The sequence below is a fragment of the Salminus brasiliensis genome, chromosome 2, assembly GCF_030463535.1.
Source record: "Salminus brasiliensis chromosome 2, fSalBra1.hap2, whole genome shotgun sequence".
In the NCBI taxonomy this organism is placed as follows: Eukaryota; Metazoa; Chordata; class Actinopteri; order Characiformes; family Bryconidae; genus Salminus; species Salminus brasiliensis.
In genome coordinates this window covers 59,795,564-59,855,563 of record NC_132879.1, presented here as the reverse complement: position 1 = coordinate 59,855,563, position 60,000 = coordinate 59,795,564, and the positions used below count along the sequence as shown (strand labels likewise).

At 44.0% G+C, this 60,000-nt stretch overlaps 5 protein-coding genes across 11 annotated transcripts in view; 3 read left to right on the top strand and 2 right to left on the bottom strand.

Moving 5' to 3' along the window:
• The window catches only part of nup42 (nucleoporin 42), a 4,769-nt gene extending 1,506 nt beyond the window's left edge, over nucleotides 1-3,263 (bottom strand). The window contains exons 1-4 of the mRNA XM_072673366.1: nucleotides 2,973-3,263; nucleotides 1,637-1,907; nucleotides 1,370-1,458; nucleotides 849-925 (exon numbers count right to left, since the gene is read on the bottom strand). Coding sequence (XP_072529467.1) covers nucleotides 849-925; nucleotides 1,370-1,458; nucleotides 1,637-1,907; nucleotides 2,973-3,093 — 558 coding nt within the window. The 5' untranslated portion in view covers nucleotides 3,094-3,263. The remainder of the gene's footprint in view (nucleotides 1-848; nucleotides 926-1,369; nucleotides 1,459-1,636; nucleotides 1,908-2,972) is intronic.
• Nucleotides 3,264-15,941: 12,678 nt separating this feature from the next.
• cyp51 (cytochrome P450, family 51) lies at nucleotides 15,942-28,629 on the top strand. Of its 2 annotated transcripts, none has more exons than XM_072673349.1 (10): nucleotides 15,942-16,181; nucleotides 16,646-16,744; nucleotides 19,467-19,643; nucleotides 21,982-22,108; nucleotides 23,120-23,294; nucleotides 24,203-24,322; nucleotides 24,587-24,782; nucleotides 25,779-25,874; nucleotides 27,124-27,292; nucleotides 27,999-28,629. In XM_072673349.1, exons 1-10 carry the CDS (start codon nucleotides 16,020-16,022, stop codon nucleotides 28,178-28,180), a joined length of 1,503 nt encoding a protein of 500 aa, XP_072529450.1. In that variant the 5' UTR covers nucleotides 15,942-16,019; the 3' UTR covers nucleotides 28,181-28,629. The 2 variants fall into 2 exon arrangements, with proteins under 2 accessions (XP_072529450.1, XP_072529449.1); XM_072673348.1 differs by having other exon boundaries at nucleotides 16,643-16,744.
• Nucleotides 28,630-29,392: 763 nt separating this feature from the next.
• Nucleotides 29,393-35,603, top strand: LOC140549608 (4-galactosyl-N-acetylglucosaminide 3-alpha-L-fucosyltransferase 9-like). Of its 2 annotated transcripts, none has more exons than XM_072673352.1 (2): nucleotides 29,393-29,470; nucleotides 33,223-35,603. In XM_072673352.1, the coding sequence occupies exon 2, from the start codon at nucleotides 33,231-33,233 to the stop codon at nucleotides 34,428-34,430; it is 1,200 nt and encodes a 399-aa protein (XP_072529453.1). In that variant the 5' UTR covers nucleotides 29,393-29,470; nucleotides 33,223-33,230; the 3' UTR covers nucleotides 34,431-35,603. The 2 variants fall into 2 exon arrangements, with proteins under 2 accessions (XP_072529453.1, XP_072529454.1); XM_072673353.1 differs by lacking the exon at nucleotides 29,393-29,470 and adding an exon at nucleotides 30,522-32,979.
• LOC140549609 (4-galactosyl-N-acetylglucosaminide 3-alpha-L-fucosyltransferase 9-like) lies at nucleotides 29,394-44,391 on the top strand. Of its 5 annotated transcripts, XM_072673355.1 has the most exons (4): nucleotides 29,427-29,470; nucleotides 29,976-30,163; nucleotides 39,113-39,353; nucleotides 42,731-44,391. In XM_072673355.1, the coding sequence occupies exon 4, from the start codon at nucleotides 42,739-42,741 to the stop codon at nucleotides 43,930-43,932; it is 1,194 nt and encodes a 397-aa protein (XP_072529456.1). In that variant the 5' UTR covers nucleotides 29,427-29,470; nucleotides 29,976-30,163; nucleotides 39,113-39,353; nucleotides 42,731-42,738; the 3' UTR covers nucleotides 43,933-44,391. The 5 variants fall into 5 exon arrangements, with proteins under 5 accessions (XP_072529458.1, XP_072529455.1, XP_072529457.1 ...); XM_072673357.1 differs by lacking the exon at nucleotides 29,976-30,163 and having other exon boundaries at nucleotides 29,394-29,470; nucleotides 39,275-39,353; XM_072673354.1 differs by lacking the exon at nucleotides 29,976-30,163 and having other exon boundaries at nucleotides 29,395-29,470.
• Nucleotides 44,392-58,158: 13,767 nt separating this feature from the next.
• akap9 (A kinase (PRKA) anchor protein 9) overlaps nucleotides 58,159-60,000 on the bottom strand; it is a 63,994-nt gene continuing 62,152 nt past the window's right edge. The window contains 2 exon segments of the mRNA XM_072673498.1: nucleotides 58,159-58,912; nucleotides 59,554-59,687. Of these exon segments, the coding sequence (XP_072529599.1) occupies nucleotides 58,869-58,912; nucleotides 59,554-59,687 (178 nt within the window). The 3' untranslated portion in view covers nucleotides 58,159-58,868.

Here is a 60,000-nt window from a genome sequence, read left to right as displayed (position 1 = left end):
CACAGGCTATGAGACACATCTGCAGGCGGTCTGGTGGGCCGATCATTCTACTGGTTACCAGTTTAACCTGAATACTGAGCATTTAAGATCTGCTCATCCTCAGTAGAGGAGAACCTGACCTACAGCTCCCCTGACACCGATAAGCAGGTAAACACTGTGCTAATCATTAATAACATTCATACATGACCGTAAACACAGCTGCACACACTCCTTACACTCCACCGAGCAGCAGGCCACATTCACACAGCAGGTGAAGCGCCCCTGTCTGGTTTTTACACCTAACCCCATGTGGTTTTCAGGCCGTTCACACGCTCCTAAACCGAGCCCAGCAGTGCTTCAGGGTGAGGTTCCGGTTACATCTTCTCCAGCATCACAGGATCCATACAGGAGTTCCAGTAGCTGACAGCTGGGCGCATCACCAAGAATGTGTTCCAGCTCGCTGTAAGAAGGACGTTATTCAGCCACGCCCACTTACCTGCTTTGTGTCCTTGGCTTCTATAATGGCTTTTAAGCCTTTTCTTTCTTTGGCAGTGCAGCAGCGCCCTCCAGGATCCGCACTCGATTTCATCATGTATTTATACACCGAACAATCAGATTCATTCAGTAAATGAACAGAAACTAAAGGTCCAAAATGCTCATATTCCAGTTTCATCCACATTCATGTTTGTTTACTGTAAGTAATTTATTCGCTTATTTACACTCAGAAGATCAACAAAATACACCATTCAACCAGGCTGCACACGACTACACACAGACACTACTGAGCTGGAGTAACGTGTAAAGGCATGTTTAAATTGTGTGTGTGTGTGTGTGTGTGTGTGTGTGTGTGTGTGTGTGTGTTTACCTACATAAGACTGGAGATCCCCCGAGGCTCTGCTGCTGTAGTACTCCAACCTCAACTCCTCAGGAGACAGCTCCATGAAGCCTGCACACATATGTGTGTGTGAGAGTGTGTGTGTGTGTGTGTGTGTGTGTTAGTACATACGGTCGGGCTGTGTATTGGACAGAATCAGAATCTGAGGTAGAAGCTATGCTACAGTGCTCTGTGATGATCACCCAGCTTACAGTATTTAATAACCTGTCACACCATCATCTGCATAAACCCTGAGCGCAGGACAGCTGGAACTGTCCAATCAGAACAGGCGCTGGAGGGGACACTGATTAGGGCTCAGTGGCAGACGCAGCTATCGACTGTCAGACAGCCAATCACAATCCTGATATCTGTGTTAGCTTAGCTTAGAGATCAGATGTGTTGTCTCAGTGTGGGCGGAGCCTCTGAAGCTGCGGCTGTGTCCCTAACTGCAGTGTGATTGGTTATGGGCCGCGGGGGGACTGAAGCCCCCTACAGCGGTGAGGTGTGAGAGAGGACCTGTGATGCAGGCGCTGAGGACGGAGTAACAGGAGAACGCCCACTGTCCCGAACTCTGCCACACCTCCATATCCTTCTGAATGGCCTCCCTGAAACACACACACACACCAGTGACACACACACACCAGTGACACACACACACCAGCGACACACACACACCAGCGACACACACACACCAGCGACACACACACACACACTTGTGCTAGTGTGTTAGATCAGACCTAACGGATTAGCTTGTGGCTAGGCTAGCGGCACCTTTGAACTCACAGGTGTTTCTCATTCTCGGCGGCGGCGGCGGCGGCGGCAGCGGTGGCGGCTGGTCCTCGGTGGTCGAAGCTGCTCTGAGAGTTCAGGGCTGAGAATCTGTTCTGATTGGAGAAGCTGAAATTCTTCACATCTCTCCCTCCTCCTCCTCCTCCTCCTCCTCCTCCTCCTCCTCGACCCCAGTCATTTCCCCCGCGGGAGAAGGAGGAGGGCTGCACATAATCCCCCCCGGAGCGCTGAGACTGAGGGTTCACCCACACCCGGTTACTGAACCCTGAAACACAACAGAGGCGGTAATGAGGACTGCTCTCCATGAGTGGGTGGAGGAACAGATGGAGGAAATAATGGACAGATGCCAGGAGTAAAAGACAGACACGCGGGCGGACAGGCAGACAGGCAGAAGACAGACAGACAGGCAGGCAGACAGAAAGACAGGCAGGCAGACAGGCAGACAGACAGACAGACAGGCAGACAGGCAGAAGACAGACAGACAGACAGGCAGGCAGACAGACAGACAGAAGACAGACAGACAGGCAGGCAGGCAGACAGAAAGACAGGCAGAAGACAGACAGACAGGCAGGCAGACAGAAAGACAGGCAGGCAGACAGACAGACAGACAGGCAGACAGGCAGAAGACAGACAGACAGGCAGACAGGCAGGCAGACAGAAAGACAGGCAGGCAGACAGACAGACAGACAGGCAGACAGACAGAAGACAGACAGACAGGCAGGCAGGCAGACAGAAAGACAGGCAGGCAGGCAGACAGAAAGACAGGCAGGCAGACAGAAAGACAGACAGACAGGCAGACAGAAAGACAGGCAGGCAGACAGAAAGACAGACAGACAGACAGGCAGGCAGACAGACAGGCAGGCAGACAGGCAGGCAGGCAGGCAGGCAGGCAGACAGACAGGCAGGCAGACAGGCAGGCAGGCAGACAGACAGGCAGGCAGACAGAAAGACAGACAGACAGACAGACAGACAGACAGACAGGCAGGCAGACAGACAGGCAGGCAGACAGGCAGGCAGGCAGGCAGACAGGCAGACAGACAGGCAGACAGACAGGCAGACAGGCAGACAGACAGACAGACAGACAGGCAGGCAGACAGGCAGACAGACAGGCAGACAGACAGGCAGACAGGCAGACAGACAGACAGACAGCATTGTTTAGACGTGCTGTTGAAACACGGTACTGTATAAAAGCTGATCAGGAGCTGTCTGCTCCACCCTAATCAGGGAACTACACTCTTTAAGGTGGAGCAGACAGCTCCTGTCCTGCAGTGAAGCGCTTAATCACACCAACAATGAACTCGGAGTTAGCTATGCTAGTTTAGCGGCTAACCTCCTCCACCTCCTCCACCTCCTCCTCCTCCTCCTCCTCCTCTTCCTCCTCTCGGGTGCTCGTTCCAGCACTTGTCTCCGTACCGACACCTGCCCTGCAGGAAGAAGCTGCAGACGGTCATTCCGCTGGAGCAGAGCAGGAGGTCCGCTGGGAGGTTCGCTGGGAGGTTCGCTGGAGCAGAGCAGGAGGTTCGCTGGGAGGTTCGCTGGGAGGTTCGCTGGGAGGTTCGCTGGGAGGTTCGCTGGTTCGCTGTACTGGACTCGGACCCGGCGCAGCTCTCCTTCTTCTACACGCGCTCCGACTGTGCTGCTACACGCGCTGCAAGGCTCCTCACTGACACCTTCAGGATAGACGCGGTACTGCACCGCAGCGGACTGCAGTGGGGTGTGCTGGTCTGACCCTCATCAGATCCACAGGTACTAACCCAGCCACGTGGAGCCAAACCCACAGACTGCAGCCATAAACTACAGCCACAGACTGCAGCCATAAACTACAGCCACAGACTGCAGCCATAAACTACAGCCACAGACTGCAGCCATAAACTACAGCCACAGACTGCAGCCATAGAGAACAGCCACAGACTGCAGCCATAAACTACAGCCACAGACTGCAGCCATAGAGAACAGCCACAGACTGCAGCCATAGAGAACAGCCACAGACTGCAGCCATAAACTACAGCCACAGACTGCAGCCATAGACTACAGCCACAGACTGCAGCCATAGACTACAGCCACAGACTGCAGCCATAGAGAACAGCCACAGACTGCAGCCATAAACTACAGCCACAGACTGCAGCCATAGAGAACAGCCACAGACTGCAGCCATAGAGAACAGCCACAGACTGCAGCCATAAACTACAGCCACAGACTGCAGCCATAGAGAACAGCCACAGACTGCAGCCATAGACTACAGCCACAGACTGCAGCCATAAACTACAGCCACAGACTGCAGCCATAAACTACAGCCACAGACTGCAGCCATAGAGAACAGCCACAGACTGCAGCCATAAACTACAGCCACAGACTGCAGCCATAGAGAACAGCCAAAGACTGCAGCCATAAACTACAGCCACAGACTGCAGCCATAAACTACAGCCACAGACTGCAGCCATAAACTACAGCCACAGACTGCAGCCATAGACTACAGCCACAGACTGCAGCCATAAACTACAGCCACAGACTGCAGCCATAAACTACAGCCACAGACTGCAGCCATAGAGAACAGCCACAGACTGCAGCCATAAACTACAGCCACAGACTGCAGCCATAGAGAACAGCCACAGACTGCAGCCATAAACTGCAGCCATAGACTACAGCCACAGACTGCAGCCATAGACTACAGCCACAGACTGCAGCCATAAACTACAGCCACAGACTGCAGCCATAGAGAACAGCCACAGACTGCAGCCATAAACTACAGCCACAGACTGCAGCCATAGACTACAGCCACAGACTGCAGCCATAAACTACAGCCACAGACTGCAGCCATAGACTACAGCCACAGACTGCAGCCATAGAGAACAGCCACAGACTGCAGCCATAAACTACAGCCACAGACTGCAGCCATAAACTACAGCCACAGACTGCAGCCATAGAGAACAGCCACAGACTGCAGCCATAAACTACAGCCACAGACTGCAGCCATAAACTACAGCCACAGACTGCAGCCATAGACTACAGCCACAGACTGCAGCCATAGACTACAGCCACAGACTGCAGCCATAGAGAACAGCCAAAGACTGCAGCCATAAACTACAGCCACAGACTGCAGCCATAAACTACAGCCACAGACTGCAGCCATAGACTACAGCCACAGACTGCAGCCATAAACTACAGCCACAGACTGCAGCCATAGACTACAGCCACAGACTGCAGCCATAGAGAACAGCCACAGACTGCAGCCATAAACTACAGCCACAGACTGCAGCCATAAACTACAGCCACAGACTGCAGCCATAGAGAACAGCCACAGACTGCAGCCATAAACTACAGCCACAGACTGCAGCCATAAACTACAGCCACAGACTGCAGCCATAAACTACAGCCACAGACTGCAGCCATAGAGAACAGCCACAGACTGCAGCCATAAACTACAGCCACAGACTGCAGCCATAGACTACAGCCACAGACTGCAGCCATAGACTACAGCCACAGACTGCAGCCATAAACTACAGCCACAGACTGCAGCCATAGAGAACAGCCAAAGACTGCAGCCATAAACTACAGCCACAGACTGCAGCCATAAACTACAGCCACAGACTGCAGCCATAGACTACAGCCACAGACTGCAGCCATAAACTACAGCCACAGACTGCAGCCATAAACTACAGCCACAGACTGCAGCCATAGAGAACAGCCACAGACTGCAGCCATAGACTACAGCCACAGACTGCAGCCATAAACTACAGCCACAGACTGCAGCCATAAACTACAGCCACAGACTGCAGCCATAAACTACAGCCACAGACTGCAGCCATAGAGAACAGCCACAGACTGCAGCCATAAACTACAGCCACAGACTGCAGCCATAAACTACAGCCACAGACTGCAGCCATAGAGAACAGCCACAGACTGCAGCCATAAACTACAGCCACAGACTGCAGCCATAGACTACAGCCACAGACTGCAGCCATAGAGAACAGTTATAAGATAAGAGATAAGATAAGATAAGATAAGAGTCCTTTATTAGTCCCGCAGTGGGGAAATTCTCAGTGTAACAGCAGAAAGGGATAGCAGGACACTCAGTTACAAAAATTTGGATAAATAATTTACACTATATACACAATATAAATAAGAATTAAAAAAGCAATAAACAATATTATTTACAGCAAAAGACTCTTAATTGCACATGGGGGGGGGGTATTGCACATAGTATTCCCTGAACATGAACATGTGTGTGTAGTTAAGTGTGTGTGTATGTGGTTAAGTGTGTGTGTATGTGGTCCGCTGGGAGCAGTGCTGGTTGTGTAGTCTGATGGCAGCAGGAAGGAAGGACCTGTGATACCCCTCCTTCACACACTTGGGGTGAAGCAGCCGGTCACTAAAGGAGCTGCCCAGTGCTGCCAGAGTCTCATGCATGGGGTGGGAGCTGTTCTCCAGCATGGATGCCAGCTTGGTTGTCATCCTCCTGTCTCCCACCACCTGCACTGGGTCTAAGAAGCACCCCAGGACAGAGCCGGCCCTCTTTATGAGTTTGTCCAGTCTCTTCTTATCTGCCGTCGAGATGCTACTGCCCCAGCAGACCACTCCATAAAAGATGGCAGATGCCACCACTGTGTCGAAGAACGTCCTCAGGAGCGCTCCCTGCACTCCAAAGGACCTCAATCTCCTCAGCAGGTACAGTCTGCTCTGGCCTTTCTTATAGAGAGCAGCAGTGTTGACTGACCAGTCCAGTTTGTTGTTCAGATGAACACCCAGGTATTTATAAGAGTCCACACTCTCGATGTTCATACCGCGGATGTTCACTGATGGAGAGGGGTGTCTGCACCTGCGGAAATCCACCACCAGTTCTTTGGTTTTTCCAGCGTTTATCTGCAGATGGTTCTGCAGACACCAGTCCACAAAGTCCTGAATAAGTTCTCTGTACTCGCTGTCCTCCTCATTGGATATGAGGCCGACGATCGCTGAGTCATCAGAGAACTTCTGGAAATGACAGGTCGGTGAGCTGTACATGAAGTCAGCAGTGTACAGGGTGAAGAGGAACGGTGCCAAGACCGTTCCTTGAGGGGCTCCTGTGCTGCTGACCACCAAGTAAGAGACACAGTCCCGTGCCCTCACATACTGTGGTCGGTTGGTGAGGTAGTCCAGTATCTAGTTTGACAGGTGACTGTCCACTCCACAATGTCCCAACTTGTCCTTTAGGAGGCCTGGCTGTATGGTGTTAAAAGCACTGGAGAAATCGAAGAAGGTGATCCTCACAGTGCTGCCGGGCTTCTCCAGGTGAGAAAGAGCTCTGTGTAGAAGACAGACGACAGCATCATCCACCCCGACACCAGGCTGGTAGGCGAACTGAAGAGGGTCCATGGATGGGCTCACCAGAGGGCGGATGAGGTTGAGGACCAGCCTCTCCAGTGACTTCATCAGATGGGAAGTCAGTGCCACCGGCCTGTAGCTGTTTAGGTCCTTTGGGTGCTGTGTTTTGGGCACAGGTACCACACAAGATGTTCTCCACAGCTGTGGTACTCTTCCCAATCTCAGGCTCATGTTGAACATATGCTCAACTACCCTGCACAGCTGATCAGCGCAGGACTTGAGGAGCCTGGCACTGATTCCATCAGGACCTGTAGCTTTCTTAGGCTTGATCTTCCTCAGCTCATTTCTCACCTGGGTTGTTGTGAAGGACAGGTTGGAGCAGGGGGGCTGGGTGCTGGAAAGTGTGAATTATAGAGTACAGTTATAGACTACAGCCATAAACTACAGCCATAAACTACAACTTTAGAATACAGCCATAGACTACAGCCATAATCTACAGCCATAGACTACAGCCACAGAGTACAGCCATATACTGCAGCCAGAGAGTGCAGCCATAGACTACAGCCACAGACTGCAGCCATAGACTACAGCCATAAACTGCAGCCACAGACTGCAGCCATAGACTACAGCCACAGACTGCAGCCATAGAGAACAGCCACAGACTGCAGCCATAAACTACAGCCATATACTGCAGCCAGAGAGTGCAGCCATATACTACAGCCACAGACTGCAGCCATAGACTACAGCCATAAACTACAGCCATATACTGCAGCCAGAGAGTGCAGCCATATACTACAGCCATAGACTGCAGCCATAGACTACAGCCATAGACTACAGCCATAGACTGCAGCCATAAACTACAGCCATAGAGTACAGCCAAAAACTACAGCCATAGACTACAGCCATAGACTACAGCCATAAACTTCAGCCATAAGCTACAGCCATAGAGTACAGCCAAAAACTACAGCCATAAACTACAGCCATAGAGTACAGTTATAGAGTACAGCCATAGAGTACAGTTATAGAGTACAGCCATAAACTACAGCCATATAGTACAGCCATAAACTACAGTTATAGAATACAGCCATAGACTACAGCCATAAACTACAGCCATAGAGTACAGCCATAAACTACAGCCATAGACTACAGCCATAAACTACAGCCATAGAGTACAGTTATAGAGTACAGCCATAAACTACAGCCATATAGTACAGCCATGTCACTACAGACATTAAGCATTTATAGCACTGACAGAGTTTATAATGCTGACGTTAAGAACACTGATATTAAGAGTTTATAGTACTGATATTAAGAGTTTATAACACTGACATTAAGAACACTGACATTAAGAGTTTATAACACTGACAAAGAGTTTACAACACTGACATTAAGAACACTGACATTAAGAGTTTATAGCACTGACATTAAGAGTTTATAACACTGACATTAAGAACACTGACATTAAGAGTTTATAGCACTGACATTAAGAGTTTATAACACTGACATTAAGAACACTGACTTTAAGAGTTTCTAACACTGACATTAAGAGTTTATAGTTTATAACACTAATGTTAAGAATTGATAACACTGACATAGAGTTTACAACACTGACATTAAGAACACTGACATTAAGAGTTTATAGTACTGATATTAAGAGTTTATTACAGTGACGTTAAGAGTTTATAGCACTGACATTAAGAGTTCATAATGCTGACATTAAGAATTTCTAACACTGACATTAAGAGTTTATAGTTTATAACACTAATGTTAAGAATTGATAACACTGACATTAAGAGTTTATAACACTGACATTAAGAACACTGACATTAAGAGATTATAACACTGACATAAAGAGTTTACAACACTGACATTAAGAACACTGACATTAAGAGGTTATAGCACTGACATTAAGAGTTTATAACACTGACATTAAGAACACTGACATTAAGAGTTTATAGCACTGACATTAAGAGTTTATAACACTGACGTTAAGAACACTGATATTAAGAGTTTATAATGCTGACATTAAGAATTTTTAACACTGACATTAAGAGTTTATAGTTTATAACACTAATGTTAAGAATTGATAACACTGACATTAATAGTTTATAACACTGACGTTAAGAACACTGACATTAAGAGTTTATAGTACTGATATTAAGAGTTTATTACAGTGACGTTAAGAGTTTATAGCACTGACATTAAGAGTTCATAATGCTGACATTAAGAGTTTCTAACACTGATATTAAGAGTTTATAGTTTATAACACTAACGTTAAGAATTTATAGCACCAATGTTAAGAATTTATAACACTGACATTAAGTTTATAGTTTATAACACTAATGTTAAGAATTTATAACACTAACATTAACAGTTTATAGCACTGACATTAAGAATTTATAACACTGACTTTAAGAGTTTATAACACTGACATTAAGAATTTATAACACTGACATTAAGAGTTTATAGTTTATAACACTAATGTTAAGAATTTATAACGCTGACATTAAGAATTTATAACACTGACATTAAGAGTTTATAACACTGACATTAAGAATTTATAACACTTACAGTTAACTAGTTGGTCATGCTGGTGGAGCAGCTTGGTTATATCTATCTAAATCCGATCAGGTTCACTGTGATGTCACGATGGGTGTAGGCTTAGTGGAGGACTGCAGTTATAAACCCACCCAATATATAATTAATTTGATGTGAATGACTAGCTTTTCAACCACCTTCATCATCAAAGACCAGCTTAGATCTGGTCTAAAAGCAGCTTCCAGCAGCAGCAGAGCTTCAGCAGAGCTTCAACAGAGCTTCAGCAGAGTTTCAGCAGAGCTTCAGCAGAGCTTCAGCAGAGTTTCAGCAGAGCTTCAGCAGAGCTTCAGCAGAGTTTCAGCAGAGCTTCAGCAGAGCTTCAGCAGAGTTTCAGCAGAGCTTCAGCAGAGCTTCAGGAGCTTCAACAGAGTTTCAGCAGAGCTTCAGCAGAGTTTTAGCAGAGCTTCAGCAGAGCTTCAGCAGAGCTTCAGCGGAGTTTCAGCAGAGCTTCAGCAGAGCTTCAGCAGAGCTTCAGCAGAGTTTCAGCAGAGCTTCAGGAGCTTCAACAGAGTTTCAGCAGAGCTTCAGGAGCTTCAACAGAGTTTCAGCAGAGCTTCAGCAGAGTTTTAGCAGAGCTTCAGCAGAGCTTAAGCAGAGCTTCAGGAGCTTCAACAGAGCTTCAACAGAGCTTCAGCAGAGTTCCAGGAGCTTCAACAGAGCTTCAGCAGAGTTTCAGCAGAGCTTCAGGAGCTTCAACAGAGCTTCAGCAGAGTTTCAGCAGAGCTTCAACGAAGCTTCAGCAGAGTTTCAGGAGCTTCAGGAGCTTCAACAGAGCTTCAGCAGAGTTTCAGGAGCTTCAGCAGAGCTTCAGCAGAGTTTCAGCAGAGCTTCAGCAGAGCTTCAGGAGCTTCAGCAGAGCTTCAGCAGAGTTTCAGCAGAGCTTCAGCAGAGTTTCAGCAGAGTTTCAGCAGAGTTTCAGGAGCTTCAGCAGAGTTTCAGGAGCTTCAGCAGGGCTTCAGGAGCTTCAGCAGAGTTTCAGGAGCTTCAGCAGAGCTTCAGCAGAGCTTCAGCAGAGTTTCAGCAGAGCTTCAGCAGAGTTTCAACAGAGTTTCAGGAGCTTCAGCAGAGTTTCAACAGAGCTTCAGGAGCTTTAACAGAGCTTCAGCAGAGTTTCAGGAGCTTCAGCAGAGTTTCAGCAGAGCTTCAGGAGCTTCAACAGAGCTTCAGCAGAGTTTCAGGAGCTTCAGCAGAGTTTCAGCAGAGCTTCAGGAGCTTCAACAGAGCTTCAGCAGAGTTTCAGGAGCTTCAGCAGAGTTTCAGGAGCTTCAGCAGAGTTTCAGCAGAGCTTCAGGAGCTTCAACAGAGCTTCAGCAGAGTTTCAGCAGAGTTTCAGGAGCTTCAGCAGAGTTTCAGCAGAGCTTCAGCAGAGTTTCAGCAGAGCTTCAGCAGAGCTTCAGCAGAGTTTCAGCAGAGTTTTAGGAGCTTCAGCAGAGTTTTAGCAGAGCTTCAGGAGCTTCAACAGAGTTTCAGCAGAGTTTCAGGAGCTTCAGCAGAGTTTCAGCAGAGCTTCAGGAGCTTCAACAGAGCTTCAGCAGAGTTTCAGGAGCTTCAGCAGAGTTTCAGCAGAGTTTCAGGAGCTTCAGCAGAGTTTCAGCAGAGCTTCAGGAGCTTCAACAGAGCTTCAGCAGAGTTTCAGCAGAGTTTTAGGAGCTTCAGCAGAGTTTCAGCAGAGCTTCAGCAGAGTTTCAGCAGAGCTTCAGCAGAGCTTCAGCAGAGTTTCAGCAGAGTTTTAGGAGCTTCAGCAGAGTTTCAGCAGAGCTTCAGGAGCTTCAACAGAGTTTCAGCAGAGTTTCAGCAGAGCTTCAGGAGCTTCAACAGAGCTTCAGCAGAGTTTCAGCAGAGCTTCAGGAGCTTCAACAGAGGTTCAGCAGAGCTTCAGGAGCTTCAACAGAGCTTCAGCAGAGTTTCAGCAGAGTTTCAGCAGAGCTTCAGCAGAGTTTCAGCAGAGTTTCAGGAGCTTCAACAGAGTTTCAGCAGAGTTTCAGCAGAGTTTCAGCAGAGCTTCAGCAGAGTTTCAGGAGCTTCAACAGAGTTTCAGCAGAGTTTCAGCAGAGTTTTAGGAGCTTCAGCAGAGTTTCAGCAGAGCTTCAGCAGAGTTTCAGCAGAGCTTCAGCAGAGCTTCAGCGGAGTTTCAGCAGAGCTTCAGCAGAGCTTCAGCGGAGTTTCAGCAGAGTTTTAGGAGCTTCAGCAGAGTTTCAGCAGAGTTTCAGCAGAGTTTCAGCAGAGCTTCAGGAGCTTCAACAGAGTTTCAGCAGAGTTTCAGCAGAGCTTCAGGAGCTTCAACAGAGCTTCAGCAGAGTTTCAGCAGAGCTTCAGGAGCTTCAACAGAGGTTCAGCAGAGCTTCAGGAGCTTCAGCAGAGCTTCAGGAGCTTCAACAGAGCTTCAGCAGAGTTTCAGCAGAGCTTCAGCAGAGTTTCAGCAGAGCTTCAGGAGCTTCAACAGAGGTTCAGCAGAGCTTCAGGAGCTTCAACAGAGCTTCAGCAGAGTTTCAGCAGAGTTTCAGCAGAGCTTCAGCAGAGTTTCAGCAGAGTTTCAGCAGAGTTTCAGGAGCTTCAACAGAGTTTCAGCAGAGTTTCAGCAGAGCTTCAGGAGCTTCAGGAGCTTCAGGAGCTTCAGCAGACCTTCAGCAGAGTTTCAGCAGAGTTTCAGGAGCTTCAACAGAGTTTCAGCAGAGTTTCAGCAGAGCTTCAGCAGAGTTTCAGGAGCTTCAACAGAGTTTCAGCAGAGTTTCAGCAGAGCTTCAGAAGCTTCAGGAGCTTCAGCAGAGTTTCAGCAGAGCTTCAGCAGAGTTTCAGGAGCTTCAACAGAGTTTCAGCAGAGCTTCAGCAGAGTTTCAGCAGAGCTTCAGGAGCTTCAGGAGCTTCAGCAGAGCTTCAGGAGCTTCAGCAGAGTTTCAGGAGCTTCAGGAGCTTCAACAGAGTTTCAGCAGAGTTTCAGCAGAGCTTCAGGAGCTTCAACAGAGCTTCAGCAGAGTTTCAGCAGAGCTTCAGGAGCTTCAACAGAGGTTCAGCAGAGCTTCAGGAGCTTCAACAGAGCTTCAGCAGAGTTTCAGCAGAGTTTCAGGAGCTTCAACAGAGTTTCAGCAGAGTTTCAGCAGAGTTTCAGCAGAGCTTCAGCAGAGCTTCAGCAGAGCTTCAGCGGAGTTTCAGCAGAGTTTTAGGAGCTTCAGCAGAGTTTCAGCAGAGTTTCAGCAGAGTTTCAGCAGAGCTTCAGGAGCTTCAACAGAGCTTCAGCAGAGCTTCAGGAGCTTCAACAGAGCTTCAGCAGAGTTTCAGCAGAGCTTCAGGAGCTTCAACAGAGGTTCAGCAGAGCTTCAGGAGCTTCAACAGAGCTTCAGCAGAGTTTCAGCAGAGCTTCAGCAGAGTTTCAGCAGAGTTTCAGGAGCTTCAACAGAGTTTCAGCAGAGTTTCAGCAGAGTTTCAGGAGCTTCAGGAGCTTCAGCAGAGCTTCAGCAGAGTTTCAGGAGCTTCAACAGAGTTTCAGCAGAGTTTCAGCAGAGTTTCAGCAGAGCTTCAGCAGAGTTTCAGGAGCTTCAACAGAGTTTCAGCAGAGTTTCAGCAGAGTTTTAGGAGCTTCAGCAGAGTTTCAGCAGAGCTTCAGCAGAGTTTCAGCAGAGCTTCAGCAGAGCTTCAGCGGAGTTTCAGCAGAGCTTCAGCAGAGCTTCAGCGGAGTTTCAGCAGAGTTTTAGGAGCTTCAGCAGAGTTTCAGCAGAGTTTCAGCAGAGCTTCAGGAGCTTCAACAGAGTTTCAGCAGAGTTTCAGCAGAGCTTCAGGAGCTTCAACAGAGGTTCAGCAGAGCTTCAGGAGCTTCAGCAGAGCTTCAGGAGCTTCAACAGAGCTTCAGCAGAGTTTCAGCAGAGCTTCAGCAGAGTTTCAGCAGAGTTTCAGCAGAGTTTCAGCAGAGCTTCAGGAGCTTCAACAGAGGTTCAGCAGAGCTTCAGGAGCTTCAACAGAGCTTCAGCAGAGTTTCAGCAGAGTTTCAGCAGAGCTTCAGCAGAGTTTCAGCAGAGCTTCAGCAGAGTTTCAGCAGAGTTTCAGCAGAGTTTCAGGAGCTTCAACAGAGTTTCAGCAGAGTTTCAGCAGAGCTTCAAGAGCTTCAGGAGCTTCAGGAGCTTCAGCAGACCTTCAGCAGAGTTTCAGCAGAGTTTCAGGAGCTTCAACAGAGTTTCAGCAGAGTTTCAGCAGAGCTTCAGCAGAGTTTCAGGAGCTTCAACAGAGTTTCAGCAGAGTTTCAGCAGAGCTTCAGAAGCTTCAGGAGCTTCAGCAGAGTTTCAGCAGAGCTTCAGCAGAGTTTCAGGAGCTTCAACAGAGTTTCAGCAGAGCTTCAGCAGAGTTTCAGCAGAGCTTCAGGAGCTTCAGGAGCTTCAGCAGAGCTTCAGGAGCTTCAGCAGAGTTTCAGGAGCTTCAGGAGCTTCAACAGAGTTTCAGCAGAGTTTCAGCAGAGCTTCAGGAGCTTCAACAGAGCTTCAGCAGAGTTTCAGCAGAGCTTCAGGAGCTTCAACAGAGGTTCAGCAGAGCTTCAGGAGCTTCAACAGAGGTTCAGCAGAGCTTCAGGAGCTTCAACAGAGCTTCAGCAGAGTTTCAGCAGAGTTTCAGGAGCTTCAACAGAGTTTCAGGAGCTTCAACAGAGTTTCAGCAGAGTTTCAGCAGAGCTTCAGCAGAGCTTCAGCAGAGCTTCAGCGGAGTTTCAGCAGAGTTTTAGGAGCTTCAGCAGAGTTTCAGCAGAGTTTCAGCAGAGTTTCAGCAGAGCTTCAGGAGCTTCAACAGAGCTTCAGCAGAGCTTCAGGAGCTTCAACAGAGCTTCAGCAGAGTTTCAGCAGAGCTTCAGGAGCTTCAACAGAGGTTCAGCAGAGCTTCAGGAGCTTCAACAGAGCTTCAGCAGAGTTTCAGCAGAGTTTCAGCAGAGTTTCAGCAGAGCTTCAGCAGAGTTTCAGCAGAGTTTCAGGAGCTTCAACAGAGTTTCAGCAGAGTTTCAGCAGAGTTTCAGGAGCTTCAGGAGCTTCAGCAGAGCTTCAGCAGAGTTTCAGCAGAGTTTCAGGAGCTTCAACAGAGTTTCAGCAGAGTTTCAGCAGAGCTTCAGCAGAGTTTCAGGAGCTTCAACAGAGTTTCAGCAGAGTTTCAGCAGAGCTTCAGGAGCTTCAGGAGCTTCAGCAGAGCTTCAGCAGAGTTTCAGCAGAGTTTCAGGAGCTTCAGCAGAGTTTCAGCAGAGCTTCAGGAGCTTCAGCAGAGTTTCAGCAGAGCTTCAGCAGAGTTTCAGGAGCTTCAACAGAGTTTCAGCAGAGCTTCAGCAGAGTTTCAGCAGAGTTTCAGCAGAGCTTCAGGAGCTTCAGGAGCTTCAGCAGAGTTTCAGGAGCTTCAGGAGCTTCAGCAGAGCTTCAGGAGCTTCAGCAGAGTTTCAGGAGCTTCAGGAGCTTCAGCAGAGTTTCAGGAGCTTCAGGAGCTTCAGCAGAGTTTCAGGAGCTTCAGGAGCTTCAGCAGAGCTTCAGGAGCTTCAGCAGAGTTTCAGGAGCTTCAGGAGCTTCAGGAGCTTCAGCAGAGTTTCAGCAGAGTTTCAGCAGAGTTTCAGCAGAGCTTCAGCAGAGTTTCAGCAGAGTTTCAGGAGCTTCAACAGAGTTTCAGCAGAGTTTCAGTAGAGCTTCAGGAGCTTCAGCAGAGTTTCAGCAGAGCTTCAGCAGAGTTTCAGGAGCTTCAACAGAGTTTCAGCAGAGCTTCAGCAGAGTTTCAGCAGAGCTTCAGCAGAGTTTCAGCAGAGCTTCAGGAGCTTCAGCAGAGTTTCAGCAGAGCTTCAGGAGCTTCAGGAGCTTCAGCAGAGTTTCAGGAGCTTCAGGAGCTTCAGCAGAGTTTCAGGAGCTTCAGGAGCTTCAGCAGAGTTTCAGGAGCTTCAGGAGCTTCAGCAGAGCGCACAGCTGACCCATAAGCTGCACAGACTCTGCACTGATTGAATAGTGAAGGATATTATGGGCTGTTCTTTGATATGTGTGTGGGCTTGGCGGGTTATCGACATTAGCCCGTCTCTTAGTAACGCTACTAATCATAATTTGCCTTAAAATCTTAAAAGTAGGTAAAAGTGGGCGGGGACAGACTCCGTGCGCTGCTGGGAGTGACGTCAAATAGGCAGACATGGGTTCAGCCGGAGCGGGCCAATCAGGAGACGGAGCTGCGCTCTAGAAGTGTTTCCTGCTCTGGGATTGGATCGTTCAGAGCGCTCTGAGAGCTGACCAGCCAATGCCAGTTCATAAGGGGCGGGTCTTACAACGCTGAAGCGCACATTTCTGACCAATCGTTAAGCAAGGGGGCGGGATGTGCGCCATAACGCCACCGCATGGAGCGTGTGGACTTATCGTGACTGGCAGGCAGCTCCGGCCAATGAGGAGCGCTGCTGTGTCAGGTGGTGGGCGGGGCTTGGAGCGCGTTGCTCGGTTAAGACGCTGCGGAGGGGAGAGGTTTACTACAGGCAGGAGCAGAAGAGGGAGGAAAGATGACCGTGTTTGAGGTCAGTAACGAACTGCTGGAGAACACGGTGGAGAAAATGAGTGAGAACCTCACCTCCATGGTTCTAGCCACCTCCGCCTTCACCCTGACCCTGGCCTACTTATCTAAAGTCCTGTTCGGACAGCAGAGACCCCCGGACTCACACCAGGTCAGTACACTCACCTGCATCCAGGTGTCATTACAGTCAGAGCGGGTGAGTAGAGGGACCCTACAGAACCTGCATGATGAAGTTCTCAGTGAAGTGGGTCAGAACTAGAACCAGAGTCTGAGGTTCTCAGCTGCTGTTAGAAGCTCAGTGTAGTCAGGTGTAGTAGAGATCTGACACTCCAGTCGTTACAGTGTATCTGAAAGAGCTGAGGGTTTAACTGATCTGCGGTCTTTTGATCTCAGTGGGGGAAAGTTACCTGGGTTACCTGGGTTAAGGGTGACGGAGGTGACCTGCAGATACAGCTCCTTTCTCTACAGGAACAGTGAGGTTATTTACACACACCTGAATTATTCATACAGTCATGTGACTAATTTTCTACATCACATCACTATACAGCACAGTGCAGGAGGGGGGGGGTGTGGGTGGGCTGGCTGATGCACATTTTTGTTGTTTTTTCTCAGCAGAAATATCCTCCATACATCCCGTCCAGTGTCCCGTTCCTGGGTCATGCCTTCGCTTTTGGAAAGAGTCCCATCGAGTTTCTGGAGAAGGCCTATGAGAAGGTAAGTGGGATCACACCTACACTGTGATGTAAACTATATAACCCAGTGACACTTAATACTGTACTAAACTATATAACCCAGTGACACTCAATACTGTACTAAACTATATAACCCAGTAATACTCAATACTGTACTAAACTATATAACCCAGTAATACTCAATACTGTACTAAACTATATAACCCAGTGACACTTAATACTGTACTAAACTATATAACCCAGTGACACTTAATACTGTACTAAACTATATAACCCAGTAATACTCAATACTGTACTAAACTATATAACCCAGTAATACTCAATACTGTACTAAACTATATAACCCAGTGACACTTAATACTGTACTAAACTATATAACCCAGTAATACTCAATACTGTACTAAACTATATAACCCAGTAACACTTAATACTGTACTAAACTATATAACCCAGTGACACTTAATACTGTACTAAACTATATAACCCAGTAACACTTAATACTGTACTAAACCATATAACCCAGTAACACTTAATACTGTACTAAACTATATAACCCACTGACACTTAATACTGTACTAAACTATATAACCCAGTGACACTTAATACTGTACTAAACTATATAACCCACTAACACTTAATACTGTACTAAACCATATAACCCAGTAACACTTAATACTGTACTAAACTATATAACCCACTGACACTTAATACTGTACTAAACTATATAACCCAGTGACACTTAATACTGTACTAAACTATATAACCCACTAACACTTAATACTGTACTAAACTATATAACCTAGTAATACTCAATACTGTACTAAACTATATAACCCAGTAATACTCAATAAGTGTACTAAACTATATAACCCACTAACACTTAATACTGTACTAAACTATATAACCCAGTAACACTCAATACTGTACTAAACTATATAACCCAGTAATACTCAATACTGTACTAAACTATATAACCCACTAACACTTAATACTGTACTAAACTATATAACCCAGTAATACTCAATACTGTACTAAACTATATAACCCAGTAACACTCAATACTGTACTAAACTATATAACCCACTAACACTTAATATTGTACTAAACTATATAACCCAGTAACACTCAATACTGTACTAAACTATATAACCCAGTAATACTCAATAAGTGTACTAAACTATATAACCCAGTAACACTCAATACTGTACTAAACTATATAACCCAGTAACACTCAATACTGTACTAAACTATATAACCCAGTAATACTCAATACTGTACTAAACTATATAACCCAGTAACACTCAATACTGTACTAAACTATATAACCCACTAACACTTAATACTGTACTAAACTATATAACCCAGTAATACTCAATACTGCACTAAACTATATAACCCACTAACACTTAATATTGTACTAAACTATATAACCCCGTAATACTCAATACTGTACTAAACTATATAACCCAGCAACACTTAATACTGTACTAAACTATATAACCCACTAACACTTAATACTGTACTAAACTATATAACCCAGTAATACTTAATACTGTACTAAACTATATAACCCACTAACACTTAATACTGTACTAAACTATATAACCCAGTAACACTTAATAATGTACTAAACTATATAACTCAGTAATACTCAATACTGTACTAAGCTATATAACCCACTAACACTTAATACTGTACTAAACTATATAACCCAGTAATACTCAATACTGTACTAAACTATATAACCCACTAACACTTAATACTGTACTAAACTATATAACCCAGTAACACTTAATACTGTACTAAACTATATAACCCAGTAATACTCAATACTGTACTAAACTATATAACCCACTAACACTTAATACTGTACTAAACTATATAACCCAGTAATACTCAATACTGTACTAAACTATATAACCCAGTAACACTTAATACTGTACTAAACTATATAACCCAGTAATACTCAATACTGTACTAAACTATATAACCCACTAACACTTAATACTGTACTAAACTATATAACCCACTAACACTTAATACTGTACTAAACTATATAACTTAGTAACACTCAATACTGTACTAAACTATATATCCCAGTAACACTTAATACTGTACTAAACTATATAACCCACTAACACTTAATACTGTACTAAACTATATAACCCAGTAACACTTAATACTGTACTAAACTATATAACCCACTAACACTTAATACTGTACTAAACTATATAACCCAGTAATACTCAATACTGTACTAAACTATATAACCCAGTAACACTTAATACTGTACTAAACTATATAACCCAGTAATACTCAATACTGTACTAAACTATATAACCCAGTAATACTCAATACTGTACTAAACTATATAACCCACTAACACTTAATACTGTACTAAACTATATAACCCAGTAATACTCAATACTGTACTAAACTATATAACCCCGTAATACTCAATACTGTACTAAACTATATAACCCAGCAACACTTAATACTGTACTAAACTATATAACCCACTAACACTTAATACTGTACTAAACTATATAACCCAGTAATACTTAATACTGTACTAAACTATATAACCCACTAACACTTAATACTGTACTAAACTATATAACCCAGTAATACTCAATACTGTACTAAACTATATAACCCAGTAATACTCAATACTGTACTAAACTATATAACCCATTAAGCTCAGTTCTGTAGTGTGTTTTATTGGATAATGTGCTGTTTTGCAGTATGGCCCTGTGGTCAGCTTCACAATGGTGGGTAAAACCTTCACCTATCTGCTGGGCAGCGAGGCTGCATCACTGCTCTTCAACAGCAAGAACGAGGAGCTGAACGCGGAGGACGTTTACTCTCGGCTCACGACTCCGGTATTCGGAAAGGGGGTCGCCTACGACGTCCCAAACCCGGTGGGTTAAACCTGAGGGGCACTGAGGGGCTTCAGAAGACTTGTATAACATTTTCCCTATTACCTGTAATTAACTCTATATAACATTAGAATAACCCCAAAATAAACAGAAAGGTAGCGGTCAGTGAGAGTGTCTACCTGTAATTAACTCTATATAACATTAGAATAACCCCAAAATAAACAGAAAGGTAGCGGTCAGTGAGAGTGTCTACCTGTAATTAACTCTATATAACATTAGAATAACCCCAAAATAAACAGAAAGGTAGCGGTCAGTGAGAGTGTCTACCTGTAATTAACTCTATATAACATTAGAATAAACCCAAATAAACAGAAAGTCAGTGGTCAGTGAGGGTGTCTACCTGTAATTAACTCTATATAACATTAGAATAAACCCTAATAAACATAAAGTCAGTGATCAGTAAGAGTGTTTACCTGTAATTAACTCTATATAACATTAGAATAAACCCAAATAAACAGAAAGTCAGTGGTCAGTGAGAGTGTCTACCTGTAATTAACTCTATATAACATTAGAATAAACCCAAATAAACAGAAAGTCAGTGGTCAGTGAGAGTGTCTACCTGTAATTAACTCTATAACATTAGAATAAACCCAAATAAACAGAAAGTCAGTGGTCAGTGAGAGTGTCTACCTGTAATTAACTCCATATAACATTAGAATAAACCCAAATAAACAGAAAGTCAGCGGTCAGTGAGAGTGTCTACCTGTAATTAACTCTATATAACATTAGAATAAACCCAAATAAACAGAAAGTCAGCGGTCAGTGAGAGTGTCTACCTGTAATTAACTCTATATAACATTAGAATAAACCCAAATAAACAGAAAGTCAGCGGTCAGTGAGAGTGTCTACCTGTAATTAACTCTATATAACATTAGAATAAACCCAAATAAACAGAAAGTCAGCGGTCAGTGAGAGTGTCTACCTGTAATTAACTCTATATAACATTAGAATAAACCCAAATAAACATAAAGTCAGCGATCAGTAAGAGTGTTTACCTGTAATTAACTCTATATAACATTAGAATAAACCTAAATAAACAGAAAGTCAGTGGTCAGTGAGAGTGTCTACCTGTAATTAACTCTATATAACATTAGAATAAACCCAAATAAACAGAAAGTCAGTGGTCAGTGAGAGTGTCTACCTGTAATTAACTCTATATAACATTAGAATAAACCCAAATAAACAGAAAGGTAGCGGTCAGTGAGAGTGTCTACCTGTAATTAACTCTATATAACATTAGAATAAACCCAAATAAACAGAAAGTCAGTGGTCAGTGAGGGTGTCTACCTGTAATTAACTCTATATAACATTAGAATAAACCCTAATAAACATAAAGTCAGTGATCAGTAAGAGTGTTTACCTGTAATTAACTCTATATAACATTAGAATAAACCCAAATAAACAGAAAGTCAGTGGTCAGTGAGAGTGTCTACCTGTAATTAACTCTATATAACATTAGAATAAACCCAAATAAACAGAAAGTCAGTGGTCAGTGAGAGTGTCTACCTGTAATTAACTCTATAACATTAGAATAAACCCAAATAAACAGAAAGTCAGTGGTCAGTGAGAGTGTCTACCTGTAATTAACTCCATATAACATTAGAATAAACCCAAATAAACAGAAAGTCAGCGGTCAGTGAGAGTGTCTACCTGTAATTAACTCTATATAACATTAGAATAAACCCAAATAAACATAAAGTCAGCGGTCAGTGAGAGTGTCTACCTGTAATTAACTCTATATAACATTAGAATAAACCCAAATAAACAGAAAGTCAGCGGTCAGTGAGAGTGTCTACCTGTAATTAACTCTATATAACATTAGAATAAACCCAAATAAACAGAAAGTCAGTGGTCAGTGAGAGTGTCTACCTGTAATTAACTTTATATAACATTAGAATAAACCCAAATAAACATAAAGTCAGTGATCAGTAAGAGTGTTTACCTGTAATTAACTCTATATAACATTAGAATAAACCCAAATAAACAGAAAGTCAGTGGTCAGTGAGAGTGTCTACCTGTAATTAACTCTATATAACATTAGAATAAACCCAAATAAACAGAAAGTCAGTGGTCAGTGAGAGTGTCTACCTGTAATTAACTCTATATAACATTAGAATAAACCCAAATAAACAGAAAGTCAGTGGTCAGTGAGAGTGTCTACCTGTAATTAACTCTATATAACAGAATAAACCCAAATAAACATAAAGTCAGCGATCAGTGAGTGTCTACCTGTAAGTGCACAGGTAGTAATCTACACTCTTGCTCGTGTGTGGGGGGTTGCTGGTCGTCTGACGGAGTGTGTAATGTGTGTGTTCTGCAGGTGTTTCTGGAGCAGAAGAAGATGCTGAAGACAGGGCTGAACATCGCTCACTTTAAGCAGCATGTGGAGGTCATCGAGGAGGAGACAAGGGAGTATTTTCGACGCTGGGGAGACAGTGGGGAGAAGAGTAAGAATTCTACTGCACAGTTTCTCTGTGAAGGAGAATCACCTCAGTCACCTGTATGTCCAGGGCAGGACTTTCTGTCAGCCTGAAAACCGCCCGTCCCAAAATATTTACTTTTTGATTTTTTAATGTTACTGTATTATTTTTAGGACCGCCACTATTACAGCAGGAGTTTGGATGTCCTCATATATTTATATACAGAGAAGGAAATAAATGATGCTTTTGTAAGTTTGTCCACTGACAAAGAAATGAGCAGTCTATCAATAGTAGGTTTATTTTAACAGTGAGAGAAAATCCAGAAAATTACTTCATGTAAAATACTGAAATATGCATTTGATCCTCTATACAAGACTTAGGAAAAACCCTTGTTGGTAAGCACAGAGGTCAGACGTTTCTTTTTGCAGGTCTACAATCCTGTCCCTGACCATCCTTAGCTATGAGGGGCGGAGCCTAGCCAATGCACAATTGAGCACATGACCTGTCCTTGTGCAATCCCCACTGAGTCCATCAGAGGGAGACATTACTGTATGTAAGGGTGCCGTGCCCACTCTGGACTCTGTCAGCTGGCCAGCTCTGAAACAAGTGCAGGCAGTTTCAGCACCCCTGAATGAGGGACAGTGGGCACCGGGAGATAAGAGTGAATTGCTCTGGTGTCCAGAAGGGATGATTCACCTATTTCACTATTTCTGCCTGAAGTTGTTTCCATAAATAAATTGTTCTAAAATAATAACGAAAAAACCCTTGTTGGTAAGCACAGAGGTCAGACGTTTCTTTGTGTAGGTCTACAATCCTGTCCCTGACCATCTTTAGCTCTCTGGTCTGGCCCATGGTGGAGAGGTTGGAGTCTGATTGATTGATTGATTGATTCTGTGGACAGGTGTCTTTTATACAGGTGACGAGTTGAAATTAGGAGTATCCAATCGTTCTGTGGGTGTTTATCAGATGTACTGGTAACAATTAATATTCCAGATAAGCAGTAACAGCATACGTCATCCCCTCTCTCTCCTCCCTCAGACCTGTTCGAGGCTCTCTCAGAGCTCATTATCCTGACAGCGAGCAGGTGTCTGCACGGCAGAGAGATTCGCAGCATGCTGGATGAAAAGGTAGCGCAGCTCTATGCTGACCTGGACGGAGGCTTTACCCACGCTGCCTGGCTCTTGCCGGGATGGCTGCCGCTGCCCAGCTTCAGGTACTATAACATACTGATGGAAAGATTGTGTAAAAGCATTTAAAAAGACACACCTGGCCAGCGTCAGGTACCCAACACACCTGGCCAGCGTCAGGTACACAACACACCTGGCCAGCGTCAGGTACCCAACACACCTGGCCAGCGTCAGGTACACAACACACCTGGCCAGCGTCAGGTACCCAACACACCTGGCCAGCGTCAGGTACACAACACACCTGGCCAGCGTCAGGTACCCAACACACCTGGCCAGCGTCAGGTACACAACACACCTGGCCAGCGTCAGGTACCCAACACACCTGGCCAGCGTCAGGTACACAACACACCTGGCCAGCGTCAGGTACCCAACACACCTGGCCAGCGTCAGGTACACAACACACCTGGCCAGCGTCAGGTACCCAACACACCTGGCCAGCGTCAGGTACACAACACACCTGGCCAGCGTCAGGTACCCAACACACCTGGCCAGCGTCAGGTACACAACACACCTGGCCAGCGTCAGGTACACAACACACCTGGCCAGCGTCAGGTACCCAACACACCTGGCCAGCGTCAGGTACACAACACACCTGGCCAGCGTCAGGTACCCAACACACCTGGCCAGCGTCAGGTACCCAACACACCTGGCCAGCGTCAGGTACCCAACACACCTGGCCAGCGTCAGGTACACAACACACCTGGCCAGCGTCAGGTACACAACACACCTGGTGCTGAATGAATACAGACCCAGCATGTTTTATTTTGCCCTGAATAAGAACAGCCTACTACAAACAGCCGAGTTCACCCAGCTGTTGGGATTCCGGTCTACAGTCTGGGCTGAGTTTGTTAGTCCAGTCCAGCTTCATGATCTGAGTTAAGCTCAGTGATTAAGACCTGGTTCTGAGTCTAACTGATGGACGTGTGTTTTCCAGGAAGAGGGATCAGGCTCACCGAGAGATTAAAAACATCTTCTATAAAGTGATCGAGAAACGCAGACAGACGGCAGAGAAAGAAGACGACATCCTGCAGACTCTGATAGACGCCACATACAAGTAAGACGTTCTACAGTGACCAGCAGCGTAGTGCCAACACACACACGATTTACCCATCACAGAAGAAGCGTCTATATTTCACACTTCTCAGATCACTGCATTAATGAGATTCCTGTTTATTAATGAGATTCCTGATGAATAATGACAGGTTCCGTTACTGCATATATTCCCTAACAGCCACCCACTCACTGCACATTAAATCAAATAATAAACTTGCATTAAAACATGAAATCATACAAAATAACACATGATGTCTCTCTGCAGAGACGGCCGTCCGCTGAATGATGACGAAATTGCGGGGATGCTGATTGGTCTGCTTTTGGCGGGTCAACACACGTCCTCCACCACCAGCGCCTGGCTCGGCTTCTTCCTGGCACAAGATCGCCCCCTGCAGGACCGCTGCTACAGCGAGCAAAAACAAGTCTGTGGAGACAGCCTGCCTCCACTCGACTACGACCAGGTCAGTTCAACACCAACAGAAACACTACGTTACCCATAAACCCCTGTGTCCACTCAGTGGACCTGGACTGATAACTCTCTGTTCCTCACTGCTGTCCACACACCTCCTCCACACGTTTCCCAACACAGCTCCGCCCATCGTCCTGTTGAGTCACTGTCTGAGGTTCCCCACCATGAAGACAGACATGGTCTCCCTACAGAACCTGTGTGTTCTCTGCTTACAGTGATTCTGATGCAGAGCAGGTGAAGTGATAATCACCACAAACATCTTCTCTAAAACGTGCGTTCCTTCAGCACCAGATTAACCTCCAGCACCAGATTAACTTCTAGCACCAGATTAACCTCCAGCACCAGGCCACCTAATCAATTCTAGGTCTTCCATCCAGTTCCAGATCAGCTAAGCAGTACCAGGTCATCTCACTTTTTAATGCTCGCCTCAAGTTCTGAGTCACCCCTCCAATTCCTGATTATCCTCCTAATACCGGGCTCTCCTTCCGATGCCAGGCTTTCCACACAGTCCCTGTTTATGCCCTCAGTTCCAGCTCAAGCTTTTACTGCTCTGCTGGTTCTACTAGCCCTGGTCCTGGTCCCAGATCTCTCACACGTCATTAATCTGACCTAAATCGGGTGATGTGCAACAGCTAGTGAAAAGAGTTAGAAGCTGAGTGACTGCAGTGGGACAGGTGTAACGCTGGTCTTTGGTGTTTTTTAAGAATGTTGATTTAGTTGGTACTGTATAAAAACTGGGCTGAGTGGAAAGACGTGTAGTGTTGGGTTCCAGTGTTAATAAACATGCAGTTTGCTCTGAATTTGCTCTGAGGTGTTGAACTATATGTATGAAACTTGAAGTGTTGGACTAATGATTAAATTATTGTAATTTAAGACTTGCAGTGTGATCTATAACTGCGTGTGGTTTTAAAGGATGATGAACTCTAACTGTGTGGATGTCTGTGTATAACTGACTGTAATTGCTGTTGGTTGTGTGTTCTTCCTTCAGCTGAAGGACCTGAACCTCCTGGATAGATGCCTGAAAGAAACACTGAGGCTCCGGCCCCCCATCATGACCATGATGAGAATGGCCCGTTCTCCACAGGTATGCGGTAAACTCGCCTAACTCCCAGTACATACAGTAGAGTACCTCAGTGTATATCACGGTACGTACAGTAGAGTACCTCAGTGTATATCACAGTATCTACAGTAGAGTACCTCAGTGTATATCACGGTACCTACAGTAGAGTACCTCAGAGTATATCACGGTACCTACAGTAGAGTACCTCAGTGTATATCACGGTACGTACAGTAGAGTACCTCAGTGTATATCACAGTATCTACAGTAGAGTACCTCAGTGTATATTACAGTACGTACAGTAGAGTACCTTAGTGTATATCACGGTACCTACAGTAGAGTACCTCAGTGTATATTACAGTACGTACAGTAGAGTACCTTAGTGTATATCACAGTACCTACAGTAGAGTACCTCAGTGTATATTACAGTACATACAGTAGAGTACCTCAGTGTATATCACGGTACGTACAGTAGAGTACCTCAGAGTATATCACAGTACCTACAGTAGAGTACCTCAGTGTATATCACGGTACCTACAGTAGAGTACCTCAGTGTATATCACGGTACGTACAGTAGAGTACCTCAGTGTATATCACAGTACCTACAGTAGAGTACCTCAGAGTATATCACGGTACCTACAGTAGAGTACCTCAGTGTATATTACAGTACGTACAGTAGAGTACCTCAGTGTATATCACGGTACCTACAGTAGAGTACCTCAGAGTATATCACAGTACGTACAGTAGAGTACCTCAGTGTATATCACGGTACCTACAGTAGAGTACCTCAGAGTATATCACAGTACGTACAGTAGAGTACCTCAGTGTATATCACGGTACGTACAGTAGAGTACCTCAGAGTATATCACAGTACCTACAGTAGAGTACCTCAGTGTATATCACGGTACGTACAGTAGAGTACCTCAGAGTATATCACAGTACCTACAGTAGAGTACCTCAGTGTATATCACGGTACGTACAGTAGAGTACCTCAGTGTATATCACAGTATCTACAGTAGAGTACCTCAGTGTATATTACAGTACGTACAGTAGAGTACCTCAGTGTATATCACAGTACCTACAGTAGAGTACCTCAGTGTATATCACAGTATCTACAGTAGAGTACCTCAGTGTATATCACAGTACGTACAGTAGAGTACCTCAGTGTATATCACAGTACCTACAGTAGAGTACCTCAGTGTATATCACAGTAGCCCGGGCAGTGCATAATATGTGCAGTTTGTAAAATTTACCCTGAATCTTCTCCCCCATGCAGAAGGTTGGAGAGTACACCATCCCAGTTGGGCACCAGGTGTGTGTGTCTCCGACAGTGAACCATCGTCTGCAGGACACCTGGACTCAGTGTCTGGATTTTAACCCTGACCGCTACCTGGGTGAAAACCCTGCAGCAGGCGAGAAATTTGCATACATTCCGTTCGGAGCAGGTGAGTCCAGACTGAGCATGCAGGCACTGTTTGGTAACTGGAGCACGAGGTCATTATCAACCACTGGATTATCCGAAAGACAGAGTACAATGTGAAAATAGGGGCACAAGTATGCATGGGTGTAGATGGGTTAGCAGGGATATGATATGGATGGGTGTAGATGAGTATGGCGGGGTGTAGATGGTAAAGGTGCACGTATTTGTCACTCTACAGCGAAATGTGTCCTCCGCATTTAACCCATCTGTGGTAGTGAACACACACTCACACACACACTAGTGAACTAGGGGCAGTGAGTACACACACACCCAGAGCGGCGGGCAGCCAACTCCAGCACCCGGGGAGCAGAGAGGGTAAAGGGCTCAATGGCCCAACAGTGGCAGCTTGCCAAGCCCGGGTATCAAACCCACAACCCTGTTATCAATAGCCCGGCGCTCTAACCGCTGAACCGGCACTGCCACTGATGGGTAAGGAGGGGTATGATATGGATGGGTGTAGTTGGGTACGGAGCACCACGCTCTCACTGTGGGATGTGATGTTGGGGTCTGTGCGGTGGGGAAGGGCAGTGTGGGGTAGTCTGCTTGTCTTCAGTAAAGCAGATCTCTTAATGAAACCACTGCTATCAGACGGCTGATATTCCAACGTTCGTATTTGGGAAAGTGGGAATTTTCTCTGGTTGCTGGATGACGCTTCTGTGTTTATCCCGCAGGCCGTCACCGCTGCATCGGGGAGAACTTTGCTTACGTGCAGATAAAGACTATTTGGTCGACGATGTTGCGGCTGTACGAGTTCGATCTGGTTGACGGATATTTCCCCACCGTGAACTACACCACCATGATCCACACGCCCAACAACCCCATCATCAAATACCGCCGGAGAGAGCAGCACTGACTCCCAGCGCAGGCCTCGCTACTTCACTAGAACCGGACTCATTTCTTCACCCAGCGCAGACTGAGCTACGGCGATTCACACCATGCTTTTGGACATTAGCTGAAGCTGGTCCTTAACTCGAATGTCTCATGTGTAACCTGTAAAGGGACAGCGTGGTAAAAAATCTAATTTCCTATCGTTATTCCCATCATTATTTCCATCATTATTTCCAGAATTGTGTCAGTCCTTTGTAGCTCCTGTGCTGAACCTAAAAAGGAAGATCCAGACAGAAGGAGGGGGTTAACCCTCCCGGTAAAAGCTGCTGTTTTATTGCAGGGCCTTGTTTTCTGTTTTCTGGTTGTAAAAGGGTATAGAGCTGCCGAGTGTGAGAACGTGAGAGTCTGAGCTGTATGTGTTGATGTGATGTTTATTTGCATTTGCAAAAATGGAGAGGGGTGATTGGGGGGGGGATAAAAGCCTTTAAACTTTGAATTAAAGATTTCTGATGATCAGTGTTGTACAGAGCAGACATTTAATGGAGTGTAAACACTGACATTCAGAGCTGAGATCAGAGTCGGGTTTGATGTAAAACTGAATAGAACCAGACGTCGGTCGCCATGACTACAACACAGATATAGTCCAGCTACAGGTGTCTTCTGAATTTATAATTGAGATTCAGACCCCTGACTCTGGTCTACAAAGCCAAGACTGGACCAGCCAGCCCTTCCGTACTTGATGGCGATGGTCAAAATCCTAATCTGCACCGAGAGCCCTTCCAGCTTCAAGTACGGCTCGGCTCGACCCGCCATCCTTTAAGCACCGAAGTGGTGGAACGAACTTCCCCTGGGTGTCCGAACAGCAGAGTCCAACGCTCGCTGTCCTCAAACCCAGACTGAAGACCCTCCTCTTCTGAGAGGACTTGGGTGAAAAGTAGAGTATTATGGTATTGACTTGTGTTTAGTAGAGTCTAAGATTAGAGGATCTGAATTTTACTCTATTTAAACTAGCTGAGGTTCTTCTTCAGTAAACAGTGTTTTTTAAAACTTCTGTAAGAACTCTGGAGAAGAGAGTCAGATAAACAATGTGAATGTTCTAACAGTTGGTTGGTGGAGGTGGTATGGTGTGGTTCTGCTCTGAAAGCTGGAGGAAGTGGAGTGATCAGAATCTGAATGGATTACTTATTAAGTCTGTATATCAGCACTCAGGAGGCGTTGATAAGGGAGCAGTGCAGCACAGTTTATACACTGTGATTATTCAGAATCGGAGCTCCTACAGCCTCAAAGAATGTGATATTTGGTTCCTAAACCTGAGGTGAGTGCCCTATTCTTCATTACCCTTCCAGGACTTCATTTGGTGCTCCCCAAAGGCTGCTTACTGGGCCCATGTGCTCACTGTCTGGGTGTATGGGTGTGTTCACTGCATTGATGTCTAGCACTAATGCTGAATGTGGTTCTCTTCTCTCTAGTTCCTCTCAGTTCCAGCTCAAACTTTTACTGCTCTGCTTGTTCTACTAGCCCTGGTCCTGCCGCCAGCCTCAACCACAGATCTTTCACACTCTCAGGACCACTTTCACACTGTCAATCTCCCATTCTCTCACATCTCTAATGAGTTCTGTTGCATTCAGAGCATGGGAACAGTACACGGTCACACTGTGCTGTGGTGTAGCTAGTGTCGGCTCTGTCTTCAGAGCAGTGTGGTTTGTGGTCATTTTGCATTTCATGTGGCATTGGGCACAAAGTCTGTCTGTCTTAAGAGGCATTGATAAGGGAGCAGTGCAGTCACTCAGCTCAGTACAGTCTATACACTGTGATTACAGTCAAAACTGAGCTGGAGAGTTCAGACGGCTCCAAACTCCAAAACTCAGCTTCATCCTCGCCACCTTCCCCTGACCCGTGAGCACTACGAGCACTGGGTCTGTGAGAGCTAATGGGTCTAGAACAGGTTTAGAGCTGCCACAGCTTCAGAGGATTTACAAACTGCAGGAGTTTGGTTCCCAAGATCGAGGTGAGTTTGTGGGTTCTATTTAAGAACCTTGTTTATTGGAAACGTCTTGTTTTAAGCAAAGAAATGCTGTGTTTACCACCAAGTTACAGAGAAGTCAGTGTTTCCAGTAAAAAGGCCATTAAATGATTATGTTAATGCTCCTGTTTTTTTACACAATAATACAAACAATAACATGGGTAATGTGACATTAAGAATGGAACTAGAGGCTATTTAGTCTTTATTTACTCACTTTATTGGATCCACTCAAGCTTATTTGTTTTATTTATTTTTTTTGTCCACCATTATTTACTGTGATTTCACCACAGGAATGGTTCTAGACACAGTTTTCATAAAAAATTGTTCTTATAACAATACTGGAATCCTTTTATAATTATTTTCACTAGTGTGAAGAACCTGTTAAGCATTGAAATGTTGCTGTGAGTGATCATAGTTCCAAACAGAGCCATGGTTTTACAAAAGAACCCCTGAAGAACCCCATATTAGAGAGTGTAGTATTATATTTGTGTGTAGTTAGTCTATATAAAGTTTATATGGTGTTGAAGATATTTTGATGATGCATACACACACACACACACACACACACACACACTGAGTGCATTAATAGTAGATATCTAACTGCAACGTCATGCCGTCTACAGCCTTTATCCGTAGATATGGTTGTCCACACTGACACATGCTGTATGAACAGTGAGACATTGTATCTATTCAGAGCTCTCTCAACACACTGATAAACCATCAGCCAACATCTGTCACACTACTGAATCTCATTACCTGCCTCTCCCCCTGCCTCTCCTGCTAGACGCTCTGGGTGTTTCCGTCACCGGATACAGTAACACTGACGCAGCCATATATGAGTGTGTCTCATGATTCGTACTCAGACTCTGGCTTCATACGGAAGTGCATAGAGGATGTTGTGCCACAAAGTGTTTACCCCAACCAGAAGCCACGGTTCAACAAAGTTCCCATGGCTTGGAGCTCACGCAGCACTGCTTTTAGATCCGGGAACACGGAGGAGTATAAAATAGTAAGATCATAAAAGCAGCCAAATGTGAGTACAGAGCAAGAATAGAAGATTACAGTTCAGCTCCACCAACGGCAAAAGCATGTGGCAGGCTTCAGCACAATCACAGACTTTGAGGGGCGCTCTCACTCCGTGATAAACACCAGTGCCATGCTTCCAGATGAGCTGAACTGCTTTCATGCTCGTTTTGAGGCAAACCACGCTGCACCCCCCAGAGAAAGCACCATCCACTGCTGAGTCCCCATCCACCCTCTGTCTCTGAAGCTGATGTGCGCAGATCCTTTCAGCATGTCAACATGTGTAAATCTGCTGGCCCAGATTGCAGAGCGCTTAAAGCATGCGCCAGTCAGCTAGCTGGAGTCTTTGCAGACATATTCAACACCTCTCTCGCTTTCTCAGTCGTGCCAGCATGCCTCAAACTGGCCACCAGTTGACCACCACTTGTCCCTCTTTTGAAGACAACCAGCATTACCTGCCTAAATGACTGGAGCCTGGTTGCTCTAACCCCCCATCATGAGCAAGTGCTTTACTCTGGACGTTCTAGGAACTGGAACTGGAACAGGAACTGCACTGCCTATAGCTCTGCAGAGGGTGGTGCGCACAGCCCAGCACACCATTGGGGTTCTGGATTTATACACCAGCCACTGTCTGTGGAAGTCCAGGAGGATTATCAAGGACTCCACCCACCCAAGACACTGCCTGTTTTCACAGCTGCCCAGTGGCAGAAGGTACAGAAGCTTGAAGACCAGAACCAGTCAGTTCTTAGACAGCTTCTATCCTGCTAAACAGACAGTAGAGCAGTGTACCGGTCCACAGTCCACAAGCTATCTCACCTGTCTCTTCACACCTCCACCCCTTACACACACACTCTGCACCCTGCTCTGACTGGAACTGTGACATCTGCTGAGTCACACTGCACTCCTCCAACACCTCTCCCCACCCTCACCTCACCTGAATTCACGCCTGATCCAGTGTCTTTTGTAAACAATAGTGTAAACATTTCAGATGATACAATAACCCTGTACATTCTAAAGTGCAGTAAAGTACAGAGTGTGTATAGTGTGTGTACTTATTGAATCAGCACTGAGTCAATACTGTCCCTTACTGAATCAATCCACAGAAGACTAAGAGCAGATGTACAGACATTTGGGTGGATGTTTTATATATAGCGCATATCTAGTTCTACACAAAGTAAACGAAGCTGACGACCCCCATTGTTTAATGGAAAAGTCTGTCTCTACTTTGTTCACGTGTCTGTGACAAAGTCTGCACAACCCTGCACCACCCCGTCACCTCCCTCTTAACCCAGACATCTCTCTTTCCTGGCTTCCTACCACAAGCTGAGGACACCTGAACAGCAGCCCTCCCCCTCTCTAACAGTCTTCTCCCAAATCACCGTAAGCAGAGAAACAGAAATGAACTTCAGTCTTTCATGTTGATATCAACAACTGATCTCCTTAAACTCTCCGGGATGGGTGGGGTCCCATAGTTTACATGTCTTTGAATGATGTGGCCATGGCACCATTAGCTTCGACCAGTGACAGCTGCACAATGAACAAAGCCAACAAAATCAGGAAGTTCTGTTCCTCAGTCAGCCTCCATTCAGTTTAACTGTAACCCGAACTCAGTTGGGAATGGGTGGAACAGCCGGCGAAGCTGGTTTCGTTTGGAGTGGCTCGGTTGGATGTTAGTCATGTTCTTTACTGCTTCATGGGCTGTGGAAGCTGTGGAATCAGCCAGCGGATTGTTTTAGATGCTGTGGGTTAAATTGGCGTCTGATCGTAAGATCTTCCACGTAAGATCTTTTCTTCTCTGTGAACTCTTTGCCAGTGAGCCAATAATGTTTATCTTTGCAGATATTATTTAAGCACAATTGCAGGTTAATCTGGATGAGTCTATGACCTCGCAGGCTGTGGTGTTTGTTCTTCTACTGTTTCAGTCCTGATATGAGGTTTATTCCAGAGAGGAGACCCTGCCGTTGACATTTTCTGCTGAAGTTCCTTCTAGATCCACGTTAACATCTCGGTTCTCTCTGCAGGGTAAAGGATGACACCCAAAAGTAGCCTGGGACCCTTTCAGCACTTTCTAGCGGTCCTGGTTCTGCTGCTGTGTTTTGGAGCAATATTCTTTGTGTACTACAAGCCGACTGTGAGCTGGTTGACGTGCCCCAAGAATACAGTGCCTGTTCATGAGGTTTGTATCGATGTGTGCCTCGACGTCCTGCAGACTGAGGAGCTTGCCCAAAAGCAGAACATCACCTCTGCTCTCAACTACACTTCACTGAGGAACCAGCTATCGTCGAAGAAAGCAGCAGTCACAGAAGAGTACGGCAGGACAGTATTGGGGTCCAGCACCATCGTGTTGGTCTGGCCGTGGCCGTTTGGGTACAGTTTCGATGGCGAGTCCTGCGGCCCCCTGTATGGTATCACGGGTTGTCATTTAACAGATAACAGAAGCATCTATGACAGAGCCCATGGAGTCATGTTCCATGCCAGGGAAATTTACAACGAGGTGCCAAACCTTCTGAAAATGACACGACCTCCACTGCAGAAATGGGTGTGGATGAACATGGAGTCTCCAGACTTTTCAGTAAGACTGCCTGGGCTGGATAATGTGTTCAACCTGACCGCAAACTACCGGAGAGACTCGGACGTCTGGGTGCCTTATGGACGCATCGTGGAAGCTTCCGAGGAGGACAAAGCCTTCCAGATACCACAAAAAGACAAGCTGGTCTGCTGGATCGTCAGCAACTGGAAAAGTACATTCAAGCGGGTGCAATACTTTGAGAAGCTAAGCCAGCACATTCATGTGGAGGCCTATGGACAATCCTTTAGGAAGTACGTGAGCGACAAAAACTTCCCTACAGTCATCTCCAGCTGCAAGTTCTACCTAGCGTTTGAGAACTCCGTCCATAAAGACTACATCACAGAGAAGCTCTTCAACCCACTGATGCATGGGACGGTTCCTGTGGTTCTCGGTCCTCCCAGGGAGAACTACGAGGAGTTAATTCCAGCAGATTCCTTCATCCATGTGAATGACTTCAAAACAGCTAAAGAACTGGCAGAACATCTCAAACTTCTGGACAAGAACCAGGAGATGTATGAGCAGTACTTCACCTGGAGGAAGCACTTTGTTGCGAAGCGTTCAGACTTTGGTTTAGAGCACGCCTGTCGAATCTGTGACCATATCCGACGCCACAAAGAATACAGAGTGTTCAAACACCTCAACACATGGTACTGGGGCTAGCTACCCAGCTAGCTTACTGTCAGCGTAATGTGCTGAATGTGCTGCTTTCAAGTTCTTTGGAAGGGGTTGCTACGTGGTTCCTGTTTAATCACAGGTGGTTGCTAGGGTGTTTTTATCCAGTAGTGGTATGGTCCCCTGGGTGTGTTCTACGGTACTGCTAATGGGTAGCAATGGTAACTCTGGTGTTTGCTGGGGTGTTGCTAATTGCTAGCTATGGTATCTCTGGTGGTTGCCAAGATGTTGCAGGTGGTTGCTGTGCTATACCAGGTGGTTGCCAGGGCATTGCTAATCTGTTGCTACAGTATCCCAGGTAGTTTGTTGGCTGCTGTTTAGTGGTTGCTGTGGCATCTTTGTCGTTGTTTCTAGGTGATGTTGCTTGCTTTGGTGTTGCTAATGTTACTACAGTAGATATGGTGTCTCTGGTGGTTGCTAGGGGGTTGTTAAGTAAAGTTTTCATTCTGGATCTGTTGGATTTTTATTCCTCAGCTTGTTTCAGTTTTCAGTTTGGCCACAAATTGTGACACAGCTACTGTAACTGCTGTACAGGCTCCAGATTTGTGCCGCACTACACACATTACACACATTACAATGATATGCTATTTTAAAAGCAGGTTCTGTGAGGAGCTTCAGACATCCACTCCACTCTGAAAGGCTGTTAAATGAGCCCTCAGATTAATCTAGAGGCAGCAAGAAAATCAACTAAGCCTCGACCACAAATCTGTATAAAGTTAAAGTGAGCAGTTCACCATGATCCATCTACAGTCATTTGTCATTTGACCCACTCATCTACTGGATCACACACTGAGTTACTGTAACCATACAGAAGCGTCTGTGTTTTTGTATGAATTATTGCTACTTACTATTACTACTAATTATTGAAATCCAACCATCAAAAATTAAGAGAAAAAAATAAAAGTTACTGTTGTAAGTTTTGTGTTTGAAACTCTTGTTTGTTTTATTCTTTATTAGAGTTTCTGTCTGAGCTGTGTAAAGACCTGTTTCTTCTAAAAAAGAATATTTACTATTGAAGTGCATGTACAGGCAATGCATGCTGTCTACAACTGTGGAGAGTTGGGTTTGTGAAATTAATAAATATTGGAAAAAACTATTGGACATGTTTCTTCTGGGGGTAAAATAATTCACCTTCTCTATTTAATAAATGCATTAAAGGGTTAAACAGAACAAAACACATAAGGGCTGAACCATAGATGGCACCAAAGTCAACATAAAGTCCTACTGTAACAAAATCACTTCTCACCCAAAAATCGAACCTCAGAATTAAAGATCTAACCCTGCCACTCTTCAAATGTTCAATCAAAGCTTACAGGGAAGAGCAAGTCAAGTCAAGAGAGTTTTATTAATATCTGTTTCAGTGCTGTACGAGTACACAGTGGAATGAATGTGTGTTTTCCCAGAGCAAAACAACACAGTACAGGACAGACTGCTGTCATGCCTGGTCAGGCATGGCAGAGGGACGTGAGACAGGGATGAGACAAAGCAAGGACTTTAATAAAACCTGGGAATACAAAAACAGGTAACAACACAACAGAAAAGCAGACGCAAAAACTAAAGGAATATGACAATGTAACAGGGCAACATGTGGAGCGGAGTCCTGGGATTGCCCCGGGGGAGAGCAGGAAAATGATGTTAGTCCAGTGGTGGTGCACCTCCAGGAGTTCTGGGACATTACTTGGCCCAATCATTGGGGTACTTAAAACAGTACAACCTGAGGAACGTCCCCAGTTCCTGGTTGGCGTGCTTGCACTGGTCATTGGTATGGGGGTGATACCCAGAAGTGAGGCTTATGCTCAATCGCAGATGTCCACAGAAGGCCCCACAGACCTTGAAGGTGAACCGACTGCCCTGATCAGATACAGTGTCCTCAGGAATACCGAAGTTCTTTAGGACGTTGTCAGCTAGGGCTTGGGCAGTCTGCATAGCCATGGGCAAAGTGGAAAACGGGACAAAATGCACACCCCTTAAAAAACCTATCAATGGCCTTCATAACTACGGTCTGTTTATTAGACTTGGGAAGGTCAGTAATTAAATCTATCGACAAGTGGGTCCAGGGGCGCTCTGGCACTGGCAGGAGCATGAGTTTGTCCAAGGGGAGTCTTAGGGGTCTTGCATTGGGCACAGGTGCTACAGGAAGTCACCACTTCCTGGCAGACAGGCAGAAACACCAGCAGACAGGCAGCAGACAGGCAGCAGAAAGGCAGAAACACCAGCAGACAGGCAGCAGGCAGGCAACAGACAGGCAGCAGACAGGCAGAAAAACCAGCAGACAGGTAGCAGACAGCAGCAGACAGGCAGAAACACCAGCAGACAGGTAGCAGACAGGCAGCAGACAGGCAGAAACACCAGCAGACAGGCAGAAAAACCAGCAGACAGGTAGCAGACAGCAGCAGACAGGCAGAAACACCAGCAGACAGGTAGCAGACAGGCAGCAGACAGGCAGAAACACCAGCAGACAGGCAGAAAAACCAGCAGACAGGTAGCAGACAGCAGCAGACAGGCAGCAGACAGGCAGAAACACCAGCAGACAGGCAGCAGACAGGCAGAAACACCAGCAGACAGGTAGCAGACAGCAGCAGACAGGTAGCAGACAGCAGCAGACAGGCAGAAACACCAGCAGACAGGCAGCAGACAGGCAGCAGACAGCAGCAGACAGGCAGCAGACAGGCAGAAACACCAGCATTTCTCCTGTAAAGCCGCTGGCGTAGATGACTGTGTGGATTTCCGTGGCCTGCTGGAGAAATGCATTTAAGAACACTGTTAGGAAGATCTTCATAACTGATGTTTTTTAGGAAAGAGTTTGTTGATCTGACCCCTGGCTGTAACGTCAATTCAACACTGATACCACCAAACCCATATTTCCAAAACAGGACATAGTGACTTCATCTGAGAAGGAAAACCTTCTTAACTTTAAATAGAAGTTCATAGAAAAACCCACTGAGGAGATGTACTGTACTGTAAGTGTGATGCCTGGCAGAAAACAGACTGTCACAGCTCACTGCTGGAACGTTCACATGACGGGTTAAAGATGAACCGAAGCGTAGCATAGCTACAGTGCTAAAGTATGACCGTAGCGACAGCAGGGTAACAGGTTCATCCGGTAGCGAGTCTGCTGACCGAAGCAGGAACAGGCATGATTTCAACACAGTCACACTCGTGTTAATGTAAGCCTTTCTCTAAACCTGATTTCCAGATGTTTTCTTAAGCCTCTGCAGCTGGCCTAGGTTTAATGGTGTATTGAGATTTCTCTGTGGTTGTAAGTGTAAGACCTGCTGTCTGCCGTCCTCTGATTTCTGCTCAGTTCAGTTCTTAACTGCAATGCAGGTAAATAATAGGTAAATAAACTTTCCTGACTGTCAGGACTGACGAGACCATGCACACTAAACCATTTACAATAAACTTCTATAATCATTATCTGGAACTCAGTTACTGTTTAATCACACGCTGTAATTTTCTCAGTTTCCACTGCTCTCCAGAATGAGAATCTCCAGCTGTTCTTTATACTGTATCAGACGTTTATGATGAATGGACCAATGAAAGGTCAGAAGGTTTCTCCTCCTCCTGTAAAGTTATGTAAATTCTCCTGAGATTTCTGAACACTCCTACAGGACTCCTGCAGGTAGCTTCAGGGCTAATTGGTGCGGGAAGAAGCTTTCATTGCTTGTTTGCTACATAATCCTTAGAACCTTTCAGAGGGGGTGTGGTCACTGTGGACTGTGGGCGGTGCTGGGACAACCCTCCACACAAAGGAAGCAGGAGCCAATGTCCCACAGATTTTCCTAAAAAACACCACGGCAGACTGTCTACTGTCCTCAGCATACACAGGCTGTCTGACTCGTTCCCTGTCAGAGACCCCGTGGAACCAAACTGAAGGTTCTTTAACAGAACCAAGTCATTCTTAAATTCTTTATTCAATATTAAACCATTAATATTTTTATTTTTACTAAATTTTTACTAAATAATACTTAATACTTTACTAAATAATACTTAAGATGTTTGTTTACATTGTAAATTGTAAAATGTTTTTGGTGATAAAAAAAGAGAAGAAATGTTACATTTTAAAGGAATATTTAATGTTTTTTTCGAATATTTTAAGAAATCATAGAATAACGAAGAACCATATAAGCATTCAAAAGGTTCTAAATAGAACCACTGTCTTTATTTAAGATGCCTTTAAGCAAAATTTTGTCTTTACCCAATATTTAAACACTGATTTGTTTGATGTGGAGGCATTTTAATATATTTTAGAGAACAATTTGACCACACTGGGCCAGTATAGAGTTGAGTCATCATCGTTCAAGAAGTTCTCAGAGACAGTGACCGGGGCAGAGACAGTGACTGGGATGAGGACAGTGACTTGAACAGTGGATCCAACAGAAAAGAGACGGTTCCTGAGGAGCAGGAAAGAGCGAGGACTCGCTGCCTGCAGGTATTTGTTTTTGTAGAGCCACCTTACACCCCTCCCCCTAGGTTGACAGGCAGGTAACAACGTCACTGTATCTGCACATCAACAGTGTGTGTGTGTGTGTGTGTGTGTGTGTGGATGGTGGAACTCGTATTGGGTAGTTAATGGTCGGATGTGGGCAACAGGTTCTCTAAGAGAGACTCTTCCTCCACTTTAATGTTTCCGTGTTTTGATCTCACCTGAGCTTTTACCTCTGAATCAGGTGGCGTGGATCACTATCTGAAACCTGGACTTCCTTGATTCCCTGCCATTCCTGCCCTGTCGGTTTGCTGCTGATGTGATCTGGTTGGTCCTATTTTGTACTGTTTCATCATGAGCTCGTGGTCAGGATTCTCTCTGGTGTTTCATTTCAAAACTCCTGAAGTCTGAGAAGAAGCTCAGACAGCCTCCATGTCCTGAACTGCAGGAAAACCAGCGACGTTCTACACGACTGCGCGAGACAGGTGAGTTCAGGACTGCTGCTGTTTTGGATCATCTGCTCAAAGATCTTTAGATTTTATATTCTGGGATTTTATAAACGTAAACATAACTATCTTCACTGTCACGAAGAAACCTCTCATCTCCAACTGCAGCTTTACAGGAGCGGGAGAAACCTTCTGAATTTTTAATGGAAGTGTAAAATATAGTGTGAAATATTTTATAGGACATTTTGAAGCATTTCTATTGGTCCATTCATCACCAAACTCTGAGACAGTATGAAGAACATCACGTCTGCGGCTCTGGAAATTCCAGCTGCTTCATGAACGTCCTGAATCCACACTGTTCCGACTACTGAACAGTAGCTCATAGGGCTAGGATCTAATCTAATCATGCTGTTGAATGATCGTTCGTTTCAGGACAGGGTTTCAAAACTCTAACAGGTAAACGACTCGGCTTCAGTGTCCAACTGTTCCCAACAGTGACTCTGTGCTCATGACCTTTAAACCATCGAGATCAGTTTTCAGTTCACTTCTCCCGAAATGTGTACTCATTAAAATGCCCACAAAATGCAAATCAGCTCATTTGCATTATTCTGATAAAAAAAACATTCCTCTCAGGACCAACAAACTACTTCCAGTTCAAAAACACAACAAATTCAGAGGATTTTGAATGAATACTGTGTCTGAATTTGCTTTTGTGATTCTCCATGATGTGTTTCTGTGGTAGTGAAGTACACAAGTCCCGTACTTTAGTACAAGCAGAAATATTCCAGGTAGAAATACTGCAGTAAAGGTATAGGAGTACTCCCTCCTAAATGTACCTAAAGTAAAAAGTAGAAGTATTTCTCTACTAAGAGCTTCTGTTTTCTTCCTGTTGAACATTTCCTGTAATTGAGGGTTTATGGTAGAACTGCAGCATCATCTGTAAAATCATCCATCACATTTTAATCTGCAGAAAAATCAACCTGATTAAAATCAGATTCAGCTCTCAGAGGAAGACTGTGCTGATATCTGATTCCCGGCTCTGATTCCCTGATCATGAGACTAACACTAATAGCCTGCTTCTGTGTTTCCACTCAGAGCTTCATTTGAACTAATTTACTGTTTCAGTGATTCTTTAGTATTATTATTATTATTATTATTATTATTATTATTATTATTATATTAAATTGTTCTTCAGGCAGTTAACTCCACCCATCTGAAATCAAACACAGGATTTTTACAGACTGTTTTTGTAAAGTGTAGGGAGGGTCAGAATTATTCATGTGAAGTACAGATACTTCAGACAATGACTGAAGTACAGTAAAGTACAGTACAGTAAAGACGTACTGCTTTCTCTTTGCTTTACAGATAATTAAACTGGTCCTCGTTATTTTTCACTCTTAAAGGGAGCGGTGGTTGAGGTTAGGATTAAAAGGTTCTTACAGAAATATAAAATTGATATAAAAAGATATACATACAGTGCCCTCCATAATTATTGGCACCCCTGGTTAAGATGTGTTCTTTAGCTTCTAAAAAATTGAGTTTTTTTCTAAATAATATACGATCACGATGGAAAAAAGAGTAAAATCCAACCTTTAACTCAAGTGAATTTATTCAGTAGGTAAAAAATCCCACATTAAGAAATAATTGTTTAATATCAAATCATGTGTGCCATAATTATTGGCACCCCTGATGTTAATACTTTGTACAACCCCCTTTTGCCAACAAACCAGCTTCTTCTCTTATAATGTTTCACAAGATGGGAGAATACAGACAGAGGGATCTTTGACCATTCCTCTTTGCACAATCTCTCTAAATCATCCAGCGACCTGGGTCCTCTCCTCTGCACCCTCCTCTTCAGCTCACCCCACAGGTTTTCAATGGGGTTGAGGTCTGGGGACTGAGATGGCCATGGGATGAGCTTGATTCTGTGTGTGGTGAACCAGTTCTGTGTAGATTTGGCCAGATGTTTTGGGTCATTATTTTGCTGAAAGACCCAGTGACGACCCATCTTCAGCTTTTGGGCAGAAGCCACCAGATTTAGTTTTAAAATGTCCTGGTATTTCAAAGCATTCATGATGCCATGCACCCTAACAAGGTTCCCAGGGCCTTTGGAAGAGAAACAGGCCCACAGCATCACTGATCCTCCCCCATATTTCACAGTGGGCATGAGGTGCTTTTCTGCATACTCAGCTCTTGTGTTACGCCAGACCCACTTAGAGCATTTGTTGCCAAAAAGCTCTACCTTAGTTTCACCTGACCAAAGCACACGGTCCTAGTTGAAGTTCCAGTACTGCTTAGCAAACTCCAAACGTCTGCGTTTATGACTGTGAGTGAGAAAAGGTTTTTTCAGTGCATGCCTCCCAAACAGCCTGCTGGCATGCAGACAGCGCCTGATGGTTGTTTTGGAGACTTTGTGACCCCAAGAAGCTGCCATTTGTTGCAGTTCTGTAGCAGTGAGCTTTGGAGAGCTTTTTATTTCTCTTATCCTCCTCCTCACTGTGCGTGGTGGCAGAATAAACCTGCGTCCTCGTCCAGGCTTGTTTACCACTGTTCCAGTTGTTTTACACTTCTTAATAATTCCTCTGACAGTAGATATGGACAGGTGGAGGTGAGTGGCTATTTTCTTGTGGCCATTGCCTGACTTGTGGAGGTCAACACACATCTGCCTTACTTGAATGGTATGTTCCTTTGTCTTTCCCATATTGAAGAGAAATGACCCCTGTGTCACGTCATATTTATACCCCAGGGAAACAGGAAGTTGTGAATTACTAATTAAATGTTCCTACATACTCTGATCAACTTCGTAAACTACTGTAGAATTGACAGAAATACTTTAATTACATTTATTTCCTAAGAAATGTTAGGGGTGCCAATAATTATGGAACAGGTGCTTTTATGAAGAATAATGATTTCTTAGTTCTTTTTTTTTCCCTTAAAATTCACTTGAGTTAAAGGTTGGATTTTACTCTTTTTTCCATCGTGATCGTATATTATTTAGAAAAAAAACTCAATTTATTAGAAGCTAAAGAACACATCTTAACCGAGGGTGCCAATAATTATGGAGGGCACTGTATATTGTTAAACCCTGAACTTTTGAAGGTAAAGTTTGTTTTATGTTAATTACAAACTGGAACAGTTTGTACTCAGCTGCATCAGGACACTAACGAAACAGCAGTCCTCACCAAACTGTGAGGCTAGCTCTCGTTCTGACACTCATAGGACCACACTAGAATAGGCTCATAGGCCTATATGACATTCTTACATTGGCACTGTTCACACTCTACCTAATTAATAACACTGATCATTTGTACTGTGTGGACCAATCGTTAATCAACTGCTAACAAAAGCAAGCCTTCATTTGCTGTCGTAAAGAGATGTTACTGAACCTGTGTGTCTTATTTCTTTCTTTTCTGAAGGCTCAGATATGACACAAGAAACCCCCTCCAGACCTCTTCAACAGGTCCTTCTTGGCATCTTTGTGTTGCTGGGCTTTGGAGCTATATTCTGCATGTATTACAACCCAACTACGAGCTGGTTCAAATGCCCTGATGCTGCAGTGTCTGAATACAACGTATGTACAGAGGCATGTCTCAGTTTCCTAGAGGTGAAGAACCAAACCCAAACAATAAACAACTGCACTGTCAACGACACACTGGTTGAAGTAAAGGAACTAACCACTAAGTCCCCTCAACTGGACAAGAAAGACTCGGCAGATTCATCAGAGGTAGTCATCTTAGTCTGGTCATGGCCTTTCGGCCAAACTTTCGATCTGGAATCCTGCGAATCAGGGTATGGTATTAAAGGTTGCCGTCTAATCATTGACAGAAATCGAATCAATGAAGCCCATGGTGTGATGTTCCACGTCAGAGACATTGGTGGTGACGTACCATACTTGAAGACGCTATCTCGACCTGCCTGGCAGAACTGGGTGTGGATGAACATGGAGTCTCCAACCAACTCACCCCAGCTGCCTGGAATGGATGACATGTTCAACCTGACCTCAAACTACCGGACAGATTCAGACGTCTGGGTTCCTTATGGACATTTAGTGGAAGCTTCCGAGGAGGACAAAGCCTTCCAGATACCACAAAAAGACAAGCTGGTCTGCTGGATCGTCAGCCACTGGGAGGACAAGCTCTGGAGAGTCGAATACTTCAACGAATTCAGTCAACACATCAACGTGGAGGGCTACGGACGACACTTCGGGAGGTATATTGACAATAAAGATTACTTTAAAGTCATGTCCAGCTGCAAGTTCTACCTAGCGTTTGAGAACTCCGTCCATAAAGACTACATCACAGAGAAGCTCTTCAACCCACTGATGCATGGGACGGTTCCTGTGGTCATCGGTCCTCCCAGGGAGAACTACGAGAAGTTCATTCCAGCAGATTCCTTCATCCATGTGAACGACTTCAAAACAGCTAAAGAACTGGCAGAACATCTCAAACTTCTGGACCAGAGCCAGGAGATGTATGAAAAGTACTTTGCTTGGAGGAAGCACTTTGTTCCAAAGTTAAGTAATTTTGGTCAAGAGCATGCTTGTCTCATCTGTAATCATTTGAAGAGGAACAAGAACTTCAGAGTATTTAAAAATGTCAACGCCTGGTATTGGGGTTAGCTCCTGTGTTGTACCATCAAATGTTCATAAATGGAGTCAAATGAATTCGGATCCAAGGCAAATTTAAAAAGGGAAGCATTGTTTTCAAACAATCGTACTGAGTTATAAGTTGGTATTTCAGAGATCAGATGTTCCACAGTTGATCCCAATGTGCATTAGACACAGTCTATATGTCCAACTTCAGATTCAGAACCTTCAGCTACTGTTAAACAACAATAACAGCTAAAATGAAGCTGATGAGGAAACAGTCAACAGAACTGATCTGATTCTAGAGAGCTACCGTTTGGTGTAGTCATGGTTTTGGGGACCCATGGTGGAGGATTTCCTGCTAAAATCTAAATTAAGTAATAAAACTTAATTTTTTTACGCTTGCCTATGCCTATCAAATGTATAGTGTCTTTATTTATCGGGAAGGATTTAATACACTTACCTTCATGATTGTGTTAAAAGGCTTTTACAATAAAAGTGATTTGACCTGGTTATTTATTGATTTCCAACATGTTTTCTTAAGCTTGGCAACTTAGGTAACTAAGCAAGGACTAAAAAAATAGTGCTGCACTAAATCACCACTGTTATACAGTTAGTTCACTCCACTGAACACTGTTCAACCAAGCACTAACGGAAAGCCCTGAGCTAAAGAAAATGAGAATGACCCACATTAAACTACAGGATTAAGACGAGAATACATTTACATTTACATTTACGGCATTTAGCAGACGCTCTTATCCAGAGCGACTTACAAAGTGAAAGAATAAACAACAAACAAACAAACAAACAAACAGAGAAGACAAAAAACAAAAAAACAAAAAAAAAGAGTTTCTGTGATGGAGCAGCAAGCTGCGGAAGGATATGATGGCATTAAGCATGTTGAACGCTTCAATTTATTTATTTAATCATTTCTTTTCTGAGCTGCTGTAGAAATGCAACAGAGGACGAGAGGTTGTGTGTTATGGTAGAAACATCATAGAAGATACTGACACATGTGCCCTCCCTCCTCCTCCAACCATCTCTTGACTGGGGCTCTCAGGATCTCAGGATCAGCCGTCTGAGCTGTGAATAGTTCTACCTTTGACGCAAGTGATTCTCTTGGTGTCACCTACACAGATTCCTTCCATTGCTGAAGAATTGTCTTCACAGTTTTGACATTCCAAGGCATGGGCAGCCCAGGACAGGTGTGGTGGTGAGCAACTTCTTTCATTTCTCAGAGAAATTAATGATCTTCTTGGGGAGTTCATGAAGAGGCTGGGCTACAGCTGTAAAATCTCTGATATTATGTAGCCAGACCTACAAACTTTCTTTGGTTTCTTTGGGCTTTTGTGGATCTGTAGCAATGTCTTGTGCCCAGACAGTGTGACCAGACAAAGTGCTTAATGTTGGAAAACTCTTGGCTGGGTTTGGCGGAGTCAAATTTAAAACTGTTGTCGTCACAAAGCAGCTTTACATAATTAGTCATTAATAAAAGACAGAAAAAAAGAAATAACATAGGAAGACCCCCAGTGAGCCCCAACAGAGACAGTGCAGGAGAACCTCCCTCAGAGCCGGAGGAAGAAACCTTGGGAGGAACCAAGACTCAAAAGGGGGATCTGACCCGTCCTCCTCTGATCAGAACTATTGATAAATTATTGATAAAAGTCACCAAACCATCTAAACTGATGAACTGCTTTGATCATAATCATGGTGTAGATAGTTAATATAGTCATGGTAGTCATGGTCAGAGTAACGAGAGAAATGATGGGTAATAGTGGTGATATTAATAGTGGCAGATAAGAGTCCATTTAGGTTTTACATGGTCATTAAATAGGTAGCAGTGGTGGGAGGGTGGGCCGCTGGTCTGGTATGGGTGTTGGTGGGTGGGGGGCCTGATGGTTGGACTGGTAGGTGGCAGCTGAGCTGATCTGACACAGATAGAGGACCCCAGCAGCCAGTCTTCCAGCAGGTCAGGCCGAATAAGTGGGTGATCATTTACTGGGAGAAGGTAAAGAGACAGAGTTAGTTCTGAGTTCTGTTAGATCAGAGAATGTTGAGCAGTATCAGAGTGTGTCTGACGACTCCGGCAGGTCTGACTATAACAGCCTAATTAAAAGGAGAGAGCCAGAAGGTAAAACAGACACGGGAGCTCCCTGAAACACTAGCGTCCATCTGCTCCACCGTCCACAAACCTGAGTGATCGCGTGTAAGCAGCGAGACGACAGCTCCAGCATCTCAGTGTACTACAATTCCCTGTGTCCTCGAACCCCTGGACCTGCAGCCCTTATCTAAGAAACATTAATTACCAAAAGCTAAACTAAACAGATGAGTTTCAGCCTAGATTTAAAGACTGAGACTGTGTCTGAGTCCCCAACATTATCTGGAAGGTTATTCCAGAGTTGGCGGGCTTTATAAGAAAAGGTTTTTCCCTTTTCCAGACGGCATGTTTCAGCTCCTTCCAAAGATGCTCAATAGGATTTAGGTCTGGGCTCAAAGAAGGCCACTTCAGAATAGCCATTCTTGGGTGGTTTTATCTGTGTTTTGGGTCATTATCCTGTTGCAAGACCCATGACCTGCAACTGAGACCAAGCTTTTTGACACTGGGCAGCACATTTCTCTCTAGAATCTCTTGATAGTCTTGAGATTTCATTGTACCCTGCACAGATTCAAGATTCAATTCAGATTCAAGCACATGGAGATTCTCCTATATGTTCCACAGTAGGGACAGTGTTCTTTTCTTAATATGCTTCATTTTTCCAACATAGAGCTGATGTGCCTTGGCAAAAAGTTCAATTTTTGTCTCATTTGTCCATAGGACATTCTCCCAGAAGCTTTGGGGCTTGTCAACATGTAGTTTGGCAAATTCCAGTCTGGCTTTATGATTTGTTTTAACAATGGTGTCCTCCTTGGTCGTCTCCCATTAAGTCCACTTTGGCTCAAACAACAACGGATGGTGCGATCTGACATTGATGTTCCTTGAGCTTGAAGTTCACCTTTAATCTCTTTAATCTCAGTTTTTCTGGGCTCTTTTGTTAGCATTCGTATTATCAATCTCTTTGATTTGTCATCAATATTCCCCCTGTGGCCACGTCCAGGGAGTTTGGCTACAGTCCCATGGATCTTGATTTTTTGAATATGTGCAGCTGTAGTCACAGGAACATCAAGCTGCTTGGAGATGGTCTTATAACCTTTACCTTTAACATGCTTGTCTATAATTTTCTTTCTAATCTCCTGAGACAACTCTTTCCTTCGCTTCCTCTGGTCCATGTTGAGTGTGGTATAAAAAAAGTGTCTAGACTAAACACGCCACACTTCTCACACTCCAGCAGCAGCAGCAGCCATAATAAAGTAGGAACTTACTGCTTGCAGTTGATTTGGGCACTGAAATAAAGGGTGTTGTAGGGACAAACTGCTACTCCGCTTTTTTTTTTGTCTGTTTATAAACCTGTGGACTGTAAACACAATCTAAAAGCAGTTAGTAACGTACGACTCAGTAAATGACTGAACATATATAAAAAATAAGTGCTGGAAAGCTGGAAAACTAGCTAAACACAGAGACAGTGATACCTGGTTGAGCGCTTGAGAAAGGCACTGGAGCATCTCAGGGACATCTCTTTCCAGCACTATGATGTCATCTAAGTACACCAGACTTGTCCCCTACTGCAATTCTGCCAGAACCCGGTGCTGAAACACTGTGGTGGTGTGTTGTAAAGTCCAAAAGGCAAGAAGGTCTCCAGTGTGTTCAAGAGAGGATATGCATTCTTTATCAGTGCTAGCCAGGCCCTGCAGCGCCTATGTACAAAACCTCAACTTGACAGCCATTGTATTTTAGGGCTAACGATTAGCTTCAGCACAGCTCTCAAAGTGAGGCAAAACTTTCCTCAACCCCGAACCTCAAACTCACCTGATCACAAGGTGGGGATCCTCTCTTGCTGAGCTGCACCCTGGCTGTCCAGGGATGTAATGCACATGGCTAGGCTACCTGTCATGTGAACTGGACAATGAGACCTTCACATTGACCTTCACATTGACCTTCAGTGGGTTTAACATCACATGGAGAACACCTGTACCACCCCTGTGGCTGAGTTAGTGTGAGGCCTGTAGAGAGGCCGCTCTGCTGGTGTTCTGCATGGTAATGGTAATGTAATGGTAAAGGTGTCTGTGTGAGCTCTGCTTTCTCTTCATCTGTCTCTCGTCACCTAACGCGTACTTCACGTGCTCTCTGTTCTCCACTGGGCTACTGTATGTTGTGTCTCCTTACTCCTTGGGAAAATTCCCCAATTAATAATTAATATTAGTTAGATAATGAATCAGGTGTCACGGTGTTGTTTGTTGGGAGTAAACAGAAACACATGGTCACTCATTACTAACGGCCGGGTGTCTGTGTTCATCAGTAGGAGTGAACACTGAAGAGAAAAGCGTGGCTTTTGTATTGGCACTGATCCCCTCATGCAGTTGGATTAGATCTGGAGTTCTGTAGAGCAGCGGATGTTGACGTGGTCAGTAATTAAACAGTAGTTGTTATGAAGGAAACCATAATCATTCATTCACTATGACCCTAATTAATCAGTACTGCTTGGTAGAAGTGATGATGGTTTTACTGCAGCACTTTTCATCAGTTTCTGCTTAGTCCCTGCATTATTACCTAAAACCAATAATATCTGCATCACTGTTATTATTATTATTAATAGTTTCTGCTACATCATACACTATGACATGCATGCTGCTGCTGCTGCCATTCAAATACCTAGTTTCCTCTTTTCTCCATAATGCTGAATGGACCAATAGAAATGCTCCAAACTGACTTCTACATTCTCCAACTCCACACTGAAGAAACATTGACTTCTATTCAAGGTGGATTTTTTGCCTCCTGCTGTAGTTCTGTAAGCTCTCCGGCACACATTAGCAGTTCTGGTAGAGCTTCCTGAACACCCTACATGGCACACTGTTAGCTCCAATGCTAATTGGTGGGGCATAAGCTTCCCTTACTTGTTAAGCTCAGAACTGTGTTGGCTGATCCTGTTTGAACTGAACCTCTGATGAAGGCCTGCAGAGGAACCGGGTTTCACTACGTACTCTCCTTCTCTGGAAGAACCGGTAACCTTATGGAAACCTGTCTCTCCTCACTGGAACCGTGCAGAGGACTGGCTGAACATGTTTGATAAAGGTGTTTAAACACGTTCCAATTCCTGATAGAAATATAAACACTTTCAGAGGGGGTGTGGTCACTGTGGACTCTGGGCTGGGACAACCCTCCACACACTGATTTTCCTAAAAAACACCACGACGAGCGACAGGCCAACAATACAGAGAGTCCTCAGCATACACAGACTGTCTGACTCGTCCCAGAACCAGGCAAAGAACCTTTAAGTCATTCTTAGATTCTCAATTCAATATTAAACCATTGGCTTTACTAAATAATACTTAAGGTGTTTCTTTAATTGTAAATTGTGAAATGTTGGTGCTACAGAGAACCTTGTATTTGTGAATTTTGTCATTGAGGAAGAACCTTTTATTCATGTAGTTCTTCTTTTAGTTCTGGTTCTTTAAAGAACTGCTGTCTTTTTTAAAGGCATCTTTGACTCCAACCAATAGCTGAACTCTCTCTAGTCCTGTGTAGAACCACACTATCACAGTATCAGACAGTGGGTGACGGAGGAAACTCACTCAGAGCATCTTTAAGAACCAAAACTTTTCTTAAAAGAAAATCTGACAAATTCTCTCTTAGATTTAAGAACGTTCTCATGAGTTTATCTGGAGATTCCTCGTGAGGTTTTACTTCGGGCCGCTGGGTCTGATCTGCTCATCAAAGGCTTTTACACACACCTGTGTAGTCCCAGCAGCTGAAGTGCTCACGGTCATTACAGCAGAAGAGGGACAGCCCACCAAAATTCACACCTCTACCAACACTGAACGCATCACTCAGATAGTTACACTAATCCTGTTTGGGATGAAAATGGTGCATTAAATTAGGAATTATGCAAATAGAGGCATTTCCAGACATACAGCATTTCTAACTTATTAGAGGGCGTGAGTCAGGGAACCCACCCCCACCCCCTCTAATAGCCGGTGAGTGAAGGAGCTGGATGGTGCCGCTGTTTAAGGAGAGTAGAAATAGAACAGCATGTAAATAAAGCTGAGCTGAAAGCTGAGTGTTCAGAGGTGTGTCAGGTGTCAGCTGTGAGATTCCACATGTTTTATTCCTTCATCCATTAACAATAAGACACCAGGACGATTTCCATGGCTGTAACCCAGAGCGGCACCTGTGAGCAATGTGCTGATAAACCAATAAACCGACCCATAAACCCGTTCACCAACCTGCCGCTGGGGAGGTCAGCAGAGGACGAGTCTTCAACAGGTTGATTTGTGAAACAAATCAGCAGCAGGTGGTCAGGGCTTTACAGGAGAGTGATGTCGGCTTCACTACAGGATAGCTCCATCAACTCATAAAGAGCCCAGCAACTGCAGGCCCATCCACATCCTGGTCCCGCTGAGTAGCCAATGAAGCACTTTTCACTGTTTGGATCGTTTTGAAATCGCCTCAGTTTTCTTGTTTTAACAAATACAAAAATATTACTACTAATCATAATAATAATAATGATAATAATGCTAATGCTAATAATAATGCTAATTCACAATAATGTAAATACACAGATAATCTATTATACACCACATTTAACTCAATAAAGCAGTAAAACTAAAATGAAAAAAATGATTTAGGATCTATAATAAAAGTTCTCTTTATTTATCTGTAATACTTTTACACATGACCTCAGTAACATTTTAATAACCAATGCTCAGCACCTGTTTGAGTGTCAAAATAGATGAAAGCCAAATAATTAAAACCAGAAGAAGCAGAAGCTCTGTAAACTTCAGCAACAAATAAACAAAAGAAGAAATGAATAAATCAATACATTAATCATCAAAATGGAACCAAGGACAAGAATAAGGAGTGAAAGTAAAGTTATCCAGATGTTCAGGGAGCTCCAGCTGTTCTCTGATCTATATCTGTGTGTAATCTGATTGGCTGTAAAAGTCTGTATACTGAATTGTGTAATAATGATTCTGAGGAGGGTGGAGATGAGCTCAGCTGCAGCTGTAATGTTCTCCATGATGTTCCATCAGCCCAGGTCACGTTTAAGAATGTTCTAGAGGAGATCCTTATATACCACATATATAATCTACACAGTGAGTCTATATCTACAGTAACTGAGGTTAAATTAGTTCCCCCAGTTGTATAAAATCTTTTTAATAACCTTAAAAACACTGAATGAGCAGCACCTGGACCAGACCTCAGGACCAGACCTCAGGACCAGACCTCAGGACCAGCTCCAGACCTCAGACTTTAGGCCCAGACTTAAGGTCTAACACTTGTCGCTCTGTCCAGCTCATCCTTACATCTTTCAAATCATTTCTAATTTGTATTTATGTATTTATTAAATCACTGAAATTCGTGTATGGTGCAACAGAGTCTTTTAAAATGCCTTAAAATCAAACAGAAAAACATTTAACAGCTCAGTAAAATCTGATCCATCAACAGATGTTTCACAGCTTTAACAGAGTCAAGTAAACTTTACGCTTCACGCTAGCTGTACTCAAACTTTTGACACACAGTGAGGCCTGCAGTGGTTAGTGTAGAAGCTGTACACAGAGCATAATCACCCCCTACCTGAAAATCCAGTCGCGCTGAAACAGGAGACAACTGTGGGACATAATTAAGACCTTACGAAAAAACACCCAAACGGAGAAACTGGACACGAGAACCCGGGCTGCTCGCCTCGGAAGGTGAAACTCTCCCAGCTTCCACAGATCAGGTCCACGGCCCAGAGCTCTCTGAGGAGAAGTGAATCCCTTACACATCTGCATGAGAGAGACCCGACTTCCCCAGAGGGTCTACGGCATTACGGGTTACGGCATTTAGCAGACGCTCTTATCCAGAGCGACTTACAAAGTGCTTTGCTATTTACCCAAGAAAAGCCTCAGCTAGTTAGAATAGACTAATAATTCAAAGGTACCTCTAAGCTTTAGACATTACTAAACACACGACAATAAGACTAATAGTTCTATGGTCGCCTTATTGTCGTGTGTTTAGTAATGTCTAAGCTTGGAGGTATCTTTTGTATTATTAGTCTATTCTAACTAGCTAAGGCTTTTCTTGGGTAAATAGCAAAGCACTTTGTAAGTCGCTCTGGATAAGAGCGTCTGCTAAATGCCGTAAATGTAAATGTAAATGTAAATGTCTACACCTGACTGAACAGCAGCTCCAGCAGCTCAGCTCAGCTCTGATCCTCAGTCAGTAAAGCTTCGGTTGAACCTTACCATCTGACTCTGACTCGAGGTGTTTATACCACATCTACAATCATGTAAAAACAACAACACCCCTCTCATATTGGATATATGAATATTTGAAGAAAACCAACATGAAGGACTAGAGCGCAGAGTGGACTGCTGGGGTCGTCTTCACTCATCCTGAGGTTCTGCTGCTGCGCTGAACTTGTAGGACTGTAGGACTTGTAGGTCTGACCTGGTCATCTTGGTCAGCTGTTCCTCTTGTAGATGATTTAGTGGACAGTGGAACAGCGGCTGATCACCCCTCACTTCCACCATCAGGATCAGACCAGACTAAATGTCTGAGGTTTAGATCAGACTCCAGACTCCTCCAGAATAATCCTCTCCAACCATGTTCTGATCATCTGCAGCTGATCTTCTGCTCCTGACTCTAATTCTACTCATTCAAAAGAGTAATACATGTGTGTGTGTGGGGGGGGGGGGGGTTGAACTTTTTAATCACAGGAAAATTTAATTTTTAGAAATGTTGATTAAAGACGTTTCTTCAGGTGTGTGAGTTAGAGGTACACTAGTAAGGGATGTTCTCTGAGTGGACCGTGAAGATCTTCTGTAAGTCTCTCTGGAGAGGAACGGCTGATAAGTGCTGTACGTGTAAATGGACTGATCACTCAAAGTGAGGCCCACAGATCTTCAGCCACTGGTTCCATAAAGCCTGGCCAAAGCAAAAAAGCTGCTAATAACAGAAGGCTGCGTTTGTCTATAAACAGCAGCAGCAGCAGCAGCAGCAGCACTGCCCTCACTGGACGCTTTTCTGCACCGGGTCACCGCTCACTGTCAGACGGGTTAGAGGCAGAGGTGAAACTCTCGGTGTTCAAGTGAGCTCACTGTGATGAGTGTCGGCTGATGTCCTCAGCAAATGTAAATAATGTGGAGACACCACAGAATCCTGCTAACACCAGGGGAAGTGAGCATGTTCCTCTTTTGGGTAGAGATCTGCTGGGTTGCTCTGGACACCAGCTCCTTTCATCACAGCAAGAGATTCCAGCTACTGCTTATTTACACCTGCTCCACCCAACTGCAGCTCAACCACCCACTGCACAGCTACCAGCTCTGTGTGACGTTACTCACTGCACATTTAGGATTATTCTAATCTTATATATAGTTAATTACAGGTAGACACTCTCACTGACCACTGACTTTATGTTTATCTGGGTTTATTCTAATGTTATATAGAGTTAATTACAGGTAGACACTCACTGACCGCTGACTTTATGTTTATTTGGGTTTATTCTAATGTTATATAGAGTTAATTACAGGTAGACACTCTCACTGACCGCTGACTTTATGTTTATTTTGGTTTATTCTAATGTTATATAGAGTTAATTACAGGTAGACACTCTCACTGACCACTGACTTTCTGTTTATTTGGGTTTATTCTAATGTTATATAGAGTTAATTACAGGTAGACACTCTCACTGACCACTGACTTTCTGTTTATTTGGGTTTATTCTAATGTTATATAGAGTTAATTACAGCTAAACGCTCTCACTAAACACTGACTTTATGTTTATTTGGGTTTATTCTAATGTTATATAGAGTTAATTACAGGTAGACACTCTCACTGACCACTGACTTTGTTTATTTGGGTTTATTCTAATGTTATATAGAGTTAATTACAGGTAGATGCTCTCACTGACCACTGACTTTCTGTTTATTTGGGTTTATTCTAATCTTATATATAGTTAATTACAGGTAGACACTCTCACTGACCACTGACTTTCTGTTTATTTGGGTTTATTCTAATGTTATATAGAGTTAATTACAGGTAGACACTCTCACTGACCACTGACTGTGTTTATTTGGGTTTATTCTAATGTTACATAGAGTTAATTACAGCTAAACGCTCTCACTAAACACTGACTATGTTTATTTGGGTTTATTCTAATGTTATATAGAGTTAATTACAGGTAGACATTCTCACTGACCACTGACTTTGTTTATTTGGGTTTATTCTAATGTTATATATAGTTAATTACAGGTAGACACTCTCACTGACCACTGACTTTATGTTTATTTGGGTTTATTCTAATGTTATATGGAGTTAATTACAGGTAGACACTCTCACTGACCACTGACTTTATGTTTATTTGGGTTTATTCTAATGTTATATGGAGTTAATTACAGGTAGACACTTGCACTGACCACTGACTTTCTGTTTATTTGGGTTTATTCTAATGTTATATAGAGTTAATTACAGGTAGACACTCTCACTGACCACTGACTTTCTGTTTATTTGGGTTTATTCTAATGTTATATAGAGTTAATTACAGCTAAACGCTCTCACTAAACACTGACTTTATGTTTATTTGGGTTTATTCTAATGTTATATAGAGTTAATTACAGGTAGACACTCACTGACCACTGACTTTGTTTATTTGGGTTTATTCTAATGTTATATAGAGTTAATTACAGGTAGATGCTCTCACTGACCACTGACTTTATGTTTATTAAGGTTTATTCTAATGTTAAATAGAGTTAATTACAGGTAGACACTCTCACTGACCACTGACTATGTTTATTTGGGTTTATTCTAATGTTATATAGAGTTAATTACAGGTAGACACTCACTGACCACTGACTTTCTGTTTATTTGGGTTTATTCTAATGTTATATAGAGTTAATTACAGGTAGACACTCTCACTGACCACTGACTGTGTTTATTTGGGTTTATTCTAATGTTACATAGAGTTAATTACAGCTAAACGCTCTCACTAAACACTGACTATGTTTATTTGGGTTTATTCTAATGTTATATAGAGTTAATTACAGGTAGACATTCTCACTGACCACTGACTTTGTTTATTTGGGTTTATTCTAATGTTATATATAGTTAATTACAGGTAGACACTCTCACTGACCACTGACTTTATGTTTATTTGGGTTTATTCTAATGTTATATAGAGTTAATTACAGGTAGACACTCTCACTGACCACTGACTTTATGTTTATTTGGGTTTATTCTAATGTTATATGGAGTTAATTACAGGTAGACACTCTCACTGACCACTGACTTTATGTTTATTTGGGTTTATTCTAATGTCATATGGAGTTAATTACAGGTAGACACTTGCACTGATCACTGACTTTATGTTTATTTGGGTTTATTCTAATGTTATATAGAGTTAATTACAGGTAGACACTCTCACTGACCACTGACTTTGTTTATTTGGGTTTATTCTAATGTTACATAGAGTTAATTACAGGTAGACACTCACTGACCACTGACTATGTTTATTTTGGGTTTGTTCTAATGTTATATAGAGTTAATTACAGGTAGACACTCACTGACCACTGACTATGTTTATTAGGGTTTATTCTAATGTTATATAGAGTTAATTACAGGTAGACGCTCTCACTGATCACTGACTTTATGTTTATTTGGGTTTATTCTAATATTATATAGAGTTAATTACAGGTAGACACTCTCACTGACCACTGACTATGTTTATTTGGGTTTATTCTAATGTTATATAGAGTTAATTACAGGTAGACACTCACTGACCACTGACTTTCTGTTTATTTGGGTTTATTCTAATGTTATATAGAGTTAATTACAGGTAGACACTCTCACTGACCACTGACTATGTTTATTTGGGTTTATTCTAATGTTATATGGAGTTAATTACAGGTAGACACTTGCACTGATCACTGACTTTATGTTTATTTGGGTTTATTCTAATGTTATATAGAGTTAATTACAGGTAGACACTCTCACTGACCACTGACTTTGTTTATTTGGGTTTATTCTAATGTTACATAGAGTTAATTACAGGTAGACACTCACTGACCACTGACTATGTTTATTTTGGGTTTGTTCTAATGTTATATAGAGTTAATTACAGGTAGACGCTCTCACTGACCACTGACTTTATGTTTATTTGGGTTTATTCTAATGTTACATAGAGTTAATTACAGGTAGACACTCTCACTGACCACTGACTTTATGTTTATTTGGGTTTATTCTAATGTTATATAGAGATAATTACAGGTAGACACTCTCACTGACCACTGACTTTCTGTTTATTTGGGTTTATTCTAATGTTATATAGAGTTAATTACAGGTACACACTCTCACTGACCACTGACTTTATGTTTATTAGGGTTTGTTCTAATGTTATATAGAGTTAATTACAGGTAGACGCTCTCACTGACCACTGACTTTATGTTTATTAGGGTTTGTTCTAATGTTATATAGAGTTAATTACAGGTAGACGCTCTCACTGACCACTGACTTTATGTTTATTTGGGTTTATTCTAATGTTACATAGAGTTAATTACAGGTAGACACTCTCACTGACCACTGACTTTATGTTTATTTGGGTTTATTCTAATGTTATATAGAGTTAATTACAGGTAGACACTCTCACTGACCACTGACTTTATGTTTATTTGGGTTTATTCTAATGTTATATGGAGTTAATTACAGGTAGACACTCACTGCTGATATACAGTGTCAGTACCTCTGTTTTATTCAGCACTTTTGGGTTATTATTTGGGTTTGGGTTATTACTGGCACGGCTGAGCTCTGATGAAATAAATTATGTACCTTAGGCATCCAACCAATATACACAAGCTCAACACGTTTAGGGGTCAGAAAATCACTGAGGTCAGTCTGTATTTCAGCACTTTATCATCAGAATACATTTCAACTGCAATACGATCCTGGTTACAGTTGAGATTGGGAAGTAAAGATTACATGGTTACATGACGTATCTACACTGGCTCTACACACGTATCTAAACTTGCAGGTCCTGAAAACCTGTTGACGGAGCTGACGGAGGTTTTTGATCATTATCTGACTACCTGCTACTGCTGGTATTCATGTTGAAGGTCACAGTGAACAGGTTCAGTGCCCCTTAAAAGTTTGGGAACACCCTTCCGTTTTACCACTGTTTGATTTGTTCTGTTGTGGTGTAGATTTTCACTGTCAGTGAAAGTACAGCTGTAATTTACTGTACGACTCCTCTCCTCTCATCTTTTATAAACTATGCACGACAGCTTCCTTCCTCAAACCTTTTAATAGCTGCTTGTATCGCCCCCTGGTGGATACTGACCGTCTGAACCACTGATCTGCAGCAGTTTTCTAACTTTTTTCCCCTAATTGTTTGTCGCCATCTACTGGACATGATTAGAACTATACTCACAGAGGAGTAATCACACTCGCTTACTCTCATGCAGAGGATTCCTGTCAAACTAAACTCACCCGCTGCACCCCCGGCCGCTGTCCACCTGCCTGCTGCACCCCCGGCCGCTGCCCACCTGCCTGCTGCACCCCCGGCCGCTGCACACCTGCCCGCTGCACCCCCGGCTGCTGCCCAGCAGGCAGCAGGATGTTGCAGAAGTATAGCTGAACTGCTGGTCCATATTTTTGCATCTCTGAAGCACTGTCCTATCAGTTCTGCAGAATTTGACTGACTGACAGCAGAGCTCCACACACTTCCTCATCCTGAACTCATCCTGCAGCAGAACATCATCAAGAACACCAGTAGTCCAGTCATACATACGCATGCTGTAACACCGCCTCCACCATGTTTAACAGATCCTAAACCCTTTCTCTCCTTCTGCTTCCTGAAGTTACTCTGGGCTTCATCTGTCTGATGATTATTGATCCAGATATTGATCAGTTTTTCTATCAGTCTAATCTGATCTTTGAGCTACCAGCAGTCTAATCATGGGTAACCCCTCTGTTTTCAAACTCCTGAAAGCGTCTGCTGATCGCAGACTGGGACAGCGGTGCTCCTACCTCCTCCAGAATGTTCATGAGCAGATGTCAGAAGAGGTTTTTCTTCACCAAGGAAGGTTATCTTATAATGAGTGGAGAAATGAGTTTAGTGACGTTACGGTTCTTGGCTGATGTACAGGTTCTGCTTGCGGAGAACCAGACAAGACCAAAAGGAGAGAAAAAGCAGCTTTGAAATATTATATTAATCTTTATTTCAGTTTTGACAAAATACCCAGAAAAGTCGAAGCTCCTGCCTTTACAAAAATATGTCTTCTACAAAGGTCCTCTGTGTTCTGTTCAGGAAACCCAGCTAATAAAACACAGTGTAGTGTGTCTGATAACGCCGGACAAACGCAGGGTGGCACACTGTGACTCTTACAGCGCCGATATGAACCTCATGAGCAGATCAGAACTGCAGTCGACCTTTATACAAGTTCTGGGACGGAACGCCGTGCTTTAGGCATGGCACGGGCGGTGCAGGTGGAGGAGAACGCCCCGGCACTCATCCTGAAGACCCACTCTCTAGGCGCAGGTAACAGTCACAGTGCCGTCCCGTACGGTACCAGCGTTACCAGGAGTCCGATAGCAGCCTCCAGTAAAGCCAAACACCCTGTCTACACTATCACACCCGCATACAGCATAAATTAATCCACTTAAATTAGCATTCCCACAAAAAGACACGTTTACAGCATGAGTTACACACACGGTCCTAACGAACACCCACCCTGACCAGGTGCTGATGTGAAGGAGTATGGTTCGGTACGCGCCCCGGTTTTGGTCCCACTTTGTCGATCCAAGTTCATCACGAGTACCAAACCACAGCAGCAGCTCAGCGGAACGCTAACCGGACGCTCCACGTTCTCAGTGTTTGGTTCTTCAAGCTAGTCTCAGATTTCTTCTACCTCCGGATTCCAAAGTGCAGCTGAGCGTACGAAGAGGAACCTGGAGAACAGACAGAGAACTTACACACCAGAACCACAGAACAGGAGAACCACAGAACCCATTTCTCTGCAGAAAAAACTAATAAATGAAATAAAATGAAAAACAAATCCAGAACTAGAGTGGATTACTGGTCTAGACCCGAATACAACTAATAATACACTATATGGACAAAAGTATTGGGAAACATCTTTTAATCACTGAATCCAGGTGTTTAAGCCTCTAGTCCTGCAGTCTGTCTTTCCTCCACACATCAGTGAAAGAACGGGAGGTTCTGAAGAGCTCACTGAACTCCAGCGTGGTTCTGTATGTAATAGGAGACACCGCTGCACCAACAACAACAAGTCAGCTGGTGAAATTTCCTCTCTCCTAGATCTTCCTCCATCAGCTGTGAGTGGTGTTATTATTGAACAGTGGAAGAGTTTAGGAGGAACAGCTCACAGAGAGCAGCTCAGTGATCCACCGAGTGTCTGTCAGACCACGTAAAGTTACAGAGTGGGGTCAGGGCCGAGTGCTGAGCTCAGAGCAGAGTGCAGAAAAGCCTCCAACTGACTCAGTAACTGCAGCAGAGCTCCAGACCTGCTGCTGCTGCTGGTAGAGCTTAGAGTAAAGTGGAACCAGCTCCATAATAATGACTACAGTACCTGACTGAACGCTGCCCAGTCTCCTCTGAAGAGCCTCCAGTCTGGAGATGTAGTCGGTGAGGGCGCGGTCAGGATCGTAATTCTGCAGGTGGGAACACAACACCCCTCCTCCCTCACCCACACATGTCCCGTACCTGAGAGAGAGTGTGAGAGACAGACACCGGGAGAGACAGGGAGAGAGACAGGGAGAGAGACAGGGAGAGAGACAGGGAGAGAGACAGGGAGACAGACAGACACCGGGAGAGACAGGGAGAGAGACAGGGAGAGAGACAGGGAGAGAGACAGGGAGAGAGACAGGGAGAGAGACAGACAGACCATATTGTTGCTAGGGTGTTGCTCAGTGGTTAAGTGTTACTATGGTGTTGCTATGGTATCTCAAAGGCTTGCTAAGATGTTGGTAGAAGGATGCTCTCCCAGTTGGTTGGTAGGGTGTTGCTAGGCCAGGTC

What these genes read in the sequence shown, in the direction of transcription:
- cyp51 (XM_072673348.1), top strand. Translation starts at nt 16,020, where the DNA reads ATGACCGTGTTTGAGGTCAGTAACGAACTGCTGGAGAACACGGTGGAG. An exon ending in GACCCCCGGACTCACACCAG is followed by an intron (nt 16,182 to 16,642) that starts GTCAGTACACTC and finishes GTTTTTTCTCAG; the next exon opens with CAGAAATATCCTCCATACAT. An exon ending in CTGCCGCTGCCCAGCTTCAG is followed by an intron (nt 23,295 to 24,202) that starts GTACTATAACAT and finishes TGTGTTTTCCAG; the next exon opens with GAAGAGGGATCAGGCTCACC.
- LOC140549608 (XM_072673352.1), top strand. Translation starts at nt 33,231, where the DNA reads ATGACACCCAAAAGTAGCCTGGGACCCTTTCAGCACTTTCTAGCGGTC.
- LOC140549609 (XM_072673357.1), top strand. Translation starts at nt 42,739, where the DNA reads ATGACACAAGAAACCCCCTCCAGACCTCTTCAACAGGTCCTTCTTGGC.